We start from the raw sequence: 60948 nt of genomic DNA, 5'->3' as shown, positions 1-60948 counted from the left end.
TTAATGCGAGACCCTCTGATGTTCTAGAAATTTGAATTCCCAGAATTACATTTGCTAGTCCCATATCTTTCATGTCGAACCTTGATTTCAACATGTCCTTTGTAGATTTGATAACTTTATCATTGCTTCCAGCAATAAGTAGATCATCTACATATAGTGTCATCATGACATAGCCATTGTCATTCTCCTTGACATAGCTGTTCTCGTTATCCTTGTAATAGGCACAGCTATCACATTCATTGATTTTGAAACCATTGGCCAGCACGACCTCATCAAATTTTTCATGCCATTTCATAGGCGCTTGTTTCAAACCATACAATGATTTCACCAATCTACACACTTTCCTTTCTTGTCCTGGGACAACAAACCCTTCAGGTTGTTCCATATAGATTTCTTCATCTATGTCTCCATTTAGGAAAGCTGTTTTCACATCCATTTGATGTACAGTTAGATTACGCATTGCAGCAATAGCAAACATCATCCTTATGGACGTTATTCTCGTTACAGGAGAATATGTATCAAAGTAATCAAGGCCTTTTTGTTGCTTGTATCCTTTAATTACAAGTCTGGCCTTATACTTATCAATAGTGCCATCAGTTTTCATTTTCTTCTTGAAAACCCACTTGCTACCTAATGGTTTGCAACCAGTTGGCAAGTCCACTAATTCCCAAGTATGATTTTGCATAATTGAATCAACTTCATTCTTGATGGCCTCTTTCCACATAGGTCCATCAGGTGAGGTAACCGCCTCCTTATAAGTTTTTGGGTCACCTTCTTCGAGCAAATAGGTCATAAAATCAGACCCATAGGATTTCTCCGTTCGTTGTCTTTTGCTCCTTCTCACTACCCCCACATTTTCGTCTTCACTTTCGTCACTCTCATTATCGTCATCTACAGACTCATGAGATCGTTTAGACGTCGTAGGTTGTTGGTTTCCTGGATTACAGGGAAATATCGTCTCAAAAAATGAGGCATTTCTTGATTCCATAATGGTATTCTTTTGAATATCAGGAATCTTGGATTCATGAACAAGAAACCGATATGCAGTGCTGTGTGGAGAATATCCGATGAAGACACAATTCACAGTCTTAGGACCTATCTTCACCTTCTTCGGTGTAGGGATCAGTACCTTTGCAAGGCACCCCCACACTTTCAGGTGTTGGTAACTTGGTTTCTTTTTCTTTCACATTTCATAAGGACTTACATCCTTATTTTTGCGCATCGTAATATTTAAAATATTATTTGCGCTTAAGATGGCTTCTCCCCACATCGATTGTGGGAGCCCAGAGCTTAACAACATCGCATTCATCATCTCTTTCAGAGTGCGATTCTTCCTTTCAGCCACACCATTTGACTGAGGGGAGTATGGTGCAGTGACCTCATGGATTATACCATGTTGTGAACAGAATTCCCCAAACGGTTCAATATATTCACCTCCACGATCACTTCGTATCGTTTTGATTTTCTCAGTTTGTTGTGTCTCAACTTCTTCCTTATAGATTTTAAATTTATCTATAGCTTCGTCTTTGCTTTTCAACAAATATACATAGCAGTATTTTGTACAATCATCAATGAATGTAATAAAATACTTGTTTCCTCCTCTTGTTGGAGCGAATTTTAAATCACATATGTCGCTATGTATTAGGTCTAGCACTTTGGTGTTCCTTTCCACACGTTTAAATGATGATCTCGTTAATTTTGCCTCAACACAAGTCTCACACTTATGTTTTGGATCGATAGTAAGTTTAGGTATGTATTCTTTTGCACTTAAACGTCGTAAAGTGTCATAATTTACATGTCCTAATCTAGCATGCCATAAATTAGGAGACTCAAGCAAGTAAGCAGAAGAATTCTTCATTTCATTATCGTCCTTAACGGACATTACATTGAGCTTAAAAAGCCCATCAGTTAAATAACCCTTGCCTACAAACATACCACTCTTAGACAAAATAACTTTATCTGACTCTATTACAATGCGAAAGCCATGCTTATTCAACAGAGAACCAGACACAAGGTTCTTGCGAATATCAGGCACATAAAGTACATTCTTCAAAGTCAGATTCTTCCCAGAGGTCATCTTCAGGATCACCGTGCCTTCACCCTCAATGGTAGAAGTTGCTGAATTCCCCATGTAGAGTTTCTCACCAGCATCGGAAGCTTTGAGGCTAGAGAAAACCGCCTTGTCTGAGCAAACATGCCTAGTAGCACCAGTATCAATCCACCATTCACGTGGATTAGAACCGACCAGGTTCACTTCAGAGATCGTAGCACAGAGGTCTATGTCACCCATCTCCTTGGAGATATTCTCTACCATATTTGCTTCTTTCTTCTTGTTGGGCTTCTTGGGCTTCTTGCAGTCAGAAGACCTATGACCAACTTTATCACAGTTGTAGCACTTCCCTTGAAATTTCGACTTCGAAATCCCTCCCTTGGGTGCCAGCTTTGCCCCTTTACCAGAATTAGCCTTCTTGGGCTTGGAGCTTTGAGCATGCTCCACCATGTTTGCCTTCTCAGTGGCAACGTTAACTTTCTTCTCGGACCCTCTGTTGTCTTCTTCAATACGAAGTCTAACAATAAGATCCTCCATAGACATCTCCTTTCGCTTGTGCTTAAGGTAGTTCTTGAAATCTTTCCATCCAGGTGGAAGCTTTTCAATAACAGCAGCAACTTGGAAAGACTCACTTATGACCATTCCCTCAGCATGAATGTCATGAATGATCACCTGCAGTTCCTGCACCTGACTGACCACAGTCTTAGAGTCTGCCATCTTATAATCAAGAAAGCGGCCAACAATCCACTTCTTTGCCCCAGCGTCCTCAGTTTTATACTTATGGTCAAGTGACTCCCATAAGACCTTAGCTGTTGGCTTTGCGCTGTATACGTTATACAACGAGTCAGACAAATAATTTAACACATAGTTCCGACAGATGTAGTCGGAGTGCTTCCAAGCATCAGCAGCATACACAGTCTGCATGTTACTCTCAGCAGTGAGCAACGGTGGTTCTTCCTTAAGGAAGCGATCCATATGCAACGTGGTCAGATAAAAGTGCATCTTTTGTTGCCAACGTTTGAAGTTCGTTCCGTTGAACTTCTCAGGTTTTTCAGCATGTGCAGCAGGCACAGTTGGCATAACAGGTGCAGCAGGCACCACGGGTGGAACATATGGTACGTGCGTCTGTACTACAGGTGTATGCACACCTGTAGGCACCGCAGGTATGATCGGAGGAGTGAATCCTGCCGATATCTGTCCAAGAGGAACACTAAACTGTTCAATGACAGTGTGTCCCACAGGCACATGTCCCGAAGGCACATGTCCAACAGGCGTTTGACCCCCATCAGATCGTACGATCCGTGCGTTAGGGTTAATCGGCTGCTGGTGAACCCCATCAGATCCAGTGATCTGTGCGTTGGGATCAGCCGTCATGTTCATCGAATCGTTCACAGTTTGGTTCTCCATCGATCTGTTACTCAACAAAACAAGCAGATACAGATGTATCAGTCACAGATGTATATAAAATAAATAGCTTTAAGATTGTGAAAACAATCTGCGATTAATACAAATAATCAAACAAGTGTGTGCGTGAGTAAACGAAATCAAACGGAGGAAGAAAAGATATAAACAGAAGAGAGATCCTCGAGTCCAATTGAAACTGTCTCCTTAAAGCTATTTCGCCTCTCACCGTATGTGCGAGTCGATAGCCTCCCAGGATAAAACGAGGTAGCGGCGGCGTTACGGATAACGAGCACCTTCAGCGAGCTTGAACGGACACGAAACTATCACCGAGAGAGAGATTTGTGTTTAGAGGCGAATATGTTTTTGGTGTGTCTAACCCTAACGCCTTAGAGGTGTTTATATAGGTGTAGATAGACTTGTGCGCTACTCTTTTCCATAATTAAATATCATTAATTATGGAATCGGTGTAATACTTGCAAGCTACTCTATTCCATAAATAATCTGAAACAGAATCAAATTGAATATATCAAGACATACACCATATCAATTAATCTGAAACAAAATCAAATTAATTTATGCCATAATATTTGAGCCAAATTCTAATGGAAAATAATAATTTCCATTATTAAGAGAATATCATCATATCTCACACATCTTTTAGTCATAATGCTCAAAAATATGACTTACCAATATGAGACTTATACCCATATTTTCCAACACATTTCACTCCTCCGTTCCCTTAATTTTGAGTGGAACACAGGGTATGTTAGTTTGGTTATATTCTCTGTTAAGCCACCAATATCTTAGAGCCAGTCAAAGCTTTGTTCCTAATATCACTTCCAGCTGCTAAAACTAGCTTGTCAATTCAAGATCCTTTTACAACAAGGCTTGTTGCTGATATTAATATTGAAAATCGTATACCCCGGAGTATCTTCAATTTATATGCACAACAAAATGGATATATGAAGACAAAAGTCCTCACTAAACAATTACAATATACAATTAAAAATAACAACCCAATCCTTTTAATTACAGCAACACCTAATTGACAATCTGAACTCACCAACTACATGTTTCTCCGTTGCTTAGTTTAGAAAACAAATTCCCATTTCTAACATGAGATTGGTTAAATCATTACAATTACAATTTATTTTGATTGGTGTTAATAGTTTATAATCAGAGTCAGGGGTGGTGGTACATAACTCTTATTCAGGGTAGGTAAAAGAAATATGATGAACATTTTTTATTTTTTCGGCAAGTTGTCCTCGCCATATTTGAATATATTTTTTTCTTTTAGTTAGACTTGTATAACTTGCAAATTGCTATCAAATTTCCGAATAAGCCAGGATCCAATTTGAATTTGAGCACAAGATATAAGTTGTTAAAACTTAAGCATATTTGAGCTATCTCATTATTAATCACATTATGCTGACGAAATTTTATCAGAATTAACGAAAATGTGTAACATAACTTGTGTTATTTTGGCTTTTCCATCGCAATCACCTAAAATTGTAAACTTTTAACATGATTCAGTTGTTAAAAAAAAAATGGATTGAGGACATTGAAGTGTAATATTAGCAACTGTCCACACAAAAACTTGGTAGGGTTGAGTAATGCAGGTTGAGTCAAAATGTATGGTTGTTTAACTTGAAGGGCTGGGAAACTATGCAAACACTGTTATCACCGTGAAATGCACGTTGGTTCTTAATAGCTTCAAGGGCCAGGAAGCTGCTAACTCTCAGTTCACCCATTTATTAATAATTCATGTATGTACTACGCAAAATTGATCTTTTTCCTTTTTGTTTTTGTTACCGGATCAGAATGAAGAGCATACATGGTAGTAATAGTGTTTTTTTTTTGTAGGACAGTGTGTAATAGTTAGTGCTCCGAGAATGATAAAGATGGTCAAAGATAATGTTTATCTTGATATCTCGTAGATCCTGCTGGATAAAATTCACCAAAATAACTCATACACAATCGATTAATACTCGACTTTTGAGTATTAAAAAACGAATAGACCACCTCGATTAACCTCAAATCTCTGATTGATTGATTAAACGAGACCAACTCACTTTGTACTAGAGCCGTAAATAAATCGAACTCACACGAATTTTTAATAAGCTCGGACAAAATCTTAACGAACCGAACACCGTTCGATTTATCGAACAAAATTTCTTGTCCGAATTCGAGTTCGGTAATAATCAAACCGAACACGAACTGTTCGCAAACATATCGAAACAAGCCGAACACGGACTGTTCGCGAACATCATTTGTATTTTTTTAAAAAATAATTTTAAATATTATTTTAAGTAAAATTTTTTATCAAACTATTAATTATATATTTTTTCACAAATAATATATTTATTTGAAATAATTATAAAACATAATTAATATATATAATTAATAATACATATATTATTTATAGATATAATATTATAAATATACTAGTTTTTCGAACCGAACTCGAGTTTAACAACGAATCGAACACGAACCGAACTCGAGTCGAACACCTTAAAAGTTCGGTTCCGTTCGTTAATATTATCGGAAAAGAAATATTGTTCGAACTCGAGTTTGAGAAGCTTATCGGACGAGTTTATCAAGCTCAAACTCGAATGAATTGGATGAGTTTAACGAACAGCTCGATTCGTTTACGACCCTACTTTATAGATTATTGAGTGAAATTTACTTGTGCGTTAATTAGGTAATTTAGTGGATTCAGATTTACAATTTAATTTTATAAAATAAATTTGCATAATAATATTTTTATTTAATAACTATATACTTAAATATGAGGATATTAAAACACGATCTCAAATATTTTATTCTCGAATTACATCTTATATGTTTTTATTAACATTTTTACAAGATAATTTGTAATTTGTCATGTACTCAGTTAATATATATAGAGTCTAATTTATTTATAACATTATATTAAATAAATAATTAATACATCATCGTTGAAAATCGAAATTGGTAGGTCTGGCAATTTTGGGCCTAAACGGGCTAAAAAAACATTAAAATAAATGTAAACATATATTCTCAAAGAAAAAAAAACAAAAGAAGTAAGTATATCTCGGTAATAATTAAAAAGATTGATAAAATAACTGCAAATAAATTTCCCCAATAAAATAACAAATATTATCTGTATATCTCTGTATCTTCTCTGCATCTTCATATACAGCTAAATTTCACGTTTTATAAACCAATCTCTTCTAAACACCACCTTCATCACCCAATTCTCACATCTTCATTCTTATAAATTCTACTCACCCTTTATTCAATTTGATCAGGGTTTCATCTAATTTATAGTTTTAGCCTTATGGGTTCTGTTTTTTGATGAGGTAGATTCTAGGGTTCTTCATTTTATTTTATATTTTTTTATTAGTTTGGTATTTGACTTGAAAAGTGAAAAAGATTGAATCTTTGAACTTGTTGGATGGTTATTTATTTTGGTAGATCTGAGCCCTTTTGAGTTCTTGAGGATTCTTGATTTTCTTGAAAGTGTTTGATTGTTGAGAAAAGCAGAAAGATTGGGTTTTTATCTTTTTGTTGAAATATGGAGCAAGTAGTAGTTGGTGGTAAGTTTAAGCTTGGGAGAAAGATTGGGAGTGGATCATTTGGAGAGCTTTATTTGGGTATGTTTTGATTTGTTTGTATTAACTCGATATCGCTCCGGGTTGTAGTTTAATTGAATTGATTGTGTGTATGTGCAGGTGTCAATGTACAAACTGGAGAAGAAGTTGCTGTTAAGCTGGTATGTGTGATGTGTTAGTTTTATATGTTAAGTATGTGTATTATTAATGTGCCGGAATTTGGATGGTAAATGATCTCAAGTTTATTGGAAAATGTTGTGTAGTGAAGATGATGTTCTTTGTCGTTGAAACAATAAGCTCTTCGTCATTGAAATAATAAGCTTTTTTATGTTTTTCCCATGTTATGCTTTAATCTTATTGAGTGCGAATATGTGATAAATGCAAAATGTATTTAGCATTTCCTTTCTTCATGAAGTAGCTGTTGGCTGTTTAATAGGGGTTTCCAAGATTTCATATTTAATTTGTATGTATGTTATCATACGTTTCTGTGATTGTTGTTCTAGTTTAATTTCTGGGGGTTATTTTTGTCTGTTGTCTCGTTTTCTGATAACGGTTACAATGGAATAAATTTGAGTTGGAACGGACAGTTTAGCAACTGAAATTATAGGGTACACTAAATTATGAACAAAGTCTTCGAGAAAAGTTGCTTACTGCTAACAATTTGGTTCATCATGCTCTGGAATGTAAGAGAGGCATAGGTTAAGCCAAATTGCTTAGTTTGACTTATAATGACCTAAGTGTGTTCTACAGGCAGTTTTCTTGATATCCCATTTTCCCCTCCTCACTCGGTGATAGCCTGGCCCTGCCTATGGATCCAACTTAGTGTTATAGCTGACACCATAGAGTCTATGAAGCAATTGATTTATCCAAGGAATAGAAATTATACTTGATGATTTATTAGTTTACTTCCCTGTAGTCACACAGAACCTTGATGTTCTTTTTTTCCTTAACCAAGAGGATGGGGGAAGGAAATGGAGAACTACTTGCCTTATAACTGCAAATTCTAACATCTCAATGACCAATTTCTCAAATTTATTTTTTGTTCACTTGAATCCTTGCAAGGCCTAATAAAGAAAGCTGTGTCCCTTCCCCCGAATTAGTTTCATGTATATAGCCCTACAAGGTGGTACGCAAGAACGAATTGCAAACAAATTTGAAAATTGTTCCTCTAATTTGCTCAAATGAGCAAACAATTCTTCTGCAAAACATGTTCTGCTTGCAGATTGGTTCAAATGAACACAGGGAGCAGAATTTGGTGGTTTATTACTTATAGAAGAAGCATGTTTTTGTGGTTGGTTATTGCTTGAACAGCATGTAGTGAAAACATCCAATGTCTAGTAATTGAGGAGGACCTTTCCAGATTCAGTACAATTCAGAACTGGAATTTTAATTATTTGTACTTGTTTTTCATTATTTAATTTATATAGAGGTGAGATTGATATTTTTACTGAAAAACGTGAGGTGGGAATTGAGGCAATCAAACTGAATTAGAATAGGATTATCAAAATTTTATCAGAAATAGAGTATCATTAACTTATTTCCCCAATACTTGGGGAGTTGAAGTTGGACGTGAATGATTCCAGTACAATGAGACGTGCCCGGACTAGTGAAGCTAGTACTGATGATTTTGAAGTGAAGTAAACTTGATTCGTTGTATTTAACGCTAAATTTGATAGTCCGGAGATGCAAATGTTAGTTTGGTGTGCAATCTTCAGATGTGTGAAAATTTTGGCTGGAAATTGTTGATTCGGTTCCAAACTTCTTAGGAAATATGCTTGAAGAGTATAGAAATAGAGAGTTGGAGACTTGAAGAGGTATATTGCATACACTTGTAAAGAGAGAAGAGAGAGCAGGGTTTGGTTAGAGGTACAGATATGGACAGAGAGAGACTTGGTGGAAATTATATTTAATTTTGAAGTACTACTAGTTCTATTAAACTGTAAAGTTGCAAGGGGTTCTAAGCTTCCATGACCATTTAAGAGCATTTGTTCCATTTGTAAAATTAGAGTGTGATAACTGTAAAACGCTTTTCCCCAGGGAATCCCTGCTAATGACACCTAGTTCAAGGTTGGAGTGGTTGGTTATTTGTTCAAAAAATATCATTTATATGAACTCCATCTGTTATTTGTATGGTACTCTTGTATGTTGTGTCAACTACTACATTGTTTTTACATTTGGTGTGGTTGAGGCAAGCATTTGTAAACCTTCTATATGGTCTATATATTATTTCAGGAATCAGCTAAGACCAAACATCCCCAATTGCACTATGAGTCGAAGTTATACATGTATCTTCATGGAGGAGGTAATCATCCTAATTTATTTGTTGTTTTTGAGCAAAAAGTTAATATACTGAAGCACCTAATTTTATTTTGAAGCTGGTGTTCCAAATCTTAAGTGGTATGGAGTTGAGGGAGAATACAACGCTATGGTTATTGACCTTCTTGGGCCTAGCTTAGAGGATTTGTTCAACTATTGTAATCGCAAGTTAATGTTGAAAACAGTTTTGATGCTTGCAGACCAGTTGGTGAGTCCCTCATTGTCAGACTATCTTTATAGAACTGTTTGTCTATTTTGCTAAAAGCATTTCCTCTGACTGTTCATTTTGTTTCATACAGATCACTAGAGTTGAATATATGCACTCAAGAGGTTTTCTGCACCGTGATATAAAGCCTGATAACTTCTTAATGGGTTTAGGGCGCAAAGCAAATCAGGTATGCCGTGATGCGAAATATTTTAATGTATACTATATGTTCATAACTTCATATTAGATATTCTTCAGGGTTATAGGAGTGATGTTTATCTGTTGAGCATATCAGCTGTTTTTTTTTAATCTCCATAGCTTACAGCGGTAATCTTAAAGATACATAATGAAAATGTTATCTTGCTTCTTGTTCTGACAACTGACAAGAGCCTGTACGTTATAATTAAAAGCTAAATGTTGTTATGATATGAGAAGTGGTCATCCACATTGGCATTAGGAATAATTTCTAATAAAGGTTTAGCCAGGAAAATATTTTTCTCCTCTTTGGTAATAAGAATTAAGAGGTCAAGGTTTCGAGTCTCAGTGGAGGCATTTGTGCGTGAGTATTTAAGTTTGTTGATTCACCTTTTCCAAAATTTGAATAGGAAATTCATAGCTCTAGCGATGGCATGGAGCTATTGTTTTATTGTATATGTTGCACTTCTTTTTCTTAGGTAGGTGGGTACTGGTATCTGAGGCGTGTAAGGAATAACAGTAAACATCGCCTCGCCTGCTGCTTAATTTTATCTGAGCTTTTATACTTTCTTAACAGGTTTATATCATCGACTATGGTCTTGCGAAAAAGTATAGGGATCTTCAAACACACAAGCATATACCATACAGGTATTGACATGTTATATGCCTGGTAGAAATATATATTAATATTTTATATCGTCGAGAACAGAAACAAAAATTACAGAGACTAAACTTTTTACGGAGTAAAATTAAACAAAGACATTTTATTCATTCTCTAATATTCTGGTACATATCTTTAACTTCCTTATACAAGTGAAGATTGTCAAGTAAAACATGTTCTGGAAATCTCACAAACAAATCACAAAGATCTTACTAAATCATACTAGATCAAAATAAAGAAAATCAAACGAAACCAGATTATATCTGGAGGATAAAATCAAATTAGATTATAACAAAAAAATTCCAGAACTTGAAATATTTTTAATGTTAAATCTACATCTGGTCTGGACTCTTTCTTTCTATTCAATTGGGCCATATATTCTTCAACCAATCGGTCCAGACGATCTTGTCATATCAATTCCATTTCCTTTATTTGAACAGTACTTGTGTGAAATGGTGTTCCGTTACAATGTTAGCTATTAGAATTGCGGAAAATTTGTGAATAGCAATTGAAAACCAAAATGGCAGTCCGTGAGTATCCTTTAAAAATTACTGTCCCAGTGCTAGGATATAAGGAAAGCCAATCATTGCTAGCTAAAACAATAAGAATCAGAAGATTTTGTTTACCCTAATTTAAATGTTGCACCTATTTCCTTTTATTATGCTTCTGTCCATCATGTCATGCATCAGTACCATGAAATGTATAACATTGATTTCACAATTTGTAATAAACGATCTATATAAAAATGTTATAGATGCTGCACTTGTTACAGTATCCATTATATACAGTATCACTACTAAAGTGCTATTGCTTTGATGTTGACATTTATTCGTTGCAGTTCATTGTCAAAATTATCTTAATTTTCATTTGTTCGTTTACGTTTAACCTTGACCATGTATTGTCAGGAACTAGGGTTTCTGACTGTTTTTGTGAGTTTTTGAGTGTTTTGGTATTTTCTGAGTTTATAGAACACGAATTAACAAGTAGAACGGAGAATTAAGCTAGTAACAAGAGAGAATCAACCGATCAGATGAAGAAGAAACACGGAAATGATAGAGAGATGCATATCTTGTAGAAGAAGTAAGAATTCAGTTATAGAGAGAGAGTTTAGAGAGAGAGAGAGTTGGTGGAAATAGCTTTCCTTTTCATAATATGCATTATCCCAATTTACATCATTCCATTTGCTTATATAGTAATTCCTACCCTTTGCTTAGCCAGCAAGTTACAGGACTACTACTGTAAGTAAAATACTAATATGCCCCTGATTAAATGACTAAGGCACTATACTAATATAGTCTTCTTATAACATTCCTAATATGTATCTTGATAATTTGCAACACATTTCATCAGGGAAAACAAAAATCTAACTGGAACAGCTCGTTATGCAAGTGTCAACACTCATCTCGGAGTTGGTATGTGGCATATTGTGCGGCAACTTGTAATTGCTTACCATTTGATTGGTGTTATGACAGTCTAATATATTTTTCAACAATGATTAGATGTTACTTTGCTTTTGATACTGCAGAGCAAAGCAGGAGGGATGATCTTGAATCTTTAGGTTATGTTCTTATGTATTTTTTAAGGGGAAGGTCAGTGGGCGGCATAGAGTTCTCATTTCGATTTGCTTCTTTCAGCAGTTTAAGTTTTAGCGCAGCTAACGTGTTGTTCATTTCTCTATTAGCCTACCCTGGCAGGGTCTGAAAGCTGGGACTAAAAAGCAAAAGTACGACAGAATAAGTGAAAAGAAGATACAAACTTCCATAGAGGTAGTGTTTATTGCTCCACAACATAGGGATTATCAAATGGATTTTTAGATTTTTTTGTGAAATTAAAGTATAGCTCTCTGGAGACATCTTTTCATTTTTTTTTGTAATTATGTACAGTCATGTGTATTCTGCGCTGTAATTGTTATTCTTTTGCAGGTTCTTTGCAAATCTTATCCATCAGAATTTATGTCGTACTTCCATTACTGTCGCTCACTGCGGTTTGACGATAAACCAGATTATTCATACCTGAAACGGCTTTTCAGGGATCTATTTATCAGAGAAGGTGAGGCAAGGCTTTTGTTAATCATATACATCATCGATCATCCTTTTGAAGTCGTTCTTAACTTCACTTCAAACTGACCCCTTTGTTCTGGTACTTCTCCGTGTGTTAACTTTCTTACTCGGTGCAGGATATCAATTTGACTATGTATTTGACTGGACTATTTTGAAGTATCCACAGATTGGCTCTAGTTCGAGAGGGCAGGTCTGCTTTTCTGATAATTTACTTTTCGTCATGTTCCATTCTGCACTATGTTATTTATTAGTTCTTTGTTTCTTATCATTCTCTTCAGCAGCCAGCTGGAAAATTAGCTCAGAATCCTGGTCCATCTGCAGATAAAGCAGAAAAAATGCCAGGTACATTATGGGATATAATTAAGATTGCCATTAAATCAAGATGTTAAATTTTGATTTAGCAAGTGTTATATGGTCTGCTGGGTCTTCTGCACTTGAACTATACTAAGAGGTTCCTATTGTCAAAATATGCACTTGGAGTCAGAGGGGCTCACTTTGAATTATATTAAAAATGACTCGAAAACATCCATATTAATTATAACATTTGGGTGGCTAAACCGAATCCTAATTTAAATATGAATGTTGTTTTAATGGAGTTGGAAAGTTAATAAATTCCAGCTACAAATGTTTTATCCTATTTATCTGCCTTGGTCTAATCATTGGATAGAGGAACTACAGTTGCATTTCGAATAGTAGGTAACCTGAACTATCTCTTAAATTTTATTTAATAATTGAAGCACTGATACCCCCTCTAATTTTTATCTTTATACAACAACTTTTTGCTGCATTCTCTTGGATTTTCTGTTGTCTCTTTACATCAAGTTGTGCAATGGTTTGAAAATAATATGATTTTGGTTTTCTCGTGTTTACAGTTAGGCGGGAGGTGAGAGATAGGTTATCAGGTGCAGTTGAAGCGTTTGCTAGAAGAAATGGTTCTCCTGCTGTTGTTCATGGAGATCTCCCTAGGCACAGATCGACAGATAATGTACCTTCATCAAAGGTTGTGGTACTGATAATTTAAGTTTTGTATGTAGTATACATATCCATATAAATATATTTGTAGGTGTGCATGCGTCTGTATATAGGAGATCAAGTGATCTTTGTTAGAAATTTACTTAATGTTCATGCACACTTTATTTACATCTGCTGTTTTTACAATAACAGCAAGTTGAAACAGAAAGAGGCCGGGTTTCTAGAGCTAGCAGTGCTTCAAAAAGGGTCGTCGTATCTAGCAGCCGGCCAAGCTCCTCAGCGGAATTCGCTGAGGGCAGGTCAAACCGGCTGAGTTCAGGTAGCGGACGTGTATCCACTATCCAAAGGGTCCAGCCTGGTTTTGAGTCCAAATCATCGTCATTTACCCGCACTGCGACATCGAGAGGTGGCCGTGATGATGCTCTTAGAAGCTTTGAGCTGCTCACCATTGGCTCAGGAAAGAGAAAATGAGGTTTCAATTGGCTTGCATCTTCAGTGACCCAGTTTTAAGTGCAGCTGTTATGAGAGTGCGATTCTATTAAAGCATTAAAAAGTGTACGTAATCATCATGCAAATATCCATCTGGCCATACAGTAAATCTCGAAGAGATTCTTATGTAGTTTATTTATTTCCCTTGTAAACTTAACCTGAGGATAAGAGGTTAATCTCTTTCTCCTACAGAAGTATAGCATTTATTCGTGACTATGGTTTGCAACTAATGAATAGTACTGATTATTGAACCAGTAGGATCAACGATGATCAGTTTTTTCATTGCTTGTATATATCATTTTTTTTTATAATTAATCACACACGCACCCGGAATCGAACTCCTGACCTCTTGTAAGGGGGACTAGTGCTCAATCTCTTTGTTGGCTTTCTCTACATCATAATGTATCATGCCCAATGCTCCTTTTGTTGTATAATGCTTGTGACGAATACTCCCTATGCTTTATCTATTTAGTGTTGTCGAAAATTTAGCATTTCATAAAATAGTAAAAGAAAACTAGCTAGTGAATATCGAGAGGAACTAGGAAGATGGTAATACATCTGTATATGTGGTCTCCCCTTAAATTTCTCACTGAAAACACTGGCTTCCCACCCCCAATATATATATATATATATATATATATATATATATATATTTCATAAATGCAACTTGAAGATCACATGATTTGTTTGGAAGGGCCTCCCTGAAGTCCATAATTTCAAGCATGTCTTCTAGACCTTAATAAAAATCCCCTTGAATTTTTTTATGTTCTGGAAGACTAGATCTAATTGCTTGAGTTTAGTTTTGTGTTCAAAAGAATCTATTGTTTTCATTAATATCAGGGTATGGCAAACCTACTTTTAGATCATATTAAGAAGCAAACAACTTCTTTTCTACATGAAAAATACAACATTGCAAGGATGGCATTCACGGATGTTACTCCTGCAGAAGTGTAAGTAGAAATGATGCAATCTTTCTCTGTATGTAGCCGACAATGTGTTTACATATTCGTTGGATGGATTTGGAAATCTTTGTGTTTGTGATTTATGTAATGAAATATGCTCATCTGCCTTATGAAGGCTAACGGAGGAGGCGACTAATGATGATCCAAGCAGCCCAGACGCAAGAACTATGACAAGAATAGCAATGGCATCATTTGATGTCAACAACTGTTGGAGAATTGCTGAGGTCCTGCATAGAAGGTATCTGATTCATTACTATATTGCACCATGCAAAATTAATGCTTAAGCCCTGCATTGTACTTGTAACCTGTTGGATACGCCTCTTCTTTTGGTTACAAATAACAATAGGTCCGGGAATATACAGGGGAGACGTGTGTTTGTGAGATAATACTCTTCTATTCACCGTTACCAAAAAATTTAATCAATTTTGTTAAATAGTTTTAGTTACAATGATATAGCTAGAATTACGCGGCTTCTGGTATATTGAATTCAGATCTAAATTTTGCAGATTTGATAGCTTTGAATTTAAGCAATGGAGACAATCCTACAAAGCCTTGGTATTGCTTGAGTTTTTACTTGCTCACGGCCCTGATAATCTTGCAAGAGAATACCGCTGTGACACCCAAATGATCCAAGATCTCTCAACATTCACATATAAAGATGAAAATGGGTACATTCCTTACTTTCGTATTCAAAGTATGTTCACCAACTTTGGATTAACTTTTTTTCAGTCACTTAATTAACGATGTTATTATTAAAAGGTTTGATTGGGGACTTATGATGAGAAAGAGGTCAGAGAGAGTACTAGAGCTATTAAAAGGCGGGGACGTACTTAAACAAGAACGTTTACATGCCCTTAAAATAACAAATCAAATCCAAGGTTTCGGAAACAATACTCTTTCACCTTGTTCTTCATCATCCTCGTCACCATCATCATCGCGAGCATCCAATTGTTCGTCTTTTGGCTCCTTTTCTACGTCAACTACTCCAATATGGAACGAAGCAGACGAATTTAGCAAATTTGACGTACTAAAAGATAAGATACCTGCCAAACCGAAGTTTGAAGCGTCACACCTATGGGATCCTAGTGCTCCTATCGAAGAAAAAGATTCTTTGCTCGACGACTGCAATGATGAGGAAGAAGCAGAGGAAGGGCTACACAATTACGAAGAAGATGTTTATGAAGATGACGACAACAATCAGTATGGTGATCAAAGGGTGTCTGGCTTTTTCAGCGGAATAAGATCAAAGTTTGGTAATGTTAGTCCTGTAGGAAGAAGTGACCATAGTGAGAGAGTTGCATTTCGGTGTATTTCTGATGTTGGGAGGGCCAAGGTAAAAAGGACAGAAAGGCAATTCTCTTCCAAATATGATTAACAAGAATTGTTACGTTGTCCGGAAACTTAATAGTAGCAAAGATGCAAGATTTTAAGTTTTCAATTGTAATGTACTTTGTAGCAAACAACTTGTGATGAAAAATGAGGATTAAATTGCTTAGTTGCAATGCTCTTTTTGTTTCTTTACAAGGTTGACATAATTTGATGCATTGTCTCTGTCTTTCCATCTATCTAAAGATACAGATACAGTTATTAGGTTATATATATCATGAGTTTATTACAATTTACAATACATTCTAACAAATTCTAACAAATCTACGGGTGAAAAACAACCAAAATAGAACTACCTCGTCCTCCAAGAATTGAAAAATTATGAAGCTTTTGACTTCCACTACTAAAGTATCTATTTATACAATCCTATTATAAGCATAAGATCTCTATTTAATAGTTGTTTCTCAATTGTTTAGTACAATTGTTTAGTATGACAACATCAAATTTAAAAGTCAGATAGATCGGAATTGCCAGTGCAATAATAATATTCTTTATTATATTTAAACTTTTATATTTTTTATATTAACAATTTCTACAGGTTCAGAATCCTGAATAACATATAATATTATATTATTTATTTTCAATCAAGTCTCAAATTATCACAAAACATTTATTATTATAACTGATTATGTTCTTCAATTTATTTCCCAACTATTGAAAATATATATCAAAATATAAATAATTTTAAAATAAAATATATTATTAAAATTAATTGAAGTTTTAAAAGTAATATGTGCATCACACGGGTCATACGTTTATATGTAATATAAGCGCATTTAGGATAATAATAATAATAATAATAATAATAATAATAATAATAATAATAATAATAATAATAATCTATATTCAGCGAAATCATATTTCATTTGGTACTAAAAGTACCAAACTATCATATTTTAGTACTCATTGTATAATCATTATTCTGATTCATATATAGTTATTTTAAAAAAAATTATTAATTAATTAAATACTACCTATCAACACGCGTATTATTATTCATCGAATTCAACTTTTTTTAGTTAATGTCACTGACAGCTATTTACCTCTAAATGGAAATATACCTGTTTACTTTTTAATTGATTTTTAAACATAATTAATGAATTGTATTTAAATTTAATTAAGTAGAACCAAGTTTTTGGTACTAAAAGTGATAGGGATAAAAACTACATCCTAAAAACATATTAAATATCGCATTAATTACACTTTGTGCTTCTTGCCTGAAGTCCAGTACAAACCTGTTTGGTCCGAGCTCGTAGCAAATTCAAGACGGCTCATGTAGACAAGGTCCACCAGCAGAGGTCGTCAAGATCCGCGAACAGGACTAGGCCCAATACAGTTGAAAGAGCAGAAACATGTGTCCTAAAAGGACTCAAAGTCCTACACAGAAGGTTCTGGAGTTCCTTCTCTTATAGAACTCCTGATCACCATCTAAGTTGGAGACTTGTCCACCAAGTCTCCCAACACAAGTCTAACCTTAGACTCACCTCTATATAAAGGGCTCTACCCCTCAACCTAAAACTACTTTTTTGGCTTGATTCTCTACCACACAGAGAAACATAGGTATCTTGCAAGGACCGATAGTCCCGAACGCAAAAGCAGCCATTAAAACTCGAATCTCACGCAACTTAGTATTAAATATTAACGCACTCTAATTTTTATTCCACAACATTTGGCGCCGTCTGTGGGAAATCTACAACAACCATGGTGAATACATGGAGCAGAAACAATAATGGAACAGACACCCCTGTCCCATCGCAAACAATCACATCAGTGGTGGAAGTACCACCACACTTAACCTATGCCTCCACCCAAGGAGGAACCCTGGTAGGGGCAACTGAGGCTCAATTACAAGACACGAATCCCCCGACTCCTCACGGGACGAATCCCCAATTTCAGCAGCTACATGCACCTGTGAACTCTCAACCCGTTGGGTATGAGTACTCGATCGTGACCACTAACTCCCCCTTACAGGATGCCTTTATATCCCGAAACTGGAGGAAGTGGACACTCTAATAGGAGTGAAGCACAATGGCGGACGCCCCAATACATACGTGGCTTGGCTCCTATTCCGAAGGATCAAGAATTCTCTGGACCTTATACTGATAGAGACTCTGAATCATCGGATGACAACGTTGCTCCGAGAAGGAGGCGTGCTAGTAAAGAGCCGATGCGTAGTACTGACCAGCGCCCCAGGAGCACTTAAGGGACGAATCCCCAAGATGTCCAGGAGAGGATCAGGGCTCATGAAGCTGAGATCCAAAGGCTGAAGCGCGATCTAGAGACGCACTTGACCCCAAGACCCCCACTTGCTCCGAGGCGGAGAGATCCTCCTTCAATCATAGACCTGAATGGTCCAATACCAAGAAGGGTTGTTGCCCCAAGGGCTTATCCAAGTGATCTTATGCCCCTAGGAGATCCTGATGATCCAAACCCACCATTCACTGATGAGATAATGAATGTCCGCATCTCAAGAAAGTTCAAGATGCCCACCATCAAAGCATAAGATGGACTAGAGACCCTGCTAATCATGTCAGGACGTTCTCTAACGCCCTATTGCTATAACCCGTGAACGACGCTATTAAGTGTCGGGCCTTTTCTCAAACCGTATCGGGTATGTCTCAAAAGTGGTACAACCGTTTTCCCTCAAACTCTATTGGATCCTTTAAGGACTTAAGCCAAACTTTTATCAAGCAGTTCATAAGTGGCGGAGTACACGAGAAGAGTTCGTCCTCTCTCATGGGCATAGTCCAAGAAACAAAGGAGTCCCTGAGAGAGTATCTGAATTGAATTACGAAGGAGGATTTGAAGGTCCCTAATCTTGACGACAATGTAGCTATGATAGCCCTACAGCAAGAGACCAGAGACGAGTTTTTAAGATGTCCCCGACTGAGCGCCATCCCGAAAGCATGCTGCATCTCCAGGATAAGGCCGAAAAGTATATCAAGGTGGAGGAGAGTATAAAGAAGACAACTGTGAGTAATGAACCCTATGGAAACAAGAAGCGAAGACGGATCCGGAGTACGATGACAAGGACAAGTATACTCGAATTAGCAAGAACTCCGACTCCTACTCTTCTAAGAAGAATCAGAAACCAAGGTTCCCTGAATATGCGAGGTTGAACGCTCCAAGGAGACAAATACTTATAGAAATTGAGAAGGACAAAGAGTTTAAATGGACGAAGCCACTAAGGGGAGACCCTGAGAAAAGAGACAAGAGTCGATACTACAGGTTCCACAAAGATGTTGGTCATGATACTAACGATTGTAGGCAACTTAAGGATGAGATTGAGTATTTGATCCGAAGGGGAAAATTCAGACGTTTCACCAAGGGTGAAGAGGCCGGAGGCCAAAAAAGAGACAATGACCGAAGAGATAACGATCGAAGGGGTAACGACAGAGATCGCAACCCACAGTCCCGATGGACACTAATCAATATGATCTCGGAAGGTCCTACAACAGCTGGTACTACGAGGAACTCTCGAAAAACTTATGCGAGAGAGGTGATGAGCATAGTTGGAGAGCCATCTAAGCGTTCTAAGTCAGAGATGATGCTTGAATTTGGTGACCCAGACCTTGAAGGTTTGAAATTTTCTCAGGATGATCCTCTGGTTATCACTCCGATAATTGGAAATTGTCTTGTCATGAGGGTCCTAGTGGACAATGGAGTTTCTGTGGATATTCTATTCCATGACACATTCATAAGGATGGGTTACAATGATTCTCAACTAACTCCGTCTGATGCACCCATCTACGAATTTAACCACGTGGAATGCAAAGTCGAAGGAGCAATACAACTTCCCGTAACTATCGGAGAATAGCCCAAGGAGGCCACACAGATGTTGAACTTTCAGGTTGTTAAGGCAACCTCTACTTACAATGCTATCATGGGTAGAACAGGGATCCATGCGTTTAAAGCCGTTCCCTCAACCTACCATACGGTACTAAAGTTTCGAACTAGGAATGGTGTTGGAGAAGCAAAAGAAGATCAGAAAATGGCCCGCAGTTGCTATGTTGTAGCACTTAGGCCTGATGGAACCGGGGGGCAGGTCCTCCCCATAGAAGATATGGATGTCCGAGAGAATGGCGAACTGCGAGGGAAGCCAGCCGATGACTTGGTCCCAATTCCCCTAGACCCCTTAGACACGGAGAAGGTCACATATATTGGGGCATCTCTCGACAAGACCTTGAAGGGCCAAATGATAACTTTTCTACAAGACAATAGTAATGTGTTTGCTTGGACAACAACTGATATGCCTAGGATTGACCTGAACCTTATAACTCATAGGTTGAATGTTGACCCAACTCGAAAGGTTGTGAAGTAGAAGAAGAGAACTTATGCCCCTGATAGGCTGGAAGCCATTAAATAGGAGGTCGATAAGCTTTTAGAAGCTGGATTCAATGAGGAAGTGCAGTTCCCTGAGTGGTTGGCCAATCCCGTAATGGTTAAGAAAGCCAATTGGAAGTGAATGATATGCATCGACTTCACTGACTTGAATAATGCTTGTCCTAAGGACTACTACCCCCTACAAAGGATTGATACCCTGATCTTGCCACTGCTGGACACGAGATGTTAAGTTTTATGAATGGCTTCAGCGGCTACAATCAGATTAAAATGAACAAAGATGACACCTCCAAGGTATCTTTCATAACTGACTTTGGTGTATTTTGTTATCTTGTTATAGTTTTTGGACTTAAGAATGCAGAAGCTACTTACCAAAGGTTGGTAAATAAGATACTTGCCCATCTAATTGGGAAGACCATGGAGGTCTATGTTGATGATATGTTAGTCAAAATTTTAAGCAAGGACGATCATATTAGTCATCTCAGAGAGGCTTTTGAAGTGCTGAGGCACCACAAGATGATGTTAAACCCTGCCAAATGTGCTTTTGGTGTTGGGTCCAGAAAATTTTTGGGTCACATGGTCTCTAAGAGGGGAATAGAGGCCAACCCCGAAAAAATCAAAGCAATCCTGGACATGGAGCCACCACGCTCCATTAAGGACGTTCAGAAGCTGACAGGAAGAATCGCAGCTCTAGGTAGATTCATCTCCAAGTCTGGAGATAAATGCCTGCCCTTTTTCAAAATCCTTAAGAAGGTGAATAATTTTGAATGGACAGCTGAGAGCCAAGAGACCTTTGAACAGCTAAAGAAGTAAATGACTAAAACCTCGTTGTTGGCCAAACCAAGTCCGGAGGACACCCTTTATCTGTACTTAGCGATATCTGGACAAGCCGTGAGTGCAGTCCTCGTGAAAGAAAAATAAAAACTCCAGAAGCCCGTATATTATATAAACAAGGTGCTCCATGGAGCAGAGTTGAATTACTCCACCACAGAGAAGTTCGCGCTCGCTCTCATTACAGCCTCGAGGAAATTGAGACCATATTTCCAGGCTCAGAAGATCGAAGTCCTGATAGACCAACCCTTGAGGAACATTCTACATAGCCCGAAGGCCAGCAAAAGGCTTATTAAGTGGGCAATTGAGTTAGGAGAATTTGACATCAAGTACAAGCCTCGAACAGTCATCAAGGCTCAGGCCTTAGCAGACTTCATGGTCGAACATAGCATTAACGAACAAGAAGTCGGGGGCAAGAGATAGTAACCCCAGAAGGAGGAAAGAAAGAGAAGGATAAAAAAATGACCCTGAAAGAGTATTGGGTTCTCTATTTTGATGGAGCGTCCAAAATAAAATCTAGTGGTGCAGGCCTAGTATTGCAAACCCCTGATGGGTTTATGATTGAGTATGACTTGAAGTTGGACTTCCCAACTACGAATAATGAAGCATAATACGAAGCGTTGATAGCCGGCTTAGGCTTGGCTAGAGTCGTGAGGGCCAAAAACCTGAAGGTCTATGGAGACTCAAGACTTGTAGTTGCTCAAGTTAATGGAGAGTTTGAGGCCAAAGATGATACTACGACCAAGTACCTGAGAGTTGTAAACAAAATATTGACTCAATTTGATGAAAGGTACGCAGAACATGTTCCAAGAGAGGAGAACACTATGGCGGATGCCTTGTCCCAATTTGGCTCATCTGAAATCGTGAACTATCCGAGAAGTATCTACTTACAGGTCTTGAAGAACCCTACTATTCATGTTTTAAATCTGATAGCCCGGTTGGTGTGACAGGTTGTTGGATAGACATGATAAAGACCCACTTAGAGACTGGGTGGCTCCCCGATGATGCCCAAGAGGCACGTAAGCTGTCAGTTAGAGCATTGAGATATTCATTGATTGAAGGCCTTTTCTATAAAAGGTCCTTTTTTATTCCGTACCTGAAGTGTTTGAGACCTCTTGAAGCCGAGGAGGCACTTAAAAAAGCTCATGAAAGGATTTGTGGACAACACTTGGGGGGCAGGGCTCTCGCTCACAAGATAACTCAGTTGGGATTTTACTGGCCAAATATGCTAGCCGATGCAAAGGCTTATGTGAACAAATATGACAAGTGCCAGAGGCACGCTCCAATAGTACGATAGTCCCCATAGAGGCTTACATCTATCAGCACACCCGTCCCTTTTGCAATGTGGGGAATGGACATACTTGGACCATTTCTTGTAGCATCAGGACAAAGGAAGTTCATTGTGGTAGCCATAGACTACTTTACAAAGTGAATTGAGGCTAAAGCACTAGCCAAGATAACCACCAAGCAAATTTCCCAATTCTTTTAGGAGAATGTGATATGCCGATTTGGAATCCCACGCATCCTTATCACAGATAATTAGCGACAATTTAATAATGTAGAGTTCAGAGAGTACTGCGATGATAACAGCATAGAGCTTCGCTTCACCTCGGTTGCTCACCCACAAGCAAATGGGCAGGCGAAAGTTTCCAACAGAATCATCCTTGATGGACTTAAGAAAAGGGTTGAATGCTCAAGAAACATTTGCGCAGATGAGTTGCTTCCTGTACTATGGGCGTATCGCACCACCTGTAAAGTGACTACCGAAGCTACCCCGTTTATGCTAGCTTACGGAGACGAGGCCGTGGTGCCCCTTGAGATCACTCATGAATCCCCTAGGATCGAAGCTTACGAGCCAGAGATTAATGAAGAAGGCATGAGGCTCGCTCTCGATCTCATTGACGAGGTCAGAGATGAGGCCAATACCCGCAATGCAGAGCATCAACGAAGAGCCTCCCCCTATTACAATAAAACGGTTAAAGAAAGGTTCTTTCAGCAGGGAGATTTGGTTCTAAGGAAGATTGAGGCATCGAGAGTAGGGGAGAGAGGAAAGTTAGCCCCAAACTGGGAAGGACCTTATAAGGTCAGGAAGATATTATGACGACGATCCTACAAGTTGGAAACCCTGAACGGTGATGAAGTGCCCCGCACTTGGCACACTTCAAACCTGAAGGTTCATATGTTTAGAAAATTTATGATGTGTTTCTAGTCTTTAGTATTAAGTTTATAAATAAGGTCGACGAAACCATCTATTGTAAGGGTTGAACCCATTTCTCAGAGATATTATCTATTTATGCAAGTTTATTTCTATCATCTTATGTACCAATTTATTTAAGTACGAGCAACTAAAGAATGCAAGTCCCGAAGGACTAAATGTCGAAAATAAAATACAAGTTTGAAATGAAATCAAACAAAATGCATAAATAAAGATCCCGAAGGATCACGAGTTAAGTCTCGAAGGACCAATAGGTTACAGACCAACATAGCTCATATAAGAAAGTACTAAAAATAAAGGCCATATACGGAGATTAAATCCATGCAAGGACACAACATTCACTCATCGGAAGAATCCTCCCCTTCGTCATCCTCCTCCTCGTCCGAGCCTCCCTCAGAAGAAGAACTGCTACTCCCTAGAACCGGCTCCCTGATTTTTCCCGAAGGACTGCTCTGGAGTTAGGGCTACCCGAGGGGGACTTACCCTTGGAACTAGAACCTCTGTGGCTAGAACTCGATTGAGACCTCATGCAGGGAGTCTCAGGCACAGATGCAAAATCTTGCTCGGATGGGTTCATAGCGGGTAGCTGCCAGGGAAAAGATAGAAGACTCAGGTCGACAACATCCAACCATAAGCCTTGAGCATCATTGACTCCCCTCTTCCAACCTAGTGCAAGGTTAACATGACGCATCTCACCATCATGCTCATCCATCATCTTGGTGAACGATGAGGATCCGTGGTACGATTCCACGAGGTCTTTCCATTCCTTCTTCCTCTTCTCCTCCGTATTGGCACACTTCCTCTCCAAGGAAGCAATCTTTCCCTCTGCATCCTGAGCTTTGAACTCCCGCTCCTCCGAGGAGATGTTCATTTTGTTCATGGAGGTTTGCAGCGCTGCATAGTCACTCCTCATCTTTATGCTTTGGGTAGAGGACACATGATACAAATTTATACAATTTGAAGTACACCTGATACAAGGCTTGAGCCCCTAGCATCTCGACCTCAAGAAGTTTCTCCCCAGAAGAGACATGAAGAAGGTCGGGAGGAGTAACGCAGTTCCTCGACCACTCGAGGGCTAATTCCGGATTATCGAACATCGAGTCATTGTTGGAGATGCCCCAAGAAGGTTTCCAAGGGGTCCTTACACTCCCATCAAAGTCTTTGGTCCTCTTATGACCACATCCAGATGCTTCAAGGAAAGTAGGGATCTTAGGAACTCAGTTGGCCTGTTTGGCTGTGTCCCGAGCCATCATTCCCATAATTGCATCGCTCCTGTTGGCCTTGGCGTCTATAGCCTCAGCAGCTGAAATAAGATAAAAGAAGGCAGATATAAGAATAAACTTGCATAAAGTTAAGGAAGAATAAAAATAAATACCCTCTATAGAGAGTTTTCTAAGGCCAACTTGGATGAGCTTGGTTTCTGTTTTGAACTCCCCGTAAGGGGTTCTCCCATCATTTTCAATAAGGAGGTCTCAGGCTAGAAGCTCAGCATCTGAAAGATTGAGAATATAATGAGAACTATCAACTGGGATGCTGAAGTCACGTATGAAATACGCCCCCAGTCTCCACCCTTCCATTTTACGACCACAAACTTCTTGTTCCATTTGTGGTTTGAGTTATGAAGAGAGCTGGTGTTCACCATGTGAGGAATATGAGCTCTGTGTTGGATCACGACCCAAATGACCCAACCGGGTCTATTCAAAGGAGAAGCTTTTGTTAGGAATATGTTATAGGCTTGATGATATGTTACCAAAACACCTTAGTAGATTTAATTAAGTGTAATTGTAGCTTTCAACAGATAATCTCACTTGTCATCCGTTGAAAGAGTAACTTATGTTTAAATAAGTTTTTGTAGCACATTCCTGTATACTGTAATGTCTTGAAGGATGAGAAGTTGTAGGATATTTTAAGTCATGTTGGCTTCTAGTATGATATGTAAAATAGGTTGGCTAATTGTAAATATTAAATTCCTTGTAATTTTGTATAAAAGAAATTGAGTCAACTGCTATGGAAATACTTGCAACAGATGTTTCTACAAGGCTTCGACGGATGACCCAAATCCCATTCAATGGATGATCCAATAGAGTCTCGACGGATGATGCAATAGAGTATCGACGGATGATCCAAGAGAGTCTCGATGGATAACAAATTCAAATTAGGAGTTGATAGTGACTTAACAGTCACATGGGTTGATTTTATACAAAAGGAATGTGGCAGTCTGTAATCAGGATTATGAAGATCAAGAAATATTTCCATTTTCATGCTAACTTGAAGAAATACAAAGATGATGGATGGAGAAATGAAGAAACATGTGATTATACTTAGACATGTTTTTTTTATTAGTTTGTCTTTTTCACATGTAACTTGGAAATATATAAACCAAGAGTTGCAAGAAGAAAAATATTGATTGAAAGAACTAAGAAATAGATAAGACATAATCTGTTAAGAATTTCTTAGCTCTCTCTTGTAAATTTACTTGTAAGCAACTGCGTGCTCTTTTACATCATAAAGATCTTCTATATATATATATGGTGGAAACAACAATCCACCAGAAAGTTTTTTAACATCTTTGTTTATTTACTTTGTATTTTGAAGACTTGAATATTTCTTATCCGTACTCAACATATTCATACATAGTTATATTTATATTTGCAAGAAGTTTTAAAAGATTGTTAAGAAACCAAGAATTACATTCAACCCCCCTTCTGTAATTATACTTGTTAGATTATTTGGGAATAATAGCTTTCATCATGAAAATGCTTCGAAACATCATTACACTCAAGGGGATGCCCAAGTCGTGACATCTCACTATGAACAGAATGATGAATGCCCACCCGTTGGGGTAAAGTTGGCATGGATGAATCTTGAGCTCAGCTAGAAGCCTCGGAATGAAAGGGTGTAGGGGAAAACATAGCTCGGACTTCAATCCCTCATTATACACGAATAACATTTGGTGGCAGAGATTGCAAGCCCTTTCACTAGGCTTAGGCTTGCGAATTTAAGTAGTCGGGCCAAGAGTAAGCCGACTGAATCTCTTCAACATCCTTCTCACGGAGCATACTCCTATGATGAAATGCATCAAAATGGATGGTACTCGGGTACTCATCTTCCCTCTCATCCAGCATACTCTTTAGGCTATTAAAATAATGGTTAATAGAGAAAGGAGAAACGAGAGCAATACCTTGCAGAGAGCGAAGCGTATCCCTCTTGTGCATAGCTTCCTTCTGGGAGAAAGAGGACTTGATAGGACCTTGTCCACTAGACATCTTTGAAGAGCTTGACAGAGTTTGAGAATTTGAGAAGTTGAGAAATGAAAGTGTGAATGAAAATGAACACTTCTCATCTTCTTTTATAGGAAAAGAGCTACATGTTGCAATATGTCGTAAATCTTCCTGTTTCGCGTTAACGGGTACTTCTCGAAAGAACATAGGAAATAGTGGATAAAAAATGGTCGAAAAGAGGGAACAAACGATATAATAAACGAATAAAGTGAGGCAGGACACCGCTTACCGTATCAGTCTTCTGGAATAGCCGAGCTGAGACTAAGCATAAGTCATTAGTCTTAGCTAAGAGCTGATTATGGTAATCACCATGATTAGCAAAAGTTATAAGAGTTAAAACAAGATTGGCTTTTCAGTTAAATAAATTTTGTGAAGGCCAGAGTGCTCACGAGCGCTAGAACAGAACGTTCTCCTCACGACGGATCAGACTACCCTGGAGGAGAGCTCGGAGGGTAACAATCTACCTCAAGAGTAGCCCTGGCTGACCAGCCAACAATTGAGGTCTTTTGGCCGACCACGAGCCTCTGTAGGACAACCCGTAGGGCTTCAAAGTCCATTTAAGACCACTCCTGGCCAACCAGGCAACAAATGAAGGCCATATGGCCGACCAGGAGCCTCTGTAAGAGACCCCGGAGGGCCTCAAAGTCTATTAAGACCACACCTGGCTGATCAGACAACAAATGAAGGCCATATGGCCGACCATGAGCCTTTGTAGGAGAGCCCAGAGGGCCTTAAAGTCCATTAAGACTAGTCCTGTCCTACCAGGAAACAATTGAAGGCCATATAGCCGACCAGGAGCCTCTGAAGGAGAGCCCTGAGGCCTTCCAAAGTTGTTCTGGTAGCTCCCTTGAGAAATTTTGTGTGAATTCATAAGAAGGGATTGACCCCCGACGGAAACAAGTTTCGTTAAGACCAGGACGTCCACGAGAATGAATTTTATAAAGATCAGAATGCCAGCGAGAACAAGCTTCATGAAGACCAGAGGATTCACATAAATAAGTTTCGTGAAGAGTAAAGCGTTCACCATGAAGGATTCAGAGAAGTTTTCCTCTCGGCTGATCAGACCTCACAGAGAGTGGCCACAAGGCCTATGAAGACCAATTCTGGTCGACCAGGCTATAATTGGGGTCTTTTGGCCGACCAGGAGCTCCTGTAAAAGAGCCTCGGGGCCTTTTGAAGTTGTTCTGGACAACCAAAAGAATGGAAGCCTATGACTGCCTCTCTCAGAAATTCTCAAGATTACAAGAAGTTTAGTTTGGAGAGATTGTATGGCATTCTAAAAACTTATGAGCTTGAGTTGGAACAAGATTAGCATATTGAGAAAGGAAGGAAAAAGGGAGGATCTATAGCCTTGGTGGCTAAATAAGAGACAATGAAAGAGATGAAGGTTGAAGCTGTGGAATCTGCACCAAACTCTAGGGTTTGTGAATGCAAAGGAAAAGGGCTAGTGGCTGAGCATGAAGATCATCTAAGTCAAGATGAAACGGAAAACATAGATGAACATCTAGCCTTCATGTCAAGAAGGTTTGCCAAGCTCAAATTCAAAAAGAATTTTGGAACAACTAATCCAAATAGAAACATGGTGGATAAATCCAAATTCAAGTGTTTCAAATGTGGCTTGAGTGGTCATTTTGTAAATGAATGAGAAAAAGAAATTTGAGCAAGTTGACTATAAGAGGAAATACTTTGAATTGCTCAAGCAGAAAGAAAGGGCTTTCTTGACTCAATAAAATGGCTGGGCAGCATATGGGGAAGATGAAGATGAAGAACCAAGTTATGTCAACCTAGCCCTGATGGCCAAATCAGATGAAGCAAAAGTCAGTTCTTCAAGCAATCTGGGAAACAGAAAGAACCTTTGATATCTGGATAATGGTTGCTCAAGGCACATGACTGGAGATTTTACCCTGCTCACTGAGTTCAAGGAGAGAGCTGGCCCAAGTATTACTTTTGGAGATAACAATAAAGGGTATACTGTGGGATATAGATTAATTTTTAAAGACAATGTCATCATTGAAGAAGTTGCTCTAGTGGATGGACTCAAACACAATCTTTTGAGTGTCAGTCAGCTTTGTGACAAGGGCAACTCAGTAACATTCAATTCAGAAGCCTGTGTTGTTACAGACAAAAGGAACAACAAAGTGGTTCTCACTGGAGTGAGAAAAGGAAATTTGTACCTAGATGACTTCAACCCATCTAGTATAAATTCTATTACTTATCTTTTCAGCAAAGCAAGTCAAGATGAAAGTTGGTTGTGGTACAAGAAACTGTCCCATCTGAAGTTCAAGACTATAAATGAATTAGTCAGAAAAGATCTTGTAAGAGGCATTCCTCAAGTTGAGTTCTCAAAGGATGGATTGTGTGATGCCTTTCAGAAAGGAAAACAAATCAAGGCATCATTAAAAAAGAAGCTTGAATCTACAATTGAAGAACCACTACAACTTTTATACATGGATTTGTTTGGACCAGTCAATGTGTTGTCAATCTCAAAAAAAGATATTGCCTAGTGATTTTGGATGATTTCTCAAAGTTCACTTGGACATATTTTCTTAAATCTAAAGATGAAGCTAGTGAAATCATTATCAATCATATAAGGCAAGTCAACAATCATCCTAATCTTAAAGTTGGAAGCATCAAGAGTGACAATGGAACTGAGTTCAAGAATTCTGTAATAAGGTTGTTTTGTAAATAAAATGGGATCATGCATGAGTTTTCAGCAGCAAGGACTCCACAACAAAATAGAGTAGTGGAAAGAAAGAACAGATCTCTTATTGAAGCTGCAAGGATAATGCTAGAAGAATCATAGTTGCCAACTTACTTTTGGGCAGAAGCTGGAAAAACTGCATACTACACTCAGAATATTTATTTGGTCAATCAAGCAAAATACATGACCCCTTATCAATTATTCAAGAACAGGAAGCCAACACTAAACTTTCTTCATGTATTTGGCTGCAAATGCTATATTCTAAGAAATCAAACTGAATAGCATAGAAAGTTTGATGCCAAAGCAGATGAAGGTATTTTTGTTGGGTATGCAGTTGGAAAAGTATACATAATCTACAATCTAAGAACCAACATTGTTATGGAATTTGTATATGTTGTGTTTGATGATAAGAAGATTGAAGGACTTCAAGATGAAGGTTTCCATGAAATCCTCAAGTTTGATAATGTTGAGATGAACTGTGATGATAGTGATGATGATAGTGATCAAGAAATAAACTCTAAGGATAATGTGAAAAAGTCAGCAACAAATGAAGCACATAATTCTGCATTCGTCGAGAGACAAGGTGCATCATCCATTGAGAGACAAACTGCATCATCCGTCGAAATTCAACATCCGTTGAGCCATCAATAGCAATTGAAAGTCAATATAGATCACATACTTAAAGGACCTCAACTTCAAGTCAAAGATCCACAAACTCAGGAGGATTTTCTTCTAATCAAAACTCAGTCACACATCAAGATAACTTTGAGGCCTCTTCATCTAGAGCTAATCTACCACAACAAAGAAAATGGACAACGATCACCCATTTGAACTAATTTTTGGTGATGCATCTTCAAGAGTATAAACAAGGAAAGCAACTCAAGAATAATATCTATATAGCAGCTTCCTGTCACAGGAAGAGCCAAAGAAGGTAGAAGAAGTTTTGTTGGATCCTGATTGGGTTTTAGCTATGCAGAAAGAGCTAAACCAATTTGAAAGGAATAAGGTATGGAAGCTGGTACCCAAACCTAAAGACAAAAATCCTATTGACACCAAATGGGTATTCATAAATAAGATGAAAAAAAAATTGCATAGTAGTCAGGAACAAAGCTAGATTGGTTGCTAAGGGCTATTGTCAACAAGAAGGAATAGATTTTGATGAGACTTTTGCTCCTATTGCAAGACTTGAAGCCAACATAATTTTTCTAGCTTATACATCTCATGCCAATTTCAAAGTCTATCAAATGGATGTTAAAAGTACATTTATGATTAGGGATTTGGAGGAGGAAGTCTATGTCAGTCTGCCTCCTGGTTTTTAAGACCCCAACTTTCCTGACTATGTCTAATATCTTTTGAAAGCACTATATGGTTTGGAGCAAGCACCTAGAGCCTGGTATGACACTCTGTCAAAGTTTCTTTTAGTAAATCACTTGACAAGAGGTACTGTTGACAAAACTCTTTTCTTTAGAAATGTTAATGGCTCTAGTATACTTGTTCAGATTTATATAGATGATATTATTTTTGGCTCTACAGATGAGAAATTTTGCAAAAGGTTTTCCAAATTGATGCAAAGTAAATATGAAATGAGCATGATGGGTGAACAAACTTACTTTCTTGGTTTACAAGTTAAGCAAGTTAGTGATGGAATATTCATCAGTCAAACCAAATATATTTATGATTTTTTAAAGAAGTTTGACTTAATGGATTCCACATTTGTTAAGACTCCTATGGTCACTGCTACTAAACTAGAATTGAACACTACTGAGAAGTCTGTGGACATTTCAAGTTATAAGATATAGTTGGCTCACTTTTATATTTAACAGCTAGCAGGCCAAATATAATGTTTGCTACTTGTCTTTGTGCTAGATTTCAAGATAATCCTAGAGAATCTCATTTAGTAGCTATTAAAAGAATTTTCAGATATCTCAAAGGAACACCAAAACTTGGTATTTGGTCTCCTAGAGATTCTGGTTTTGATCTAATTGGTTATTCAGATGCAGATTATGCAAATTGTAAAATTGATAGAAAAAGTACAACAGGAACCTCTCAGTTTCTAGGAGACAAGCTAGTGTCCTGGTTTTGCACGAAACAAAATTCAGTCTCTACTTCTACATCTGAGGCTGAATATATTGCTGCTGGTAATTGCTGTGCACATATTTTATGGATGAAGAATCAATTATTGGACTACGTTCTACCTGTGGACAACATCCCAATTTTCTGTGACAACACAAGTGCCATTGTTATTACTGAAAATCCTGTGCAACATTTAAGGAGCAAGCACATTGACATCAAGTACCACTTCATTCGAGAACATGTCATGAATGGTACAGTGGAACTTCATTTTGTTCCAAGTGAGAAGCAACTTGCAGACATCTTTACCAAGACACTTGATGAGTCCACCTTTACTAGGTTAGTTAGTGAGTTAGGTATGCTTAATTATTCCTGAATTGTTTTGATGTCTAAGCAATTTGTAATGCAGCAAGAATCAAATTTGATCTTTCTTGTTAAGATGGAATTTTGGCTAAGTCAAAATTTACATCTCGACGGATGTTCATTATTCGTTGAAAATAAATATCCGTTGAGTTTCATTATCTATTGAAAATCAAATATTTTTCAGGGTACTTTTTATCTCGACGGATATCTATTTAATCTATATCCGTTGAATTGCTTTAATCATAGCCGTTAATTTTATACCTTATTCGTCGAATTTACTTACAGTATGTGAGTATATGTCGATGGATAATCTTTTGAATTTCTACAATTTATTTTATTTTTAAACGGCTATTTGGGAAAATCTTATTGGGTACTTTATTGTACTTTTTAATTTTTACTTATTTATTTCTGAGAAAGTATAAAAGCCCTCTTTCATTTTCACTTTACTTTTGTCTTTCTCAAAATATTTTACTTTCTTCATATCCAAAGCATAAACCCCTTTCTCTGTAACTACTATCAATCATAACAATGACACCTGTAGTCAAAATCATGTCTCAATCTGGATTTTTGTATGAAAAGAACAACTTTGTAACACTGGTGAACAAAGATATTGTTGCTTCTGAGGACTATCACAAGATGATGGACTTCATCCGAAGTTGCAAACTAAGCTATGCGATGCTTGAATCTCCAGTTATCTATTGTGAAGTTGTGGAGGATATTTGGACTACTGCAGTGTATAACTCTAAATATAAGACCATTGCCTTCTCTCTCAAAGGTAATGATCATTGTATTAACTGTGATGAAATTCAATCATGCTTTAAACTGCCTGAAAATAATACACTTGTCCCACACACAGACACAGATGTGAGCATGATGCTTGTGTCTATGGGTTATTCTCTAAATCTTGCCAAATTAGGCGAGGATATGAGAATGGGCCTTAAAAAAGAGTGGAGCTTTCTCTGTGACTCTTTTATTAAAGCATTTTCAGGAAAGATTAGCAATTTTGATGCAGTTAGTTACTCTATGGTTAACATGCTTTACATGCTTTTTAGTGATAAATATTTTAATTTGAGTAGTTCTGTCATGTATGAACTAGGGTATAAGTTAGGAGACATTAAGAAGAGGTCTAAGAATATATACTATGCTAGATTTTTATGATGATAGCAAACCATGTGTCTAAAGACCTCTTGATTGAGAACCCAACAAATAAACTTGATTGATGGGTCCAAGAAAAGAGGGGTTTTGCTGATCTTAACAGTAACAATCTCCATAGTGAGGTACCTTTCAATTACTTGCCAATCATGGAGGCACATCAGGTAAGTGAGGTAAATGTTTCCGTCTCTACTTTTTCCTAACCTCAAGTTTCTTTGCAAGCTATTGTGGCTATGGCATCTGTGAGAGTGACCAAACAGATGCCTACCCAAGCTACAAAATCCAAAAGTTTAAAAATCAAGTCAAGGAAACCACACTCTAGTTCCTCTCAAAAGAAACTAGTTTCAAAATCTACCAAAACGCAAGAGGGGAGTGTGAAGGGTGGTGAGACAGGTGAGGGACATGATGAAAATCAAAGAAACCCTAAGGATAATGAGAGTGAGATTTGTGTGACCCAAACCAACCACATTGCAGTCTCCCAACAAACTGTAATGCTTAATAAGGAAATAAGCTCATTACTAGTTGCATCCTCCCAAAAGGATGTGACTATTGAAACAAGCTCTCAACCAAGGGCACATGACAAAAGGGGATGTGACACATACCAACCTTAAACTTATATAAGAAAGAAGAAATCTAAACCTATGGGGGAGTCACAGGGTGCACACACAGTGCCAACTACAGTCCAAGTCTCGGTTATTGCACCATCACAAAGTCGGGTTGATGTAGCTCCAATAAATGTGGAGCCATAGCCAAAATCTTTTACAATTGAAATACCTTATACACACAATTATCCCACAAACTCACTGGATGTGGACATGATAAACACATCAATTCCTGATTCTCCATCTTTGACACTCACGGAAGAGTCAAAATCCAAAGCAAGTGAGCATCATCTTATAGATGATTTGTTGGCTCACTTGCCATTTCTTTCCGATTCTAATGAGAAATCTGTGCATAATCTCAAATCAATCACCATAGATTCTACAGTAGTTTCAACTCCTAACTCTATCATTTCTACTTTCTCGATGGATATTCCTCATTCGTCGACTAGTAATTGTCTCTTGACGGATAAGTTTCATATCAATTATCCGTCGACATTCACAACTACTATTTCGATGGATATTCCTCATTTGTTGGAAGTCTCTACACAACTTGAAATTTCCAAACATGTTACTAGTGTACATGACTTAGTGGTTGTTCAATCACTATTAGGATTGAGGGAATAGAATGAACTGAGTGGGAGGCTGAGTTGCTCTCAGGCAAAAGGAGAGGAAATGAGTGATCAAATGCATGTTATTTCTTCCATCATGGAAAAAATGAGTGAGAGGAATCCCACCTTAGATGGTGAAGGTGAGGGTTGAAGGGTTTTTAACACATAAACGCAACGAAAACGTAAATTTAAATCTTAAAAAAAAAACAAAACCCTTCGCAGGATCCATGCGAAAAATAATATTTAATTCGTAGTTCAGTATGTTTACCCTAAGAAGCTTTACGTTAATGGAAAGATGGAGGTTTTTAATAGCGATCCAAGAACGATGAACGGAAATCCCTAGCAGCTGCTCCTCAAGTGTGAAGCACTACACCGGTATCCACCAGGAGTACAATGTGATGGAGGAGGAATAGGTTGAGAGAATTAGTTGCCTCCCTCTTGTTCTACTTTAGAATTAGGGTTAATTATTTGGGTTGAGGCAAATAGGGTTTATAATAGTATATTTATAGGCAAAAATTTCAGCTGAAAATTTTCCATAAAATATTATTATTATTATTAACCCTTTAATTGATTATTCTTATTAACCAATTAACTAATAATTAAAACACCTTTTAATCATTAATCCCTTTTCTAAATACTTTAGAAAAATAATTCTCTCACTTGATTTAATTTTCAAAATTAAATTCTTAATTAATAATATTAAGAATTAATTAAATCTCATTTAATCAATTATTAAATCTGCTAATTAATTATTTATGTCACAAATAAATAATTACCAGCCATTATTAATTAAATCCTCCACCATTAAATCATTCTCTTTTATGGTGTGACCTTGTAGGTTCAATATTAAGCCGGTAGTAGAAATAATAATAATAAAACTATTTTATCATTATTTATATAAATTCTCTAATTCATTATATATGATTAATTAATAAATTAATCATATTTATTCTACATCGTGAGGGATAATTCTCAGCATATCGCGACTATCCGGATAATACGAATTCACTGTTTAAAATACCAAGAACCTATTCAGTGAGTAGTTACCGTACAATCAATTCCTTCTACCCTGCAATGTCACGATTAAATACAAGGCATGGAACTTGTGTCAAGCCTATCTTATTTAATCATTTACTTTTCCATTCACTATGCTTAGTTCTATTTAATGTAAATTAGAAACTCCTTTCTAATTTCATTCACTCTGGCCAGAGATTCCTGAACTAGCATAAGTGGATCAGCATTGAACATTCTCTTCCTTCATTGGAAGGGGTAGATCCTTTATTGATCATACACTATCTTCGTGTACAAATTTCTATACCCAGTAGAGCCCTTATAATTGTCCCTGGAGACTAAGAACTAAACCAAAGCATAGTTCAGTGTACACAAGATGACTATGATGACCTCAAGTCTAAGGATACTTGTACAACTATCACTATGTGAACAACTGCTGACACGTGAGTGAACTCCATCAGTTGTTCCGCTGTGTGAGTCATGTTCAGTGAACTTATTCTATAATAAGCACCTACATACTAGCTATAGTGTTACCACACAAATGTCTATGAGAACAGACATCCTTCATAATGAAGCAAGCATAGTATGTACCGATCTTTGCGGATTACTAATTACCAGTTAGTAATCCTACGACCAGGAAATATTTAAGTTTAGAGTTATCATCTTTAGGTCTCATTATTATGATCTCATTATAATTTATAAAAAGCTTTACTCTAAACTATGGTATATCTTATTTAAACACTTAAATAGATAAAGCCCGCAATAAAACTAAAACAAGTCTTTTATTAATATCAATGAAATCAAAACAGATTACATAAAAGTTATTCCTAAATCATCATACATGATTGGACTTAGGACACATCTCTTTCAATCTCCCACTTGCACTAAAGCCAATCACCTGGTATCCAATACCCATCTTGTCTTTATGACGATCAAAGTGACTTTGAGAAAGTGGCTTTGTGAGTGGGTCTGCTACTTTGTTATGTGTGTCAACTCTCTTGACGTCTCCTCTTTTAATACAATACAAGAAATGTTACCGCGCTCCCACTAACCTTTTGTAGACACATGGTTCATCTATGTTTTTGATAAAACCAAACTCTTTGATTGTCTCATCAAAACGTATGTTCCATCTACGAGAAGCTTGCTTTAACCCATATATGGTTCACAGCAGTTTACACACCGGGTGTTCATTTCCCTTGGAAGGAAAACCCTCTGGCTGTGTCATATACACTTCCTCTTCAAGTTTCCCATTGAGGAAGGCCATTTTCACGTCCATTTGCCAGATCTCATAGTCGTAGTAAGCAGCAATCGCAAGCAAAATCCGAATTGATTTTAACAGGGCTACAGGCAAAAAAGTTTCATCAAAGTCAATCCATTGCCTTTTTCTAAATCCTTTTGCCACGAGCCTGGCCTTATAGGTCTCCACCTGCCCATCTGCTCCAATCTTTCTTTTGTATACCCACTTGCACCCAATAGGCTTAACACCTTCAGGCGCCTCAACCAGAGTCCACACTTGGTTGGTATACATAGATTCCATTTCGGATTTCATGGCACTATGCCATTTCTCTGAGTCAACACTACTCATAGCCTCATTATAGGTCACAGGTTCGTCATCATCAATGATTGACAACTCATTGTCATTCTTAATGACAAGGCCATAATACCTCTCAGGTTGGCGAAACACTCTCCCCGACCTACAAATGGGCTGTTCTACAGAAGGTTGTTTAGTCTAAACAGGTGTTTCCACTTGATCCGTAGTAGTTTGTGCTTCTTGAACTTCATCAAGTTCAATTTTGCTCCCACTGTTTCCTTCAAGGATAAACTGCTTTTCCAAGAAGGTAGCATGTCTGGAGACAAACACCCGATGATCGGTGTAAAAGTAATACCCTAAAGTCTCTTTAGGATATCCCACAAAATTACATTTTACAGATCGAGATTCCAGCTTATCTGGGTCAACTTTCTTGACATAGGCTGGACATCCCCAAATCTTAACGTGTTTAAGACTCGGTTTCCTTTCTTTCCATATCTCATATGGAGTTTGAGGAACAGATTTGGAAGGCACCTTATTCAGTAAATATGCTGAGGTTTCCAATGCATAACCCCACAGGAATACTGGAAGATTCGCATAGCTCATCTTGGACCGAACCATGTCTAACAAAGTTCGAATTCTTCTTTCAGATACCCCATTCAACTGTGGAGTATATGGAGGAATCCACGGGGAGACAATACCATTTTCTTTGAGATAAGCTAGAAACTCTCCATTCAAGTATTCACCACCTCGATCTGATCGAAGAGTCATAATACTATGTTTGGTTTGTTTCTCCACTTCATACTTATATTCTTTGAACTTTTCAAAGGCTTCAGACTTGTGTTTCATCAAATACACATATCTGAATCTAGATCGATCATCTATGAAAGCAATGAAGTATGAAAATCCAACCATGGCTTGCGTAGACATTGGTCCACATACATCTGTGTGTACCAATCCTAGCAAATCTGCAGCCCTCTCTCCATGTCCACTAAATGGAGATTTGGTCATTGTACCCAATAGACAAGACTCGCATGTAGGATATGATTCAAAATCAAAGGGGTCAAGTAACCCTTCCTTATACAATGTCCGCAGTCTATTTTCACTAATATGACCAAGTCCGCAGTGCCATAAGAAAGTGAGATTTTCATCATCCCTTTTTCTTTTATTAGTATGTTCAATTTGTAGTAAATTATGCTCTACGTCACATACATACAGACCATTGTTTAAAATACCACTTCCATAAAGAACGTTATCTTTAAGAATTGAACATTTATATTCTGAATAACAAGCGAAAATCCAGCCAAGTCTAACATGGAATAGAAATAATATTCCTCACAATCGAGGGAACAAAATAACAATTATTTAGAACAATAGTCTTGCCCATAGGCATATGTAAATGAAATGATCCTACAGCTTCAGCAGCAACTCTTGCTCCATTTCTCATCCGTAGAATCACCTCCTCTTCTTTAAGAGTCCTACTTCTCCTTAGTCCCTGCAACGAATTGTAAATATGAGAACCACATGCGGTATCTAATACCCAAGTAGAAATTTGACTTAGTGACATATTAACTTCGATCATGAACATAACTGAATCAGAAGCGGTAGTCTCACTATCCTTCTTCTTCTTTAACTCTGCAAGGTAAACCTTCCAGTTCCTCTTCCAGTGCCACACCTTGTTATAGTGAAAGCAAACAGCTTTGCTCTTGGGGTCTTCAGCTTTTGGTGGAACCGGCTTTTTCTCACCTACTTTCTTCTTCTTGGAAGGGTTCTTCTTCCTTTTCTTAGGATTGGAACCTTCACCAATTAGAAGAACAGAACTCTTCTTAGGGGAAAAATTCAATTCCGCAGTCTTCAACATGTTGTGGAGTTCAGGCAGGCTGACATCCAGCTTATTCATGTGAAAGTTCACAACAAACTGCGAGAACGAACTCGGAAGTGATTGCAAGACCAAGTCTTGGCTCAGCTCCCCATCCATGGCAAAACCAAGTTGTCCAAGACGTTCAATCAAATTGATCATCTTAAGTACATGGTCATTCATAGATGATCCCTTAGACATCCTACAACCGAACAGTTCCTTCAATATCTCATATCGAGCTGTCCTCCCTGCCACATCATGCAACTCTTGTAAATACATAAGGATAGTGTGAGCATCCATATGCTCATGTTGCTTTTGTAGCTCAATGTTCATGGAAGCTAGCATGATGCATTGAGCAACATTTACATCATCTATCCACTTACGATACACAACATGTTCATCATTATGTGCATCACTAGCAGGTTCAGTAGGCTTAGGTGAGTCAAACACATATTCCAGCTTCTCAACCCTGAGAACAATTCTCAAGTTTCGAAGCCAATCAGCAAAATTAGGACCAATCAACTTGTGAGCATCTAGTATACTCCGGAGTGATAGTGCAGAAGACATAACGAATATAGTAAATCTTTAAATGATGAACACATAACAACACCTAGCAAATATTCAATTTCATTTCAAGACACTATATGAATCGGGTCTTTATTCATAAGTGGCTCCCACTAGTTTATCTAATTTATACAACCCCTAAGTGAAAATTAAGCATTCATAATGCTAGTGGGAATAGGGATCCTACATTCCATCACACAACCTCGGCTGTAGCACGAAACGTCATGTGATGTTCAATAGGCAGACAACTCTTGTCAATTACATCTTATGTTATTCCCTAATAAAACTTTAGCCTCTTGAATAATTGAGTCACGGCTGTAGCACGACAAACTCAATATTCTAAGTCAAGTCTAACCCAATATTTTGTACAATTGAATCAGTCTCCAACGGCCCACGGCTGTAGCACGTAACGACCTTTAGATTCTAATTCAATGTACACATCTTTATGTAATAGACAAGTATTTCTTATTTCGAAATTAAAGCCCTTGGCTGTAGCACGAAACGACAATGATTTAAAAATAAGAACTACTTTCTGCCATGTTGGAAGGCTTTGACCGACACAAGCCCGTTGTGTCATTGGCCAATTACTACTTGATATTATTTAATTTTAGAGGGATTATATTACGTTACAATCATAATCATATTATAAAGAGATTCTTCCTTTAAAATTAAATATTTCAAATCAATAATCGATAATCAGATGATTCCCAGATCGGGGGGAGCATTGTCAAGAGGCGTCACTTAATACCCCTTTCTTACAGATATAAATCTGTTGTTGACAGAATCATCCTTTCTCTCAATATTGAAAATTCATATTTAATTACGTGTTTCATAAACACAAGAATCTCATGATTGTATTCATAATATTATTGTTAAGGCAAGAAACAATTCCTATTCTAGATTTTCTAGAGCACGTCTTATATTGATTTAAGTTCACCTAAATCTATCATCGCATGGTAAATATAGGCATATATCTCATATATAAAATTAAATAAACAAGTAAATGTAAAGTGCAATAAAGTAAATGTGTTTGGTTATGGCCCCATCCTATGTGATCTTTTTCAAGCTCATGATAAAGATCAAGGTCAATCTAATATGGTGATGGAAATAAATACAACTACTTATTATATAAGTCTTCTTCTTTGTTTAGACTTCTTGTATGCCTCGTCTTCTTCTTTGTATCACCTCCATTGGATAGCCTTCTTGAGTCTTCAATTACATTACATGATTGAAAGTAAAACTAATCTAATGAACTTACAAGAATAACTCGAGTTACATTTGAGATTTATGATTACAAAGATTGACGACATGCAAGTTGTATTTAAAACCAAAACCAAAACCATTACACTAAGGTCGAAAGGCCATAACCATCCACCATGCTCATACACTCATACAACACATAAAAGCATGTTAAAACACATAATCTGATCTTAACATATCATATTATCCATGATCTAATCATAAAAAAAAATATGACAAAAATCAGAAAAATCAGAATCAAATCAGAAAAACAAGAATTATTGTTTACGGGAAGTAAACGACGTCAAACGCCTTACAGACGAGTCGCTGATAGCTTTAGCTATCAGTTTTGTTCAGACGCTCGTTTACCTATGGAATAGGGTATTCGTTTGCGTAAATCGGACACCAGGCCTAGATTTCAGCAAATCTGCAGCAGCCAATTCAGAATCCGTATCTAATATGATTCTCATAATTAGAACTAACATAAATCATGTATATATCAGTATATATACAGATTACATAATCATCTTATGATTATACAACTCACATGAATATCATATATTCAAAACCATACATATATAAGCATATTATCCCAACATCAAATCATGGCGAATCACGTACATGCTCATATATCGAAAACAGTTAAACACATAAACGAATTAAAAACTTTTCGCAAGTAGCTCTGATGCCATTGAAGGGTTTTTTAGCACATAAATGCAACGAAAACGTAAATTTAAATCTTAAAAAAAAATGAAACCCTCCGCAGGATCCATGCGAAAAATAATATTTAATTCGTAGTTCAGTATATTTACCTTAAGAAGCTTTACGTTAATGGAAAGATGGAGGTCTTTAATAGCGATCCAAGAACGATGAACGGAAATCCCTAGCAGCTGCTCCTCAAGTGTGAAGCACTCCACTGGTATCCACCAAGAGTATAATGTGATGGAGGAGGAAGAGTTTAAGAGAATTAGTTGTCTCCCTCCTGTTCTACTTTAGAATTAGGGTTAATTATTTGGGTTGAGGCAAATAGGGTTTATAATAGTATATTTATAGGCAAAATTTTCAGCTGAAAAATTTCCATAAAATATTATTATTATTAACCCTTTAATTGATTATTCTTATTAACCAATTAACTAATAATTAAAATACCTTTTAATCATTAATCCCTTTTCTAAACACTTTAAAAAAATAATTCTCTCACTTGATTTAATTTCCAAAATTAAATTCTTAATTAATAATATTAAGAATTAATTAAATCTCATTTAATCAATTATTAAATCTGCTAATTAATTGTTTATTTCACAAATAAATATTTACCAGCCATTATTAATTAATTCCTCCACCATTAAATCATTCTCTTTTATGGTGTGACCCTGTAGGTTCAATATTAAGCCGGTAGTAGAAATAAATAATAATAAAACTATTTTATCATTATTTATATAAATTCTCTAATTCATTAAATATGATTAATTAATAAATTAATCATATTTATTCTACATCGTGAGGGATACTTCTCAGCATATCACGACTATCCGGATAATACGAATTCACTGCTTAGAATACCAAGAACATATTCAGTGAGTAGTTACCGTACAATCAATTCCTTCTACCCTGCAATGTCACGATTAAATACAAGGCATGGAACTTGTGTCAAGCCTATCTTATTTAATCATTTGCTTTCCCATTCACTATGCTTAGTTCTATTTAATGTAAATTAGAAACTCCTTTCTAATTTCATTCACTCTGGCCAGAGATTCCTGAACTAACATAAGTGGATCAGCATTGAACATTCTCTTCCTTCACTGGAAGGGGTAGATCCTTTATTGATCATACACTATCTTCATGTACAAATTCCTATACCCAGTAGAGCCCTTATAATTGTCCCTGGAGACTAAGAACTAAACCAAAGCATAGTTCAGTGTACACAAGATGACTATGATGACCTCAAGTCTAAGGATACTTGTACAACTATCACTATGTGAACAACTGCTGACACGTGAGTGAACTCCATCAGTTGTTCAGCTGTGTGAGTCATGTTCAGTGAACTTATTCTATAATAAGCACCTACATACTAGCTATAGTGTCACCACAAAAATGTCTATGAGAACAGACATCCTTCATAATGAAGCAAGCATAGTATGTACCGATCTTTACGGATTACTAATTACCAGTTAGTAATCCTACGACCAGGTTGTATTTAAGTTTAGAGTTATCATCTTTAAGTCTCATTATTATGATCTCATCATAATCCATAAAAAGTTTTACTCTAAACTATGGTATATCTTATTTAAACACTTAAATAGATAAAGCCCGCAATAATACCAAAACAAGTCTTTTATTAATATCAATGAAATCAAAACAGATTACATAAAAGTTATTCCTAAATCATCATACATGATTGGACTTAGGACACATCTCTTTCAAGGGTGTGAGGGTGGGAGCCAAGGAGAGCCCTTGATACAAAAAAAGAGAGATAATGAGAGAAAAGCAGGTACAATAGAAGAATGGGAAGAGCCCATTGTTAGTGAGTTAAGGGATGTCAATGATACAGAAAAGAAGCAGCTATTTCAGCTAGAATATCAAGCTATTTTAGATTCCGTCTCCTTTGATGCTGAGGCATTTACTCATCCTGTTCCAGCATATCAAATTTTAGCTGGACAGGGCAATGAGGCTGTTGAGAGGACTTTAAACTTGGTGCACACAACAGTTTCTATGCTAAGAGCCAATGATGCAATCAATTCACTACCTTCTACAGTTGTTGATGATCTTGAATATCCTTCTGGTGCTTCTGGTGGTTCTATTGGAGATGACTCTCTTGAAGAGGATGTTGAAGATATAGGCAGGGACATCGGGGGAGAAACTGAAATTTTAGCTTGGATGTTCTCAAAGAATTGCAACTATCATCACCTTCAATCCACCTTGTTCAAACTAATCCATCAAACTTAAGCTGCTATTCAAGCCACCAATAACACCAACACCAAAAGTCTTCTACAAGACCATCTAGAGTCTCTACAGTTGCACAAAATTCAAGCTCTCCAATATAATCAAACTGTAGATGAACTGAAACAGGATATTGAGCAAGTCAAGGAGAATATGAATAAGAGGTTGGATGCCAAACTGCCTGATTCTACCATGACCTACTTAAATCGAAATCTCAGGAAGGAACATGAATTGAGTTGGAAAGTTGAGAACTTGGGTTCAAGGCTATCAAAAGTGGAGGACTCAGTTGTTTAAATTATTTCCAATCAAGAAACTCAAACTCATCTGCTACAACAACTAGTGGCTGCTCAAACTTCCAACCCTGCACAACTTGATGATAACAAAAAGGGGGAGAATGATGCAATTGTTCAAGTTAGTAAGGGGAGAAGGATGTGCACATTCAAGTCAGCAAAGTAATTGTTCCGACCATTACTTTCTCAAAGCCACCAGTATTAGACAACATTGACTTGATCAATATTGCAGCAGCTGACCTCAAGCTGAAAGAGAAAATGATGAAAATTGATGAGAAAATTGAAAAGGTTTTTGGTCCAATTACAACTCAAGACAAATCTGAGAAGAACTTCACACAATTGAGACAAAATCCAATAAGTGAAATGAGTTTGAGGAATATGGAGAGAGGTTAAACCTCGTCTAGAAGACATAAAAAGGCCAATGTGATTTTTAAGCCCAAAAATTAAACATCAAAACATTCAAGCAAAAATTCTTTGGACCTAGTCTATGCAACTCCTCAACCTGATGAAAAGAAACTGCTTGGTCACTCTATTGTCAATCATAAAGATCCAAGAGACTCATTCTTGAAGAAAAAAATAGCTAAAATCTACAAAAATGGCAAACTAATTTATGTGATGGATGGACATCCTCAATTTGGAGAAGCTAAGAAAGAAGAAAAGTAGAGACTCAAGAATCAGAAAAGGAAGGCTGCTTTAGAAGCTAACAAACAAGCTCAAAAGCTTGCCACCAAGTCAGAAATTGAGAAGCCTGTCACTACAACTGAGACTGAGAAACTGGAGGAACCAAAGCAGAAATCTGTAAAAAGAGTAAGAAAGGAAAGAGACAAAAGGAAGCTGGAATTTGAAGAAGAAGAGGCAGAACCAAAACCAACTTAGTCTACTACTACAAATCAATCAACTATGCCCATATTGGAGCAAGTTGAAATTAAGGTCTGTAGTGTATATGTTGTGTACTTGATGATTTCATGAACAAAACATCTTGGTAGATTTTACTTAGTGAAATAATGTAGCACTCGACGGATAAGGTTTAAAGTCCAGACGGATGACTCATTATAGTCCCGATGGATGATGACTTATTATCCATCGAGTGAGTAGCTTATGTAATAATAAGTCTGAAGCACATTTCTGCATACACATTGTTTAGAATCTGTAATAGTACTTAAGTCATGATGACTTTAGTTAGATATACAGAATAAGTTGATTAATTTACATAGATGATGTCTTGTAATTCTGCATAAGTGAAATGAAGTCTAGTGCCTGATTGCTACCCGACGGATGATCAAACAATGTATTCGACGGATGATCAACAACTCGACGGATGATCAATATCTCGACGGATGATCAATAACCCGACGGATAAAGAATTCAAATATCTTTTGACAGTGACAACTCAGTCACATGCGTCGAGTGGATGCAAATGGAATGTGGTAGCCTATTCAACTGGGTTTTCGAGAACAAAGAAGCATTTCCATTTCCATGCTATTATGAAGATATTCAAAGATGCTGGAATAGAGTAATGAAGTAGCATTGTAATAGAATAGATAGTTTTTTTTATTATCCTGTCTCATTACTTTGTAATCTTGGTGATATATAAACCAAGAAGTAACAACTAAGGAACCATCGAATCTAAGACAGAAGTAAAGAAACATTTGTAAGCAGAATTCTTATTATTACTCCGCATTCTTAGTTGTTCAATTGTTGTAAGCAGCTGTGAGCATTTTGCACACAGGGTTCTCTCGATATATATTATATATCTCTGGTGGAATCATTCAATCCACCAGAAAGTTTTTAAAGACTCTTGTTTTTAATTACTTGTGTTTTGATTCACTTAAGTAACTATTCCGCATTGTGCTAATTAATTCACACTTATATATATATATATATTCGAGTTAGAACATTTTTATTTCGAGAAAAAGTTTCAAGAATTCCATTCAACCCCCCTTCTATAATTCTTGTCATATTTTTAAGGGACTAACAATTGGTATCAGAGGAAGCTCTTAACTTACAAAGAGTTTAAAGATCAAAATAATACAGCAAGATGAACAAGAAGGATGTTGAAGTCAAGATCCTTTTTCTGGATAAAGATAATTACCATCATTGGAAGGTAAAGATGCATCTTCATTTGCTTTCTTAAGATGAGGCCTATGTTGACTGCATAGAAAGAGGCCCTCATGTTCCAATGAGAGCTGCAACAGGAAACGAGACATCAGTCCCCAAGCCAAGGCATGAATGGTCTAATACTAACATTGAACAAGTCAAGAAGGATAAAAAGGCCATGAATATCCTGTTCAATGGAGTTGATGGAGATATGTTTGACAACATTATCAACTGCAAAACTGCCAAGGATGTTTGGGATACAATACAGATCATCTGTGATGGCACTGGGCAAGTTAGAGGAAACAAGATGCAGCCTCTGATTCAGCAATATGAGCATTTTCATAAAGAAAGTGAGTCTCTCACTGACATTTTTAGTAGGTTTCAAAAACTACTAAATGATCTAAAGTTGCATGGAAGGGTCTATCAGACAAAAGACTCCAATCTGAAATTCCTTAGATCTCTTCCAAAGGAATGGAAACCAATGACGGTCTCATTAAGAAACTTACAAGATTATAAGGAGTTTACTTTGGAGAGACTGTATGGCATCCTGAAAACTTATGAGCTTGAAATAGAGCAAGATGAGAGGATGGAGAGAGGAAAGAAGAAGGAAGATCCATTGCACTAGTTGCTGAGTTGGAAAAAGAGAAGAAAGTGAAGATGTAAGCTGTTGAGTCAACTTCAAGGGTCTGTGAAAGCAAGGGCAAGGGGCTTGCAGTAGAAAGTGAAGATTCTTTGAGCCAAGATGACATGGAAGACATTGATGAACACCTAACATTCCTTTCCAGGAGATTTTCCAAGCTCAAGTTCAAGAAGAACTTTGGAGCAGCCAAGCCAAATAGAAACATGGTGGATAAATCAAAATTCAAATATTTCAAATGTGGCTTGGCAGGGCATTTTGCCAGTGAATGTAGGAAGTCAGATTCCAACAAGAAAAAGTTTGACCCTGTGGATTATAAGTAAAAATACTTTGAGCTGCTCAAACAAAAGGAAAGGGCTTTCATAACACAAGAAAATGACTGGGCAACAGATGGTCTGGATGAAGATGAAGATGTCAGCTATGTTAATCTAGCCCTAATGGCCAAGTCTGATGAGACATAAACAAGTTCTTCAAGTAATCAGGTAATTACTACAAACCTTGCACATTTATCTAAAGCTGAGTGTAATGATGCCATAAATGACATGTCTACAGAGTTATATCATTTGCGTGTTACGCTTAAGTCTCTTACTAAAGAAAATGCTAAAATCAAAGAAAACAATTTGTTTTTGAGTGAGAGAAATAATGTGCTTGAGTCTCAGTTCATTGATTTTGAAAAGTTAAGAATTGAGTGTAAGATTGCTAAGGAGGAATTAACCGAGTCCTTGAAGAAAGAAGAAATTTTAAAGAAGTAGCTCGAGCGTGAACAAGAGGTGATTAAGGCATGGAAAACATCCAAGGATGTCCATGCTCAAATCACCAAAGTTCAGAGAATTGAGTCTTTCTGTGATGCAGCCTGGAAAAAGAACAAAGAGAAACTAGAACCAAATTTGGTAGATGGAGTGCTAATAGATGTAGACTCGACGGATGATGAGGATCATCCATCGGATAACAAAAAGGGTTATCTGTCAAATGATGAAAATCCTCATCCGTCGGCTGTGAGCAAGCCTATCAGTAAAGCCAAACTTGTTAAGCTGAATAAGAAGTATGGGTCTGTTTCCAAGAACTTTGTTTCAGGAGAATTGAGTCAAGTTAAGAAAGGGAAAAAGGCTAATGTTGGTCACATGACTGTCAAACAGTTAAGTGACAGACTTGAAAAGATTGAGGTAAAAACAGAGGTTAAAAAGAAAAACAATAGAAATGGTAAAGTAGGGATTAACAAACACAATAACTGCACACCTGATAAATATGCTCCTAGAAAAATCTGTGTCAAGTGTGGTAGTGTAAATCATTTGTCTGTTAATTGCAAATCTACCATGCCTACTTCCATGTCTGTGCCACCTCACTTTCCTAACATGAATGCCATGCCTCCCATGCCTTTGAATGCTATGTCTACACAGAATATGAATGCACAGTTTGATAACATGCCATTTGCACCTAATCCATATTATGCTGCATTTAGTATGCCACAAATGTCATTTAGCATGCCCGACTGGAATAACATGTTTACTAATAGCATGCCATTCCCTGTTAATTATACTATGCATGATAATTCTGTTGCAATGAATGGTTTCAAAGGCCCAACTCAAATGACCAAGGATAAATCTGATATCCCCAAGTCAAATGGGATAAAGCCTAAGAAATAGAAAAAGAAAGCTAACAAGGCAGGACCCAAGGAAACTTGGGTACCAAAATCAACTTGATTTGATTTTGATGTGTGCAGGGAAACAGAAAGAATCTTTGGTACTTGGATAGTGGTTGTTCAAGACACATGACTGGTGATTCTACCCTGCTCACAGAGTTTAAGGAGAGAGCTGGCCCAAGTATTACTTTTGGAGATGACAACAAGGGTTATACTGTGGGATATGGCTTGATTTTAAAGGACAATGTCATCATTGAGGAGGTTGCCTTAGTGGATGGTCTCAAACACAATTTGTTGAGTATCAGCCAGCTTTGTGATAAAGGCAACTCAGTAACCTTCAACTCAGAAGCCTGTGTTGTGACTAATAAAAGAAGCAACAAAGTGGTTCTCACTGGTGTGAGAAAAGGAAATGTGTACCTGGCTGATTTTAACTCATCTAATGCAGAATCTGTTACTTGTCTTCTCAGTAAAGCAAGTCAAGATGAAAGTTGGCTATGGCACAAAAAGCTGTCCCATTTAAACTTCAAGGCCATGAATGAGCTAGTAAAGAAAGAGCTGGTTAGAGGCATTCCTCTAGTGGAGTTTTCTAAGGATGGATTGTGTGATGCCTTCCAAAAGGGGAAGCAGATTAAAACATCATTCAGGAAGAAACTTGATTCAACAATTGAAAAACCTTTGCAACTGCTACACATGGACTTGTTTGGACCATTCAATGTGTTGTCTATCTCAAAAAAAAGATTTTTCCTAGTAATTGTAGATGATTTCTCAAAGTTCTCTTGGACATATTTCCTAAAGTCTAAAGATGAGGCTAGTGAAATCATCATCAATCACATAAGGCAAGTCAATAATCATCCTGATTTCAAGGTTAGAAGAATCATGAGTGACAATGGAACTGAGTTCAAGAATTCTATCATGAGAGCATTTTGTGAGGAAAATGGGATTCTGTATGAGTTTTCAGTAGCAAGAACTCCATAACAGAATGGAGTAGTGGAAAGGAAGAACAGATCACTTATTGAAGCTGCAAGGACAATGCTTGAAGAATCTAAACTGCCAACATATTTTTGGGCTGAAGCTGTTAATACTGCATGCTACACTCAGAATATTTCCTTGGTTAATCAAGCAAGATACATGACTCCCTATCAATTGTTCAAGAAAAAGAAGCCAACTCTAAACTTTCTTCATGTCTTTGGTTGCAAATGCTATATTCTGAGAAATCAAATTGATCAAAATGGGAAGTTTGATGCTAAAGAAGATGAAGGAATTTTTGTTGGATATTCTGTTGGTAAAGCATATAGAGTCTACAATCTAAGAACCAACATTGTTGTGGAATCTATACATGTTGTGTTTGATGATAAAAAGATTGAAGGACTGCAAGATGGAGATTACCATGAGAGCCTCAAATTTGATAATGTGGAGATGGTTAGTGATGATAGTGATGATGAAAGTGATCAAGAAATAGTATCTAAGGATAATGTAGAATAGTCTACTTCAAATGAAGCACAAAACTCAACATCTGTCGAGTTGCATAATGCTTCATCCGTCGGGAGGCAATCTGCGTTATCCGTCGGGAGACAACCAGCCTCATCCGTTGGTACTCAAAACTCACCATCCGTCGGGTTATCAAGAGAAGCTGGAAATCAAGATAGATCACCTGTAGAAAGTTCCCCTTTCTCAAATCAAAGATCCACAAACTCTGGGGGAGTTTCTAACAATCAAAACTCAATCACACATCAAGACAACAATGAGGCCTCTTCATCTAGAGCTCTCAATAAAGAAAATGGACAAAAGATCACCCCTTTGAGCTTATTATTGGTGATATTTCTTCTAGAGTTCAAACAAGGAGAGCAACTCAAGAAGAATGTCTATACAGTAGCTTTCTTTCCAAGGAAGAGCCAAAGAAGGTAGAAGAAGCTTTGTTGGATCCTGATTGGATTTTAGCTATGCAGGAGGAGCTAAACCAATTTGAAAGGAATAATGTTTGGAAGCTGGTGCCCAAGCCTAAAGGAAAGAATCCAATAGACACCAAATGGGTATTCAGAAACAAGATGGATAAAAATGGCATAGTAGTCAGGAACAAAGCTAGATTGGTTGCTAAGGGCTATTGTCAACAAGAGGGAATAGATTTTGATGAAACATTTGCTCCTGTTGCAAGACTTGAAGCCATCAGAATTTTCTTAGCCTATGCAGCCCATGCCAATTTCAAGGTCTATCAAATGGATGTCAAAAGTGCCTTTCTGAATGGAGATTTGGAGGAGGAAGTCTATATCAATCAACCTCCTAGTTTTGAAGACCCAAATTTTCCAGAACATGTCTATTATCTTTTGAAAGCACTTTATGGACTGAAGCAAACACCTAGAGCCTGGTATGACACTTTATCAAAGTTCCTTTTGGAAAATCACTTCACAAGAGGTAATGTAGATACAACTTTATTTTTCAGAAATGTTAATGGTTCTAGTATACTTGTTCAAATTTATGTAGATGATATTATTTTTGGCTCTACAGATGAAAAACTTTGCAAAAAGTTTGCCAAATTGATGCAAAGTAAGTATGAAATGAGTATGATGGGAGAACTGACTTACTTTCTTGGTTTACAAGTTAAGCAAGTCAGTGATGGAATATTCATTAGTCAAACTAAATACATTTTTGATCTTTTAAAGAAGTTTGACCTAATGGATTGCACATCTGCAAAAACTCCCATGACCACTGCAACTAAGCTTGAATTAAACACTACTGAAAAGTCTGTGGATATTTCAAGCTGTAGATGCATGGTTGGCTCACTTTTGTACTTAACAGCTTGTAGGCCAGATATAATGTTTACTACATGTTTATGTGCTAGATTTCAGGCTGATCCTAGAGAATCTCACTTAATAGCTATTAAGAGAATTTTCAGATATCTCAAGGGAACACAAAAACTTGGCATTTGGTACCCTAGAGACTCTGGTTTTGATCTAACTGGTTATTCATATGCAGATTATGCAGGTTGTAGAATTGATAGAAAAAGTACAACAGGAACCTGTCAATTTCTAGGAAACAAGCTTGTGTCCTGGTTCAGTAAAAAGCAAAATTCAGTTTCTACTTTTACAGCTGAAGCTGAATATATTGCTGCTGGTAGTTGCTGTGCACATATATTATGGATGAAAAATCAATTGCTAGACTATGGTTTGCAAGTTGAGAGGATTCCTATTTTCTGTGATAACACAAGTGCAATTGCCATCACTAAAAATCCAGTACAACACTCAAGGACAAAGCACATAGATATCAAGTACCACTTCATAAGATAATATGTAATGAATGGTACTATAGAACTATATTTTGTTCCAAGTGAGAAGCAGCTTGCATATATCTTTACCAAGCCACTAGATGAATCTACCTTTTCAGGGTTGGTAAGTGAGTTAGGTATGCTTAATTATTCCTAAATCTATATGAGTAAATTTGCAAGTTGAAATGCAGCTAGAAATTTAATTGATTTCTCAGTCTACGATGAAATTTTGGCTAAGTCAAAATTTACATCTCGACGGATGATCTTTATCCATCGAGTTTGATCATCCGTTGGAATATTATTTGCTAATAAAAATCAATTATTTTTCTGGACTATTTTATACTCGACGGATAACTGTTTATCCTCATCCGTCGAATTGTATTAATCTTAGCCGTTAATTCCCTGACATTATCCATCGAGTATATTTACAGTTTGTAAGCATAACACGACGGATAATGGGTGGAATTTTTACAGTTTATTTTTAAAACAACTATTTTAGGCAATTTCTATTGGTTACTTTATTTTACTTTATTATTTTTAACAGTTATTTTTGAGATAATATAAAAGTATATTTCATTTCAATCGCTTTTCTTTTATCATTCTCAATTCAACTGCTCTAATTTCATTCTCTCTCAAAGCACTTACTCTCTTTCTCTTCAAGCTCTTATTCTCTATCAATGGCACCTGTTGTAAAGATTATGTCTCAAACTGGGTTCATTTATTAGAAGAACAATTTCACTGCACTAGTGAACAAGGGTATTCAACAATCTGGTGACTATCACAAGATGATGGACTTTGTGAAGAATTGCAAGCTCAATTATGCCATGCTGGAATCACCCACAATCTTCTGTGAAGTTGTTGAAGAGATGTGGACCACTGCTACCTACAACTCAACATATAAGACAATCACACTCACCATTAAAGGTAAAGAGTTCTATATTAATAGTGATGTTATAAAAGCATGTTTCAAGATTCCTGATAACTCTGTGACCTCACCACACACTGACACTGATATAATCAATATGCTTAATTCCATGAACTATGCTCTTTCTACTTCTAAGTTAAGTGACATTAGGAGAATGGGTCTTAGGAAAGAATGGAGTTTTATGTGTGATGTTGTGACAAAGGTCTTTTCAGGTAAAGTCAGTAATTTTGATTCAGTCAATATCTCAATGTTTAACATGCTAGTTACAGATAAATTCTACAATTTCAGTGATCTTGTCTTGTTTGAGTTAGGCTTTAAATTAGGAGAGTTAAATAAAAGAGGTAAAAATGTGTATTATGCTAGATTCTTTATGATGTTAGCTAACCACCTCTGTGAAGAGATTGTGCTTGAGAACCCTAACAACAAACTAGATTGTTGGGTTCAAGAGAGAAGGCTCATTGCAGATTTGAACAGGGCCAATCACCACAAGGATGTGCCATTGTTCTATTTTCCTGTAATGCAAGCACCTCAGGTAAGTGAGGTAAGTTCATCTATCCCTACCACTATTCCAACCTCACTAATTTCTTTGAGTTCCAGTGTGGCTATGGCAACTGTGTCAATGACCAAACAGTTGCCTACCCAAGCTACCAAAACTGCAAAAATTTTCAAACCCAAATCAAAGAAAGCCCCCTCTAGTATCTCCCAAAAGATGCCAGTTGAAAAATCCACTAAAACCAAAGTGGGGAGTGTGAAGGAGGGCAAGATAGGTGAGGGAAGGGGTGAACATGAAAGAAACCCCAAGAATAAGGTTGGAGAGTTGAGTAGATCCCAGCCTAGCCACACTGCAGTTTCCCAACAAACTGTAGTGCTTAAAAAGGATAAAAGCTCATTTCTAGCTACATCCTCCCAAAAGGATGTAGTTATTGAACAAAGCTCTCAACCAAGAGCACAGGCCAAGAGGGTTAGGGACACAAGCTCACCCCAGACTTATGCTAGAAAGAAGAAATCTAAAACCATTGGGGATGCACACGGTATACACACAGTGCAAAATGGTGCAACATACACAGTCACTACACCTTCACAAATTCAGTTTGATGTGGCTCCAATAAATGTGGAGTCACAGCCAAAATCTCTAGTCATATAAACACCTCAAACACCAAACTCACCAACAAATTCTCTGGACGTGGATATGATAAACACATCAATTCCCGATTCCCCTTCTTTAACTCTGTTGGGGAAGCCAAAATCTAGTGCAAGTGAGCATCATCTTTTAGATGATTTGTTGGCTCACTTGCCAATTCTTTCCGGAACTGTTGTATCATCTGTGCCCAAAATATCTTCAATCAGCATAGAGTCAACAATAGTTTCTATTCTCAGCTCATTCATTTTTACTCTCTCGACGGATATTGCTCATCCGTCGAGTAGTGATTGTATCCTGACGGATAAGCTTGACAGCAGTTATACGTCAGATAGCAAATCCACTCACTCGATGGATATCACTCATCCGTCGAGTATCTCTGCACAGCTTCAAACTTCATTTATTTCAAGTGCTGAAGATTTAGTGGTTGTAAAGTCACTCTTAGGATTGAGAGAGAAGAGTGTTTTGAGTGAGAGTCTGGGTTGCTCCCAGGAAAAAGGAGAGGAAATGAGTGAAACTATGCAATCCATTTCTTCAGGATTGGCAAAAGAGAGTGAGAGGAGTCCCACCTTAGTAGGTGAAGGTGAGGGTGTGAGGGTGGGGAGCCAGGATGAGACCCTGATGCAACAAAAGAGAGAAAACGAGAGAAATACAGGTACTGGAGCTATAAGGATGGATGTCATTGCTAGTGAGTCAATGAATGTTCAGGATGCAGACAGGGAAGGACTATCTCAGCATCCTAAAGCTGTTATAGATTCCACTTCCCTTGATGCTGAGGCATTTACTCACCCTGTTCCAGCTTATCAACTTCTAGCTGAACATGGCAATGATAATGCAGAAAGGATGTTGAACTTGGTGCATACCACACAGTCTATGATGAGAGCTAAGGATGCCATTACAGCTTTGCCTTCTACAGCTGGTGATGTGGACTATGAGATTGGTGGTTCAGCTAATTTCTTGGTGATGGGAGTGAGGATAGTGAAGATGGGGCAATGGACATAGAGGGAGAAGTAGGCTCAAGTTCAAGATCAGGTATGCCATCATGGGTATTCTCAAAGCACTATAATGAGCACTACTTCAAGACCACCCTGATCCAACTAATCAATCAGACAAATACTGCTCTTTAAACCACTACTAATGCCAGTATCAAGAAGCTCCTTCAGGCACATCTAGCCTCCCTGCAACTTCAACAAATCCAGGGCTTCTAGCATGCTAGGGATGTAAACACCATGAAGGGTGATATTGAGGAGATGAAGAAGGCCATTTCAGACAAGCTAGATTCTAAACTTCCAGAAGCTACAATGCTTGACATCAAGAGGCAATTAAGGAAAAATTCTGATCTTGCAAACAAGATAGATGCCTTGGACACAAGAATGTCAGCCATGGAAGCATCTTTAACAGCCATTCATCTTCATCAAGCTCAACAAATAGATCTACTTCAAAAATTGGTGGCTGCTCAAACTTCCTCCTCTACTCAACTTGATGATAAGAAAAAGGGGGAGAAAGGACCAAGTGAGGGGGAAAGGCTTCAGATTCATATCAGTAAAGTAATTGTGCCTTTAATTACTATCTCAAAGCCACCAGTTACAGACAGTATAGATCTGATCAATGCAGCAGCAGCCAACATAAGAGCAGCTGATAAGGAGAAGTTGAGTTTAGTCAACTGGGAGAAGATTGATGAGGAAATACAGAAGAAGTTTGAAGTTTTCAAGGAGCCAGTTAAGTTAGCCATCCATCACTCTCAAGTCAAGCAAATTAGTATGAATGAGATGAACATGAACTATCTGGAATGAGGACAGCCTTCCTGCATCAAATCTCCAAAGGCCGAAACAATTCTGAAACCAAGGGTAAACTACTCAAAATCATCATTGAAGAACCCTTTGGATACTGTGTATGAGACACCTAAGCCTGATGAAAAGAAGCTTCTGTCAAGATCAATTACTTTCTACAAAGATCCAGCTGATTCAGCTTCAAAAAGAAGAATTGCTAAAATTTTCAGGAATGGGAAAGAAATTTGTGTGGTGGCTGGACATCCTCAATTTTCTCAAGCAAAGAGAGAAGAAAAGGCTAGATTGAAGCAGGAAAAGAAGCAAGCTGCTCTAGATGCTAAAAAGACTAAACAAAAGAAAGAGTAAATTGCTATCTTGGCCAAGCTAAATGCTGTAAATTCATCACAACAAATTCCTTCTCAGCCATCTGAAGTTATTGAATCAAAGAAGCAAGTTGAACAACAGAAGAAATCTCCAAGAATCAAGGAATTGGCTAAAAGAACTAAAAGGAAACTGGACATGGTTGATAAGGAATTGGAGAATCAGTTTCCCAAGGAATCCACTCCAACCACGACTCAAGCATCAAATCCCTCTATGGTATTTGAAGATATCAAATTGATGGATCCTTACAGGAACATCCATGGTGAACCTATAGTGCCCAAAGATGAACCAGTAGAATGGGAGAACATACCAATTCCTGACTTCTATTTTCCAATCCTTAACAAGCCATAGAGAACAAAGTCAAGAGCAGTCAAAAAAGTGAAGCTGTCACCTCTCAAATCCAAATCTCTAGTCAAAGTTCAATCTAAAGTCAGTAAAGGAGATTACATGTACTTGTGTGACATCAAAGAATTTTCTGATCCAAACCTCTATCTAGATGAACTAGATGAAGTGAGAAGAATTGATGCATACAGAAACCTACCTGAAAGGTTAGTGTTCAAGTACAAAGGAGGAAAGGAGATTCAGTGGCCATTTCACAGGATCCTTCAAGAAAGCCAAGCTGTACTGATTAAAGTTTATTCATCCTTCAAAAAGAACTTTGGGTTCAATATTACTGCAAGAAGATTGGTACTGAAGAAGATTGAAAAACTAAGGAGTGTTAGAGCCAAAGATACACTCCCAAAGACTCTGATTATCCCCTACACAGGGAGAAGAGTGCATCTAAGGCCCTACTGGCTGATGGAGTTCATGGATGACAAAGGAGTGAGAAGATTTTTCAGATTAGAAGACCAATTGAGCATCTCCAGCAATGAGACTCTTTTGGAAATGCAAGGAAAGTTAAATCTCTCAGAATCTGATGAACTGGAATTCCACAGTCAGCTCCAAAATCAGATTGAGGAAAACAACAGAAAGCTTGGAAAGAGATCCAGACCTTCAAGGAACTAGATAAATCTGCTCAGGCTAGAGGAGCATCTTGAAAATGATTGTGAGCAAAAACTTTATACATTTTGTTAATTGAAGCACTTTTCAGTAATATCTACTTTCTTTTAAAGTTGTATTTTTAAGATGTTTTGTTATCATCAAGTGTCTCTTAATTTATGGCTACAATTCCAGTAATATATGTTGTGTACTTGATGATTTCATGAACAAAACATCTTGGTAGATTTTACTTAGTGAAATAATGTAGTACTCGACGGATAAGGTTTAAAGTCCCGACGGATGACTCAATATAGTCCCGACGGATGATGACTTATTATCCATCGAGTGAGTAGCTTATATAATAATAAGTCTGAAGCACATTTCTGCATACACATTGTTCAGAATCTGTAGTAGTACTTAAGTCATGATGACTTTAGTTAGATATGCAGAATAGGTTGATTAATTGTACATAGATGATGTCTTGTAATTCTGCATAAGTGAAATGAAGTCTAGTGCCTGATTGCTACCCGACGGATGATCAAACAATGTATTCGACGAATGATCAATATCTCGACGGATGATCAATAACCTGACGGATAAAGAATTCAAATATCTGTTGAAAGTGACAACTCAGTCACATGCGTCGAGTGGATGCAAATGGAATGTGGTATCCTATTCAACTGGGTTTTTGAGAACAAAGAAGCATTGCCATTTCCATGCTATTATGAAGATATTCAAAGATGATGGAATAGAGTAATGAAGTAGCATTGTAATAGAGTAGATAGTTTTTGTTTTATTATCTTGTCTCATTAGTTTGTAATCTTGGTGATATATAAACCAAGAAGTAGCAACTAAGGAACCATCGAATCTAAGACAGAAGTAGAGAAACATTTGTAAGCAGAATTCTTAGTATTTCTCTGCATTCTTAGTTGTTCAATTGTTGTAAGCAGCTGTGAGCATTTTGCATACAGGGTTCTCTCGATATATATTATATATCTCTGGTGGAATCATTCAATCCACCAGAAAGTTTTTAAAGATTCTTATTTTTAATTACTTGTGTTTTGATTCATTAGTAACTATTCCGCATTGTGCTAATCAATTCACACTTATATATATATTCGAGTTAGAACATTTTTATTTCGAGAAAAAGTTTCAAGAATTCCATTCAAACCCCCTTCTGTAATTCTTGTCAGATTGTTAAGGGACTAACAAGGTCCATCTTGGTGTGAATTTTCATGGCGAGGCAATCATTCCCAAGGATGAACCAATAGAGTGGCAAAAGCCTACCAATTCCAGAGCGGAATCTCCTTATTCCAACCTCCTCAAAGAGAAGAAAGAACATAACAAGCAAGCCAGTAAAGTCTATCCCTTCTAAATCCAAAACCTTATCTAAACCCAAGCCAACAGTCAACAAAGGAGATCAACTCTGTATGTGTGACATAAAGGAGTTTTCTGACATTAATCTTTACCTGGAGGAGATAGATGAAGTGAGAGCTATTGATTCCCACAAAAGACTCCTAGAAAGATTACTGTTCAAGTGCAAGGGTGGAAAGGAATTTACTTGGCCTCTTCACAGGACTCTCAATGAAGGCTACTCTATCTTAGTAAAAGTATTCTCTGCAATCAAGAAAATTTTTGGATTCACCAAGGTGGCCAAAATAGAGATACTTAACAAAATCCAACAAATTCAAAGAAGGTGTAGGGAACCAAGTGCACTACCAAGAATCTTAACTATTCCTTATACTGGAAGTAAAGTGCACTTGAAGCCTTACTGGTTGATGGAGTTCAAGGATGAGAGGAACACCGGAAGATTTTTCAGACTAGAAGTTTAGCTAAGAATATCAAGTAATGAAACTCTAAATGAAATGCAAGAGATGCTGGATCTATCTAATGAAGATGAAGCTGAGTTCTACAGACAACTCCAACTCCAGATAGAAGAGAACAATATGAAGCTTGGAAAGAAGACTAGACATTCAAGGAAAAAGGATTAATTTGCTCAGTCTAGAGGAGCACCTTGAATAAAGCTTGTATGACTTGTGTGAACTTTCTTTTGTCAACTTTTAATAAACTTGCAATACTTATCATTTTAATCTACTATATAAATGATCTTTTTGTAAAAGGTGTTTTTTTATCATCAAGTCCTTCTAAATTTATGCCTACAATCCCAGTAGACATAAATTAGGGGAGATTGTTAGGAATATGTTGTAGGCTTGATGATATGTTACCAAAACACTTTAGTAGATTTAATTAAGTGTAATTGTAGCTTTCAATGGACAATCTCACTTGTCATCCGTTGAAAGAGTAGCTTATATTTAAATATTTTTGTAGCACATTCCTGTATACTGTAATGTTTTGAAGGATTAGAAGTTGTAGGATATTCTAAGTCATGTTGGCTTCTAGTATGATATGTAAAATAGGTTGGCTAATTGTAAATATTAAATGCCTTATAATTTTGCATAAGTGAAATTGAGTCAACTGCTATGGAAATACTTTCAACGGATGTTTCTACAAGGTTTCGGCGGATGACCTAAATCTCATTCAACGGATGATCCAATAGAGTCTCGACGGATGATCAAATAGAGTCTCGACGAATGATCCAAGTGAGTCTCGACAAGTGAGTCTCGACGGATAACAAATTCAAATTAGGAGTAGATAGTGACTTAACAATCACATGGGTTGATTTTATACAAAAGGAATGTGGTAGCCTGTAATCAGGATTATGAAGATCAAGAAGCATTTTCATGCTAACTTGAAGAAATACAAAGATGATGGATGGAGAAATGAAGAAACATATAATTAGACTTAGACATATTTGTTTTATTAGTTTGTCTTTTTCACATGTAACTTGGAAATAAATAAACCAAGAGTAGCAAGAGGAAAAATATTTATTGAAAGAACTAAGAAATAGATTAGGCATAATCTGTTAAGAATTTCTTAGCTCTCTCTCTTGTAAATTTACTTGCAAGTAGCTGTGTGCTCTTTTGCATCACAGAGATCTTCTACATTTATATATATCTCTGGTGGAAACAACAATCCACCAGAAAGTTTTTATACATATTTGTTTATTTACTTTATATTTTGAATACTTGAATATGTCTTATACGTACTTAGCATATTCATACACAATTTTATTTATATTTGCAAGAAGTTTTAAAAGATTGTTAAGAAACTAAGAATTACATTCAACCCCCATTCTATAATCCTACTTCTTAGATTTTTTAGGAATAATAGCTTTCATCATGAAACTGCTTCGAAACATCATTACACTCAATGGGATGCACAAGTCGTGACATCTCACTATGAACAAAATGATGAATGCCCACTCTTTGGGGTAAAGCTGGCATGGATGAATCTTGAGCTCAGCTAGAAGCCTTGGAATGAAAGGGTGTAGGGGAAAACGTAGCTCGGATTTCAGGGCCCCCTGTGGACAAAGCGAAAGGACAATTCAAATGATCGAGTATATGTTGAGAACATGTGTATTGGATTTCAAAGGAAATTGGGACGATCATTTGCCATTGATTGAGTTTTCCTACAACAACAGTTATCGCGCGAGTATTGGCATTCTTCCCTATGAAGCGTTGTATGGAAGAAAATGTAGATCCCCTACATATTGGGACGAGGTTGGTGAGCGCAAGCTGATTGGCCCAGAGCTAGTTCAACAAATGAAAGAGAAAGTGGAAGTGATTCGTAAAAGGTTAATTGCTGCTCAAGATCGAAAAAAGAAATACGCGGATCAAGATCGAAAAGATATGCAATTTGAGATCGGAGACAAAGTGTTGTTAAATATATCTCCGTGGAAAGGGTTATCCAGATTTGGGAAGAAAGGAAAGCCGAGTCCCAGGTATATTGGACCATTCGAAGTACTTAAAAAAGTCAGGAAAGTGACTTATGAATTAGCGTTACCTCCACAGATGCAATATCTTCATAACGTGTTTCATGTTTCTCTTCTAAAGAAATATAATACTGATGCAAGCCATGTGATCGAATTGGAACCAGTAGAAATTCAGCAAGACCTGTCTTACGTCGAACAACCCGTTCGAATCTTAGATCAAAAATAGAAGACGCTCAGAGATAAAGTTGTACCTTTAGTTAGAGTATTGTGGAGAAATTCTAAGATATAGGAATCCACTTGGGAATTAGAGAGTGATATGTAAGAGAAATATCCCCATCTATTTGTTTAGACTAGATTTCAAGGACATAATCCTTATAAGGGGGTAGATTATAGCGACTGGTAATTT

At 37.2% G+C, this 60948-nt stretch overlaps 3 protein-coding genes across 5 annotated transcripts; all 3 read left to right on the top strand.

Annotated features, from left to right (window-relative positions):
* The first annotated feature begins 6613 nt into the window (after positions 1 to 6613).
* On the top strand, positions 6614 to 14227 carry LOC141677007 (casein kinase 1-like protein 10). 3 transcript variants are annotated; one of them, XM_074482734.1, is made up of 15 exons: positions 6614 to 6795; positions 6911 to 7089; positions 7168 to 7208; positions 9280 to 9349; positions 9423 to 9571; positions 9663 to 9758; positions 10341 to 10411; positions 11775 to 11836; positions 11950 to 12013; positions 12106 to 12190; positions 12347 to 12473; positions 12601 to 12674; positions 12763 to 12826; positions 13357 to 13484; positions 13649 to 14227. In XM_074482734.1, exons 2-15 carry the CDS (start codon positions 7011 to 7013, stop codon positions 13925 to 13927), a joined length of 1389 nt encoding a protein of 462 aa, XP_074338835.1. In that variant the 5' UTR covers positions 6614 to 6795; positions 6911 to 7010; the 3' UTR covers positions 13928 to 14227. The 3 variants fall into 3 exon arrangements, with proteins under 3 accessions (XP_074338835.1, XP_074338836.1, XP_074338834.1); XM_074482735.1 differs by having other exon boundaries at positions 6614 to 7089; positions 12766 to 12826; XM_074482733.1 differs by having other exon boundaries at positions 6614 to 7089.
* Positions 14228 to 14629: 402 nt separating this feature from the next.
* LOC141678449 (epsin-3) lies at positions 14630 to 16402 on the top strand. Its single transcript, XM_074484771.1, has 4 exons — positions 14630 to 14895; positions 15023 to 15145; positions 15414 to 15575; positions 15667 to 16402. The coding sequence occupies exons 1-4, from the start codon at positions 14789 to 14791 to the stop codon at positions 16280 to 16282; spliced, it is 1008 nt and encodes a 335-aa protein (XP_074340872.1). The 5' UTR covers positions 14630 to 14788; the 3' UTR covers positions 16283 to 16402.
* Positions 16403 to 21051: 4649 nt separating this feature from the next.
* On the top strand, positions 21052 to 23566 carry LOC141680258 (uncharacterized). The gene is made up of 2 exons (XM_074486533.1): positions 21052 to 21328; positions 23028 to 23566. The coding sequence occupies exons 1-2, from the start codon at positions 21052 to 21054 to the stop codon at positions 23564 to 23566; spliced, it is 816 nt and encodes a 271-aa protein (XP_074342634.1).
* The last annotated feature ends 37382 nt before the right edge of the window (positions 23567 to 60948 follow it).

Source organism: Apium graveolens, chromosome 8, assembly GCF_009905375.1.
Source record: "Apium graveolens cultivar Ventura chromosome 8, ASM990537v1, whole genome shotgun sequence".
Taxonomy (NCBI): Eukaryota; Viridiplantae; Streptophyta; class Magnoliopsida; order Apiales; family Apiaceae; genus Apium; species Apium graveolens.
Note: the sequence above shows the minus strand (reverse complement) of the source record. Positions and strands in the feature narration are given on the sequence as shown.

Bases quoted from the DNA above. Each gene is read 5' to 3' on its own strand.
- LOC141677007 (XM_074482734.1), top strand. From the start codon at position 7,011: ATGGAGCAAGTAGTAGTTGGTGGTAAGTTTAAGCTTGGGAGAAAGATT. The intron at 7,090-7,167 runs GTATGTTTTGAT...GTGTATGTGCAG, and splicing joins ATTTGGAGAGCTTTATTTGG to GTGTCAATGTACAAACTGGA. The intron at 7,209-9,279 runs GTATGTGTGATG...ATATTATTTCAG, and splicing joins AAGAAGTTGCTGTTAAGCTG to GAATCAGCTAAGACCAAACA.
- LOC141678449 (XM_074484771.1), top strand. From the start codon at position 14,789: ATGGCAAACCTACTTTTAGATCATATTAAGAAGCAAACAACTTCTTTT. The intron at 14,896-15,022 runs GTAAGTAGAAAT...TGCCTTATGAAG, and splicing joins GATGTTACTCCTGCAGAAGT to GCTAACGGAGGAGGCGACTA. The intron at 15,576-15,666 runs GTACATTCCTTA...TATTATTAAAAG, and splicing joins ACATATAAAGATGAAAATGG to GTTTGATTGGGGACTTATGA.
- LOC141680258 (XM_074486533.1), top strand. From the start codon at position 21,052: ATGGAGGTCTATGTTGATGATATGTTAGTCAAAATTTTAAGCAAGGAC. The intron at 21,329-23,027 runs GTAGATTCATCT...TTAATAATGTAG, and splicing joins AGGAAGAATCGCAGCTCTAG to AGTTCAGAGAGTACTGCGAT.